Source organism: Spermophilus citellus, assembly GCF_964194105.1.
Source record: "Spermophilus citellus genome assembly, chromosome: 17".
In the NCBI taxonomy this organism is placed as follows: Eukaryota; Metazoa; Chordata; class Mammalia; order Rodentia; family Sciuridae; genus Spermophilus; species Spermophilus citellus.
This window is the reverse complement of record NC_138199.1, coordinates 60,039,097-60,108,791: the sequence shown is the minus strand read 5'-3', so window position 1 is coordinate 60,108,791 and position 69,695 is coordinate 60,039,097. Positions and strand designations below refer to the sequence as shown.

The following is a 69,695-nucleotide window of genomic DNA, read 5'->3' as shown; positions in this document are numbered from 1 at the left end:
CACCGCCCCACCCAGGGCATCTTGCTTTGCAGGGTTTCTGTGGTAGGACTCTGCGTGGGGACAGGTTTGTTGTGAAAACTGTTCGCATAGGAAAGTCTGGAAATTCCTGCCCGGAAAGACCCCTTCCTGCGACAGCTGAATGGCCCGAGTCAAGAGTCCTGGGCTGAAAACGGGGACAGCCCAGATGCCACAGTCTTCCTGGAGCCCGGGGACAGCACCGTCCCCTGATGAGACTCTGAACCAGGCCCCCTCCATGCGCACAGTCCACTGGGCACCTCCACGGGCTCAGGACGCCCAGAGCCAGAGCACGGCATTCCCCATCCTCCATTTGTCTTCCAACACGCTCTGCTTATACCTTTGGTCCCTGACACCAATTGTGTCCAAGTGACTGCACCCAGACTGCTGGCAGACCAAGGAGGCCCTGAGCAGTTACATGACTGTCCCAGGCCGCGCAGCAGCCTGCGTGTGGAACTGCACCGTCAGTCTCCGGCTGCGAGGGGGCGCTGGGCGGGACAGCACGGGCTGCACAGGAGCGGACAGCACATGTGGCCACCCGCCCCTGGAGACGGGCACTTGGGTCACTCTCCCCATCTGTGAAACGGACTGGTGCCTGCCCCAAAGGCGCCCTGGGAACGAGACCAAGGATGGCACCTTCCATGGGTCTGGCATGAACCTCTGTGGCTTTGAGCAACAAAGACCCAGACAGAGGGCCGCCCAGGGTCTCCTGTCAGCCCCAGGTGCTTTCTCAGGGTCAGTCCTGAGACCTGCGGTGGAGCAGCACTGAGCCACGGCCCCGAGGACTCTACTGGGGAGTACCTGGGGTACGTGCAGAGAGGACAGCGGCTATTCATGGGCAAGTACACCTGGGTCAACCCTGGCTCCCACTGTGAGCCCCGAGCAACCACAGACCTTCCTTGGAGGACTGAGGACTTCAGCACCTGGAGCACCGAAAGACCAGTCCAGGGTGGTCACTGCCTGTGATCTGGTCCTGTCAAGACACACATGGGATCTGTCCTCCACACAGCCCTCCCCAGCTCTCTGAACCCACACCCTGCGCACAAGACCCTTGTGTGCAGCCCTGGACTCTGACTCTTGCAGGCTTTCCCATCCCCAGATTCCTGCCTCAGGGCCTTTGCACCTGCTGTCCCCTCTGCCAGGGACACTCTCCCCACACGTCCTCATAGCTCACTCCTCTCTCTGACCAGGCCTCGGCCCAGCCACAGCCTCCTCAAAGAGAAGCCCCATCCTCTGCTGATACCTTCTCAGTACTTGTCACCAGGAGCCCCACTCCATGAGGCCAGTGCTATGTCTTGTCTCCCCCGCGCCCCAGAGCCTAACACTGAGCTTGGCAGGTGGCTGACAACAGAATCAGCATCTGAGGCACTGAGATGTCTGTCCTCTGCCCCCAACTCGTCCTGCTCTCCTAGAAAGAATGAGCTCCTGCCTCAGTTTCCCAGTCTGCACACCCCCAAACACAACCCTCCATGCCAAATTCAGTTCAGGTGGGAGGGTCTCCCCCAGACTGCCCACCATTGCCTGGGTCTGCGCCAGCCCCCAGGCTGAGGACCACAGCACCCAGGAGGGCTCTGGCCTTTGGGGACAAGCCCTGGGTCAGGGTGGCCACCTAGAGACAGCTCACAGAGCCAGGCGTACAAGTCCACCACCACTGTCTGTCCAGTGCTCTCAGAGGAGAGGAGAGGGCTCCTCCCGGGGACACGGCTGGGCCTGCCAGCCTGTCCTCATCTCTGCCCTCCCTGAGAACGCGGGTACCCTGGGTGATGCCCACTGCTCCCTGCAAATCCTCCCCGCTGGGGCAGAGGCAGGCAGCACAATTAGTGTCTCAAAGGAACAACAACATTAGAGTAAGTCATGAATTTCCTTTGGTTGCATTAAATTAAAATCACAGAATTCCCTCGAAACCCTGCCACCCGCCGTGAAGCTCTGGCTCATACGTGCAGGCAGCGCAGCTGTGGTCAGATGAGGCCACCAGGCAGGCAAGGGACAGCCACAGTACAGGCACGCATGGCGGGACACTCATCTCGCCCCTCTGAGTTCCAAGCCCCCCTGGCTGGCTGGGCTCTCAGGCAGGCGAATGGGCAGGAGGGACGCACAGGTTTGGCTGACTCCAAGGAACTGTCCTGTCTCAGCCCCCAAGTCACTCACACACACACACACTCTCTCTCTCTCTCCCCCCTGACACACACACACACACACACACACACACACAGCCATGGGACTCAGGAAGTTCCTAGAAATAGCCAAGTCCTGGGGGTCCAGGGCCTCTTGGCAATGGGGTCCCTAGGAATGCCCGTACTCTTGGGACTTGAGGCAGCAGTCACTAAGGCTGCCCACCCCCAGGATGCAACAAGGGCTGAAGAGAATCTAGAAGGCCCATGGGTCAAGCCCCCAAACACCGCAGCATCAGACTGAGGACAAATCCCTGAGCTCACCCACAGTGACCACCCCGGCTATGAGCCCTGCAGGCAGAACTGAGCCATGTGACACACACTGCCACATGCATGAGCCTTGAGGACACATTCCCACCTGAAATCAGCCAGTCTCCAAAGCCTGTGGACACTGTAGGAGCCCACTCATACAGGCCCCTCGAGGAGTCATTTATAGACAGAAAGCAGGACAGCAGGTGTCGGGGACAGGGGGCACTGGGGCAATGGATGGGGAGTTGGTGTCCAGTGGCAGCAATTTCAGTTTGGAAAGAGGACAAAGCTCTACAGATGGCTGGAGGTGACACCGCACAACACTGTGAACGTGCTCATCTCTGCTGAGCCACGCTACAGATGGTCAGGTGGTACGCTGTTCTGCACATTTCACAATAATTCAATTGATTTTTTTAATGACAAATAAATAAAAGAGCTACTGTTGGAAGCTCTCCAGGGCTGGGTGCAGGTCTGTGGTAGGGCAGTCAAAATAGAGGGAATGGGCCAGTCGCGGTGGCGCACGCCTGTCATCCCAGAGGATCAGGAGGCTGAGGCAGGAGGATCACAAGTTCAAAGCGAGCCTTAGAAATGGAGAGGCCCTAAGCAACTCAGGGAGACCCTGTCTCTAAATAAAATACAGAATAGGGCTGGGGATGGGGCTCGGTGGTCGAGGGCCCCCAAGTTCAATCCCCAGTACCAAAAAAAAAAAAAAAAGATTGCAACCAACGCCCTCCGTACAGACCTCTCCCACTTAGGATGGAGTTAAGCCCCAATAAACCAAATACAAGTTAAAAACAGCTTTAAATTAAAAATGCATTTTACCCAGCTGAGCAATGCGCACCACAGCCCGCTAGCACACCTTAAATGCACATATAGCGTTTGCAACAGCCTACGGCAGGCAAGATCACCTACCCAGGAGCCTGATCAATGCAGAAGTGTGGAACTTCTCACGTAGCTTAGCACCACTGTCAATTCAAAACACCCTAAGTCAAGCCGAGGTCAAACTGAAGGTCATCTGACATTCAATCTGGAATTTAAGGTCAAAGGGGCACCTGCCACACTGGACTGAGTCATTTACTAAAATAATTCCAGGAAAAAACAGAATCTGTCTCCCTCCCCAAGGAATTAGCTCTAGCAGTGATTCCCAGTTCTGCTGGGTAGCACACAACCGGCACCATGCTGTGACCACATCTTCAAACAAAGCACCTGATAGTCAGAGGACACTGGAATGTGCTGGACAGTCCAACTTTTCCTCGTGGACTCTCCATGTCCATCAGTTCCCTAAATGCTCTGAGAAGTCGTGCAGCAAAGACTTCTGAGCAGATGGTCTCAGAATTCCTGTGACTTCACTGACCATGAAACATTCTGCTTCACGGCCTTGTAGACAGCTAAGTTTGGAAAACGCTGCATTCCAGGACTTTGATGATTTGCAAAGAGGCCAGACATGAGCTGGCAACAGAAAGCAGATTTTAGTTTAACGCTGGAAATTTTCTAAGAACCACCTGGCAACCTCCTTGCTATTCTGTCGGGCCCTGCAGACCAGACCACAGGAACAATATCCTTTCTACTCTTATCAATGCCTGGGAGCAGATGTGTCAACTCGTGCTCTTTATTAACAATGACGCCTGGTGGGACATGGTGGGACACCCCCGTAATCCCAGTTACTTTGGAGGCTGAAGCAGGATTGCAAATTCAAGGTCAGTCTGGGAGAGTGTCATTCGAAATAAAATTTAAGAGGGCTGGGGATGTAGCTCAGTGGTAGAGTGCTTGGTAGCATCGAGAGCTCCTAGGTTTAACCCTAAATCACGAATGACGACTGACTTGGCACCCGAGTGGCTGGGCCACCTAGCCTAGCTCTCAAAGTCACAGCCTCTTCCTCCAGGGCTGCTTTCCAGGCCATTGAGTGCTCTGACAATTTGTCCTCCTCTTCTGAAACAGGAAAGGGGTCGAGGTGAGTCTCGACTGTCCTCACTGTTCGTGACAAATGTCTGTGTATCCGCCAGATTCAGGACAGGATGACCTGGCATGTTCTAACCCAGTTCCCGTAGCTCCATGCTTAAGAAATGGGGGCAACAGTTCTCTTCACGGGCTGGGTTCCTCTGTGGGGAAGGCAGCAACTGGGAGGAGGGTCTCGCTGGCCAGAGCACTTCCCTCTCTCACACGCACACACTAGCGTCTAAGAGCCTCTGAGGTTTTCGACTCCTAAGCAGCAGCTAGGGAACGACACTTAAAAATGAAACAGAGGGCTGGGGTCAGCCCAGTGGGACAGTGCCTGCCCAGCTCGTGCGTGGGCCTGGTTTCCATCCCTAGCATGACAGAAGATAAAGATAATTAAAAATGAACCAAGAGCAGAACTTCAGTTTGGGTAGTTGAAGAAGTTCTGGAGATTCACGGAGGTGATGGTTGCACTACAATGTGAATGTATTTAATGTCACTAAGCTGGACACCCCAAAATGGTTAAGATGGCCAATTTTGTGTTATATATTTTACCACAAATATTTTTTTTCAATTTTACCATATTTTAATGAAACAACATATAAGGAGCAAAAAGTAGGGTTCAGGTGGCACTCTGGGGGCTCTGGGCCTTGTGTGCAGCCAGGCACATGGACACCCAAGAAATATCTGTGTAAGGAAAGAAGCCCGGAGATGCTGGTGTGAGGGGGTGCTTTCCATCCTGGCAGCTGGGACCCAGGTGAACTACTCAGAATTTCTGGAACCCTGACCTACAGAATGTGGGCAATGGGACAGTCATCTCCATAGTGAGAGGTAATGGTCCCTCCAGTGAAGAATTTTCCAGATGCTTCCTGCCTGCTGTATTGCATAGAACCCATGCTGCATTGCAGGAGGCAAGATGGGCACACGGAGAATGCACCCGCAAGATCAGAGTGCTTAGAGTAATTTGTTCAGAGCCACACACCCAGCGAGGTAAAGCTGGGTCCCCAGGCCTCCTGTATATTGTGACATCCTGGCCTTGACCTAGTCTCTGTCCATCGGTGTTCATGGTGTTTTATAGGGTGGAGGGTGAAGGATGCTGGTCACACTCTGCTCCTTGCCCTGGGCCGGTTCTATCAGCACAGGTACTTTGTGACAACCTGATGGCCACACTCCTGAGTGGGAGCTTATGTTTCTGGAGGGATGTTCTACCCACATTTTTTCTTCTTCCAATTTAAACTGGTTCAATCTTCCAGTGTGATCCAGTGAGACTGACAGCTCAGCACTTCAAGTCCTGTTCCAAGGAGCCCTGGACTGACTGACAGCAACACGGGAACCTACTTTTGATGTGGCAAGAGAAACAGATTCATCTCCAATTACAATTTCAAGTTCCTGTCGACCAACCCTGTTAGTGGGAAGGCCACCAGGGTGCCATCTTCTTTTGCAATTTCACTGTCACCAATGATTCTCTTTGGCTTTTCCGCCGTGCTCTTGGGGACACACACATCTTCTGATGACGACATCATTTTTGCAATTGCTGCTCTTGGCTCCTGTATATTGTGACATCCTGGCCTGCGAACTCAGGACCCCGTGTCCTACATTCTCCTCTTCTTCTTCTTTTTCTTCTTTAATGTCCTCTTTCTCCTTTGTTCAGCTGCTCCTGGCTCAACCCCCACCAAGACCCAGCTGCAGGTTCCCGGATGTGGCTGTCAGGCCTTAACACTCAGGTTGGGGACAAAAAAAGACCTGCAGAAATAGAACCTTGGAAGCTCTTGGAGCTACCCAAGCGACCCAATCTAGACCCAGTGGGGACAAGTGCCTTCTCAAGATCCCCAGAGCAGGAGCAGAGGGACAGGCGGGAAGAGGACGGGGCAGAGCTGGGCCCCGGGAACCTCCTTTTGGTGGCCCTGGGGAGCCACCCCAGGGGTGCTCTACCACTGATCTACACCCGGGTCCTTTGTCACTTCTGAGCCAGGGTCTGGATAAGTCGCTGCAGCTGGCCTTCAGCTCGAGCTCCTCCAGCCTCAGCCTCCCAAGTGGCTGGGACGGAGCCCCCGCCCCCACCATGCCTGGGGCACTCCAAGTCCCCAGGGTCACGGGGACAATTAGAGAACCTGGGACGGCGGTACTGCGCTATGACCGGCCACGCGCACGCCCACGGGGAGAGCTGGCCCTGGACACCGTCCTCGCCACCCCGTCCTCGCGGGGCCCAGGAGGAGCCGCAGAGTGGCCCTGGCATGTGGCCACGTGGGGACGCCTTCTGACGGGCACCTTCGGCTCCCAGGCCCAGGCCCGCCCTCAACACCCGCGGGCCTCCTGGGTGGCTCCTGGGTGGCTGTGGGGGACACGCGGGACCGAAAGCCGTGGCTTACCCGTTCCAAGGCCGTCCACAGGCAGCTGGGCCGGGAGCCAGCGCCACTCTGCTGAGGAAGCTGGCCGCCCCGGAACCAGAGGGACTCTGATGCAGCCCAGTGGGGGGCCCAGGCCTGGAAGCCCTAGAAGCCCTGGCTGGTGTCACCACGTTCTAGGACTGAAGAAGCCAGCTTCAGAGGTCCCCCAGAAATGGCGACCGGGGAGCAGTACCTCAGGCAAGCTGGAGAACACAATGCGCATGCGCCCGCGCAAAAGTTCCAGCGAGCGCATGCGCCCACGCAAAGGCTCCAGCGGCACAAGCCTCGCGCGAAGGCTCCTGGGAGCACGTGCGCCCGCGCTCAGGCTCCAGCTTGCATCGAGGCTCTGAGCAAATGAATGCGCCTGCGCAAAGGCTCAGCTGCACAAGCCCCGCACGAAGGGTGCAGCAGGCGCATGCGCCCACGTGAAGGCTCCAGCTGCCCAAGCCCCATGCAAAGGCTCCAGCGAGCGCATGCGCCCACGTGAAGGCTCTGAGCAAATGTATGAGTCCACCCGAAGACTAGGGCTGCACAAGCCCTGCGCAGAGGCTCCAGCAGGCGCTTGTGCGACGTCCCTTCCCTTTTCCTGCCAGGCGCCCCTCTGAGAGTCCCCACCCTGGGCAGCACCGGCTCACGTGCCAATCTGCTCCAGAAACACCCTCCCACCCCAAGTGTGCCTGGCTAGTGTCCCCATGTTTCTTAGTCCATCAAGTTGGTGACCCACAGTCACTGGGGAACCCGTGAGCAAGCCACAGTGTCCCCCAAAGGTCTCACATCCGTCCGTCCGTCACAGTCGTGCGATGCCCCCAGAAGCCACTTGCTGCACGCTGTCCCCTACCCCAGGCCAGCAGAGCCCTCTTTGGGAGCAGCCCCTTCTGGCTCGATGGCCTCGTCCAACGGGTGGGTCTGGACTCCAGGTGGCCAGGAAGGGACACCACTAGCCTGCAGCCTGCTCTGTCTGCTGCTCTCTCGGGCTTCTGTCGCCAGGCAGATGCCCCAGCCATGCGTGGCCAGGAACGAGCCCCATCCCCAACCCTATTTTGTATATTATTTAGAGACAGGGTCTCATTGAGTTGCTTAGCACCTCCCTGTTGCTGAGGCTGGCCTCCAATTTGCAATCCTCCTGCCTCAGCCTCCCGAGCTGCTGGGATGACAGGTGTGTGCCACCGTGCCCAGCTGGCTTGGGCTGATCTCACTTGGGCTGGCACATGTGTCTGTGGCTAGTGGACAGCTCCTCACTGCCACTGGGGACGAGGGGACGCTGCGGTTCCCTGGGCCCCCTCCAGGCCCCCTGTTAACATCTGGTGCACAGCAGCGCTCCGCAGCCTGATCCGGGAGGAGGCTGGCCAAGAGGGAGCTCCTGGCTGTCCCCACCCTCGCTGGGCAGCCTTGGCAGCTGGACCACCCCTCAGGAACCGAGACAACGGTATCCACCTACAGATGATGGCCCCACGAGGCACTGGGGACAATCAGACCAGATTGGACATCCTCTCGTCAGCTCAGCACATATCTGTGCTGCTCCAGGCACCGGGGTGGCGTCCCCTTGGTAACCCAAACTAAAGATCTTCCTCCAGGCTGTCTGACTGCTGCACCGTCTGACTCCGTTTCAGGCTATCACTTTCTAAAAATGCAGCTGATTAAAAAACAAAAACAGTCTTCGATAATTAAATACGACGATGTCTTTTTTTTTTTCTGACACTTAGAAATCACTCCTTCTCCAAAGTGCAGAAACAGCTGAAGTCGAAACATTTACCCACCGATCCCCTAGCGATGATCAGTACATGTGTTTCAACCTGTCATTCCCACAGTGCATCCTGGGCTGGGCAAACAGGGGTGCCAAATAAATGTTTGCTATGTGGGTGAATGGAGAGGTGTACTCTGCCCCGAATAACATGACCCCAAAGAGTGGACGGTGAATCTGTTGACTGTGCTTCTCACCCGGGGTTGTAAGTAACCCATCTAGACACTGCATACTGATCCCTGATCCTTCTCTGGGTGGCCGAGGCACGCAATAAGCCAATGGCAAAAGAATCCTCTTTTCAGCAGGGATGAGGACACTTGAGGAGGAAGCAGAAGGCTTTGGAGCAAACCTTCCATCTTTTCTGGGTTTCCCAGCCAGCATTTCCACTGAGCATCACCAGAACATGCCTGAACCTCTAAAATAACACAGCACCATTTCTTTTTTCTTTTTGGTCCTGGGAATTGAACTCAGGGGCACTCAGCCACTGAGCCCCCTCCCCAGCCCTATTTTGTATTTTATTGAGAGACAGGGTCTCACTGAGCTGCCTAGCACCTGGCTGTTGCTGAGGCTGGCCTCCAATTTGTGATCCTCCTGCCTCAGCCTCCCGAGCAGCTGGGATGACAAGTGTATACCACCGTACCCAAAAGTGTGCATAACGTCACCTCTGTCATCGTAGCTGGCCGAGGCAAATCACTGAACCGACCCACACATATTTTAAGGGTGGCACATGGGTGTTCCCTTGGGAGGAGATGCGCTCCAAGGTCCCATTACCACGAGCTTTCCTGGAGTCAGGTAGAGGCCGACATGGCAGGAAATTGAGACCATTTCCAGATGAACCCACACTCCTCACGAGGAAGATGCTGGGACTCCAGTTTCTCACTCAACGCCCACTCTGCTGCAGGCTGCTGTGGAATCTGAACGAGGAGGATTATCCCCGGCCGGAACTCCGAGGTTGAATGCCAGCTCTCTCCCACCCTAGCAAGGGCCAGGGGTCTTCCCCTACAGGGGTGATGTGGCTCAGTGACAGAGCACCAAGCATGAGACCCTGGGTTCCAGCCCCAGGACCAAAATCTGTTTCAAAAACTATCTGTAGAGCCGGGTGCACGCCTATCATCCCAGTGACTCGGGAGGCTGAGGCAGGAGGATCGCAAGTGGGAGGCCAGCCTCCACAACTCACCGAGACCCTGACTCTAAATAAAAAATAAAAAGCGCTGGGGATGTGGCTCAGTGGTTAAGCACCCCTTCCTTGGCACCCCTGCCCCCTCCAGCTCCGAGCTCCATTCCCCCGCCCGCCCCCGTGTTTGCAGTCAAGTTCAGAGGCTTCGCTAATTAGCATAAGACATGTTTACAGGGCTGGGGATGTGGCTCAAGCGGTAGTGCGCTCGCCTGGCATGCGTGCGGCCCGGGTTCGATCCTCAGCACCACATACCAACAAAGATGTTGTGTCCGCCGAGAACTAAAAAAAAATAAAAATATTAAAAATTCTCTCTCTCTCTCTCTCACTCTCTCTTACTCTCTCTTTAAAAAAAAAAAAAAAGACATGTTTACAAACAGGTTCTCAAGATGGTGATGTGAGGTGCTTGTTAATTCACACGACTGAGAGCAGGTTCTGATTGGTTGTCTGGCGCTACCTGTGCCCTGTCTCACAGAAGCCCTCCTGTCCCCTGTGTGGACAAGGCAGAACTAGAACTGAGTTCTTATGGGAAGGGGGGTACACAGCCCGGTCCCCATTCCCACCTGGAGGGAACTGGGGAGGATTCTCATATTCCCGATTCCCAGGCCTGGCCAGAGTATTCTGTCCCCCAGATGTGCCTCAGGTGACCCAGGAGGATGCAAACATCCCAACAGACCTTCCTGAGCCTCAGGAGCTGACCATAGGACTGTGGCGGCTGCCTGCCAGCCAGAGACAGACCTTTTTTGGTACCAGGGATTGAACCCAGGGGTACTACACCCCTGAGCCCCATCCCCAGCCCTTTTTATTTTTTATTTAGAGACAGGGTCCTGCTGAATTGCTCAGGGCCTCACTAAGTTGCTGAGGCTGGCCTCTAACTTGGGATCCTCCTGCCTCAGCCTCCTGGGATTACAGGCACATGCCACTGGGCCCAGCCTGTGTCTGATTTTTTTGAGACCCTCTGGGGAGGTCTGGGGGGTTGGTTGTTAACCCATCTGCAACAACCTAAGCTGCAAAATCGACTCAAGGTTACCTAGTCAATGTGGCTGCCCACAGGGCTCTGGATGGATTCCCGTGCCTCCCAGCCGTGCCCGGGATGCCCTGGGCCTCCTCCTCTGCCATCTAGCTACGACCAACTCCACCAGCACCCGCCTGTCGGTGGGTCCCCCAGATCCAGTCCCCCCTTCTGTCCAGGGCAGCCAAAGGCACCCATTTCAGACCCCTGAATAAGCCTCACCTCCCTCCTCACCCCCTTCTGGATGGTGGCCCTGAAAGCCCTGTGCCAACCCTGGGGTGGCCTGTCCCCACCCAAGCTGGACACTCCATTGCCAGGCCTGCCTGTCCTCCTCTGGGAGTGTGGCTCTCTCTCTCTGCAACCTTGAGCTGGACCAGATGTGAATCTCTAATCATTTCCAGCCCGTGAGCTCTCGCCCGGCCGATTGGGTGTCAGAATCACTTACAGCCGGGACTTCATCACACGAGCCGCCTGCTCCGTCCTGTGTCACGTACTAATTCAATAAGCGAGCCGATCTGGAGGGCTCCGGGCTGTCCTCTGGGACGCTGGCACGCCACAGCCATCCCCAGGGCCACGTGCAGGGCTGCCCAGTCCCCACCCCTCCAGCTCCCCGTCCACAAGGGACGCGTCCGCAGCCCCCTGAGGGACAGTTTCCTATGGTGGGGCACCTTCTCAGCTCCCGGGGATCTCGCTGGGTGGTCAGTGTTTTGTCCAAGGTCAGGGGTCATCGGCTGAACCATCTTTCCCTGAGTTAGGCCTAAGGTCAAGTTCAAGTCTGTGGGAGTTGAGGTTTGGATGTCACGATACGGTCCCCAGGGTTGGGGAATGTCCCCGACTATGTCAGACACTCAAGTTGGAATATTAACCCCGGAAGTCATGTGTCAGTGGAGGCTGGAGTCAGCCTTCAGGAGGTCATGAGGATTAGATGAGTCCCCTAGGATGGCATTAGTGGCTTTATATGAAGAGGTAAAGAGACCCCAGCTAGCCTGCTTGTTCTGTGTCACCCCACAATGTCCTCCACCAGGTCCAAGGCCCTCGCCTGATGCCAGCACCATGTGCATAGGACTCTCCAACCTCCAAATCCATGAGCCAAATAAACCTCTATTCTTTCTTGATTTTTTTTTTTTTTTTGGTACCAGGGATTGAACCCCCAGGGGTGCTTAACCACTGAGCCCCGTCCCCAGCCTTCTTCATTTTTTTTATTTTGAGACAGAGTCTCACTAAGTTGCTTAGGGCCCTGCAAAGTGGCTGAGGCTGGTCTCAACCTTGCGATCCTCCTGCCTCGGCCTCCGGAGATGCTGGGATTGATTACAGGCGTGTGGCGCCTGGCGAGACACCTCTGTTCTCTATAAATGACGTGATGTGTGCTCTGCAGTTACAGTCACAGAAAATGGACGAGGACACCGGCCTGCTAAGCCTCCTCAGGCTCATCTGCCCCTTTAACCTCCTTCCTGACCTGATCACTGGACAAAGAGGGAATTCTGGGGGTGGTACTTAAGGCCCTCCGTGTCTCCCCACCTCCTGCCCTGACTCCACCCTGTGCCCAGACCCTGGGGCCACGTAGGCTCAAGTGCTGCCCTTCCAAACCGGCTCCTGGCCTCCCTCTGAGGCCTGGCCTCCCCTCCTCTGCACCCATCAAGGCCCATCCTTCCCACCCACTTCTCCAGGGGTCCTTTCCTGGTGGCCATAAACCTTGCCACCCTCCACCTCAGGGGCACTGGGACCTGACACTTTCCACTGAACAAACCCGGCACATAGTAAGTGCTCAGTGAACGCTTGTGGCTCCAGTAGGAGTGTCACCTTCTGCATTCACTAAGTGGAGAAGCCAAGGGACGGCTCGAGGTCTCACTCTGGTGAGCAGCCTGACCGCTGGCCACAGCGAAGTCCACGCACACACAATGGCTTTTGCGATGGAACTATCTTGGCAAGATGCATCCTCCCCCCCCAGAGGCAGAGCCTGAGCCGGGGAAGTGCCCGTTCCCCAGGGCTCGGGGGCAGGATGAAGGATGCAGGGCTTACAGCCTAATGTCCTCCCTAAGTGCAGGTGACCTGGCAATCCCAGGACACCCATTACGAAGTCCCGCTGCCACTCCACATCGGCTGCCCTGGATCCCTCCCAGGGCCCCTATTCACCCGCCTTTGCTCCCGTCCCTCAGGGGATACTGCCACCGCTCACCTGCACCTGCCATGACCTCTGATCACCCAGAGATGCCAGGAGGGCGTGAGCAGGACACCACACCACGGCTCAGCAGATGCCACCTCAGAGAAGGTCATCGGGGCCCGTCCTTGTGGGGCTCGGGAGGAGTTTCTGTGCGCAGTTATTAATGACTTTATTTATCCACCGATATTTACTGCTGCTTGCGATCCAGCAGATCTGCTTTCAAAACATGACTAATTAGAGCAGTCGGCTGGCAGGAGGCTTCGGCAGGGACCTCGAAGCCAAAGTCGCCCCTGCCAGACGCAACCCAGGTCCCACCGTGGAAGTGGTTTTGGCACTTTGGGCCTGAAGAATGGGGGTCCAGGGGGCTGTGGGGAGGAAGGGGAGTGGGAAGAGAAGAAGAGAAAGAAGGGGGGGGCCAGAGGAAAGGAAGAGGAGGAGGAGGAGGAGGGGGAAGAGCAGGAGGAGGAGGAAGAAGAAAAGAAGATGGAAAGGGAGGGGGAAGAGGAGCAGGAATAGGAAGAGGAGGAGCAGGAGGAGGTGGAGGAGGGGGAGGAGGAGGGAGAGGACGACGACCAGGAGGAGGAGGAGTGGGAGGAGGGGAGGAGGAAGAGAAGCAGGAAGAGGAGGGGAAGCAGGGAGGGGAGGGAGAGGGGAGGAGGAGGGGAAGCAGGAGGAGCAGGAAGGGGAGGGGGAGGGGAAGAGCAGGAGAAGGAGCAGGAGGAGCAGGAGGAGGAAGAGGAGTAAAAAGAAGAAAAGAAGATGGAAGGAGAGGAAGAAGAGGAGCAGGAATAGGAAGAGGAGGGGGAGGACGATGAGGAGGAGCAGGAGGAGGGGGAGCAGGAGGAGGGGGAGGAGGGGAAAAGGGGGAGGAGGAGGGGCGAGGAGGAGGAGCAGGAGGAGGGGGAGCAGGAGGAGGGGGAGGAGGGGAAAAGGGGGAGGAGGAGGGGGCGAGGAGGAGGAGCAGGAGGAGGGGGAGCAGGAGGAGGGGGAGGAGGGGAAAAGGGGGAGGAGGAGGGGGCGAGGAGGAGGAGCAGGATGAGGAGGAGCAGAAGGAGGGGAAGCAGGAAGGGGAGGGAGAGGGGGAGGAGGAGGAGGAGCAGGAGGGGAGGGGGAGGGGGAAGAGCAGGAGGAGGAGGAGGAGCGGGAGGGGGAGGAAGAGGGGGAGGGGGAGGAAGAGGGGAGGGCAGGGGGAGGAGCAGGAGGAGGAGGAGGGGGGAAGAGGATGGGGAGGAGGGAGAGGAGCAGGAGGGAGAGGAAGAGGAGGGGAAGGAGAAGGAGAGGGGTAGGGGAGAGGAGGGGGAAGTGGGAGGCGAAGTGGGAGGGTGAGGAGCAGGAGGAGAAGCAGGAGAGGGAGGAGCGGGAGGGAGGGGAGGGGGAGGAGTAGGAGGAAGAGGAAGAGTGGGAGGAAGAGGGAGGAGGAGGAGGGAGGGGGAGGGGAGGGTAAGGGGGAGGGAGGGGAGGGGAGGGGAGGAGCAGGAGGAGGAGGAGGAGGAGCAGGAGGAGGAGGAGGAGGAGGAGGGGGAGGAGGAGGAGCAGGAGGGGGAGGAGGGGGCGGAGCAGGGGGACAGGAGCAGGAGGGGGAGGGGAGCTGCCATCCTCACCCAGCGGGTCCTCTGGGGGACGCTAGTCCCCTGGGCTCCCTGGCCTGACATCTCCTGCTCCAAACTTGAAGGCGGGCGGGGTGTGGGCTGCTGGATCCCTGCGCTGACATTTTGCAGGGAGCAGAGGGGGCGCGGAGTGCGGATGGACCCCCAGATCTCCCCAGGAGCGGGGTGCCTCTTGGCCTCCATGGTGGTGGCTTCTGTCCCAGGCCACCCTGCCAGTCTCCGCCCAGTAGGGGCAGACTGCAGACTCCCACTCGGTGGCCATTCTGTCCCACACAGGCCCACGTGGCAAAGGCGGCCAAAGCCCTCAACTGGGGATGGCCCAGGTCCAAGTGCCACTGCCTCTGAGGTCACAGCCGGCCCTCTGCGACCTCTTTCCTGACCCTGAGCTCAGGTGTCTCCCTGTGCCAGGCACTGAGCAGCGGCTGAGGACACAGAGACCTCGATGACCTCGGCCCTGACCCCAGCACCCTCTGGGTGAGAGGACACGGGTGTGGAGACCGTCACCTGCCCTGAGCCTGGGGGACAGGCCCAACAAGAGAGAAGAGGCAATCCTGGACCAGGCAGCTGGAGGCTGGGGCTGAAGGGCCAGGAGAGGACCGGGGTCCTCTGGGCTGAGCCAGGGCACCGTCACAAGGCCACCAGGCGTGGGCCAGCAGTCCCCAGAGCCAGATGCAGCCAAGGCCAGAGACAGGCAGGCCTGGGCCTCCAAGGGCAGCAGGCACCATGCCTGGTCCCTGACCACCTGCCCAGCACATGGCCAGCCGCCTCCCTGGCTCAGGCCCCAGGGGAGGCAGAGCGTCATGGAGGAAGGGCGTGAAGGAGGACAGCGGCTCAGGACAGGGCAGCCAGGAAGCAGGGCCAGCTCCGCTCACCAGGGACAAGAAGGCACAGCCCTAAAGACCTACTTCCTCCATCCCGCCCCTGCCTGCAGTTACCACCAGATTAATCCACATCAGTGGATTAATCCATGTCAGCGGATCCCACCTGGCGTCCCCACGGGTCTTCTAAACAAGGCACCCCCAAGACCCCAGCAGGGCGGATCCTTCTGGAAGTTATGGTTCTCTGGGGGCCACCAGCCCTGTGGAGCATGACCCCGCGTGGCTGCATCCCCAGCAGGTCAGCAGGAGCCAGCGTACTGCCCACCCACCCTGCACGGGCGCTTCATGGACTGGCCAGTGTTTCCTTAAGCGGGTTCCATCGGCCAGCACTGGTGACATCTTGGGAAAACCCACGGCTCGGGGAATACACGAAGCTGGTCGTTTTTGCAGTCTGCTGGGAACTCGGGTGACAGGTGACTAGAGAGCCAGACCTGAAACACGCTTACCCTGCCCTCAGTGTGTGGGTGTGGCTCAGCAATGAGCCCCCAGCCTGGAACCCCACTTTCACCTGGACAGAGGGTTATAATAACAACTGAACACAACAGCCAACGTGTATTGAGCACATACTACATCCAGGGCCGATGTGCTCGGCTCCGGCACCTTCAGCAAACCTCCAACGACCCATCTTTGTCTCCATTTTACGGATGAGGAAACTGGGGCACAGAGAGGCTCTGTGGAGTACTCAAGGTCACATAGCCCTTCAGAAACCCCGCCCCTCAGGGTTACACAACTAAGCTCTGCTCCCACCCTGGCCATCCTAGGGGTGGCGAAGTTGTCACCAGGGACCAAACCAAGAAGGGCACTAGGCCCTCGTCGCTCTCCCCAAGACAGACCCCAGGCCACTGCAGGTCCACCTGAGTGCCATCATGGCACCAGGGCACGGCTTTGAGGGAACCTGAGCAGGAGGGAGGGAAGAGGGGACATCATGGAGCCTCACCATACCACAGCAGACGAGAGCCACTCACTCGCCAGGTCCGGCCATGTGACACCAGACCATAGCCACTTTTTTTCTTGGTCCCAGAGATTGAACTCAGGGGCATTTAACCCCTGAGCCCCATCCCCAGACCTTTTTATACTTTATTTAGAGACAGGGTCTCACTGAGTTGCTTAGGGCCTGGCTCAGTTGTTGAGGCTGGCCTCCACCTTTCAATCCTCCTGTCTCAGCCTCCCGAGCCTCTGAGATTACAAGCCCACACCACCGTGCCCTGCAGCTTTTATTTTTAAGAAGCAAGGGGGTGAGGCATGTACCTCAGGGGCTCGAAAGTCCCGGTAATGACCAGCCATGTGGCCACCCTGAGGCCACCCCTATCCTAACCCCACCATTCCTCGGCCACAGTTTCCTCATCCGTAAAATGCAGAGAACAGTACCTGCCATGGTGGGTCACGCAAAGACTGGTGAAATTCTGGGCATATTTGAACTGACACAGGGACCCCATTCTGGGGACACACCCCAAAGAGCAGAAAGCAGGTTTTAAAGAGAGATATACACACACATTCAGAGCAGTGTCATTCACAACAGCCAAAGTCCCCTGACGGAAGGACAAGCAATTGTGGGTGTGTATACACGATGGTAGATTCTTTGGTCTTGAGAAGAGTCAGGAATGGTGGCATATGCCTGTAATCCCAGTGATTCAGGAGGCTGAGTCACGAGGATCACAAGTTGGAGGCCAGCCTCAGCAATTTAGTGAGTCCCTAAGCAACTTAGTGGGGACCTGTCTCAACATAAAAAAAAAATTAAAATGGCTGGGGATGTGGCTCAGTGGCTAAGCATCCCTGAGTTCAATTCCTCCTACCAAAAAAAACAAAGGGGTGGGGGGAAGCAGGAACAAATTACACAGATTTATCACAATTCTTAAAAATTAAACAACAGTCCTTTGGGGGAAAAAAGTACCTGCACACAGTAGGTGCTCAACTAACACCCAGCCCCAGCCAGCCTCCCCGCTGGCCCAAGACAGAGAAACACGGAGGACAGGGTGAGCACAGGGCTGGCCACACAGCTGGAGGAGCTGGCCGTCCCTCTAAGGCTCTCTGGTGGACAAGCTGTTGTCCAGCCATCAGGATCCATGTCCTCGTCCCTGCTCCTGACCGCCTGGGAGGCCAGTGTGGAAACGCCAGCTTCACACAGCTTTGCACAATGTCATCAAGATCAAAAGATTGGCCGGGCGGATATAAATAGCCCCGGAGCTCTGGGCTTCTGAGCCGGTGGCGCGGCCAGGCCAGGTGACCCCAGCTGGCCTTCCTCGAAGCAGGCTGCCCTGCAGATCCGGAACAGGGCCGAGCGGTCCTCCTCCAGGCTGTGCTCCCCGCCTGGCAGCCTCTGCCATCAGGTCGCCGTCTGAGAACTCCCGCTGGTCCCCAAGCACAGGTCCCAGCCGGGCCACAGGACTGGCTTCCACCGGGTCCGCGGACAGGCAGGACGGGCAGCCCTGGGCAGCGGGGCAGGCAGACTGTGATCCCACGGCCCCAACTGTCACCATGTCTGCTGTCCCCACCTGGGCCCCACCTGACTCCTACGGGGACCCTCATGGGTCTCCACAGCAGCGCCCAGGGACTCCTGCGGAGCTCTGGCCACTTGCTGGTGCCCATAGGCAGGTGCAGGCTTGGCCCCGCCCCACAGGCCCCGCCCCCCGGAGATTGACAGTGGCGGGGAGCCAGCCCGGCCCCGCCCTGTGGGAGACTGACAGCAGGGGGGGTGGGGGAGGTGCTTTGCCAGGGTGGGTGAAGGAACACAGAAGGTAATGGGGGAGGGGGAGGGGGAGGGGGAGGGGGAAGGGGAGGAGGGGGAAGGGGAGGGGAGGGGAGAAGGAAGGAGGGGGAGGGGGAGGGGGAGGGGAGAAGAGGAGGGGGAGGGGAGAGGGAGGGGAGGGAGGAGGGGAAGGGAGGGAAGGGGAAGGGGGGAAGGGAGGGAAGGGGAAGGGGGGAGGGGAGGAAGGGGTGAAGGGGAGGGAGAGGAAGGGAGAGGCAGGGGGAGGGGGAGAGAGGGGAGAGGAGGGAGGGGGAGGGGAAGGGAGGGGTGGGAAGAGGGAGTGCAAGGGGGAGGGGAGGGGAAGACAGCTGCCCATGTCCCTCTCTGCCAGAGACTGTCTGCAGGCTCTGCCCTGTTGGCTGTCTTTCAGTCTCTGTCCCTAAGTATCTGCCTCTTCTTCCCTCTCTATCTCTATCTCTGTCTCTTTGTCTCTGTCTCTATCTCTGTCTCTGTCTCTTCCTCTGTCTCTGTCTTATCTCTATCTCTGTCTCTGTCTCTCTCTCTGACACATGGCTCTGGGTAAAAGGACCCAGAGCTCAGCCGTGATTCCATTCCACCCCCGAGAAGGGGTTCCATACACCCATTCCAGGCCCCAAGGAGTGGCCCAGCTCCAGAAGGCCTGACCCTGTGTCCACCTGCCCCTGTCCAGGAGGCCTGGGCCTCGCCCCTCTCCTGGGCTTGCGCAGCTGCTAACCCACATATTCTCCTTGGAGGGGGCTCCTGTCTACCCCCCATGGCACCCTGCCACACCCCCCGTCCAGCAGGCAGGGCCCCATCTGCGTGAGATACCCCATCCCCTGAGGGTTAGGGCCCAGGGGACCTCAACAGGCCCTCTGCATCCCCTAGTGGGAAGGGACCCACTCAGGGCTTCAGTTCAGCAGCTGTCCAAGATGGACTCAGCCCTACTCCTATCAAATCCAAAGCCTCAGGCTCCCAGAGGTGTGCTCCAACATCTGATCACAGCTCATGATAAACATTGCTCTCATTATAACTTTAGGATTAGGATCCATGACAAGGGATCAAAACCTTCCCATCCATATGATGGAGCCCTTGTCTTTACACTCCAAAATGCTTGCTTATGCCCCAGCCATCACATCCTCATTCCAGCTAAAATAATGCAGGCAAAGGAAATATTTCTGCCTTGTAAATACATGCCCAGGAAGCTGCTCACCCCACTTCTGCATATTTACTGGCCACAATAAGCATAATTACCAGGCATAATCACATAGGCATAATTACCAGGATGGCTTGAAATGATCTGTTTTCTGGTTCTCTCGTGGTCATTCTTGTTGAAGAAAAGAGGGAAGTGGATATTGGAAGGCAAAGAAGAGTCCCAGCTGCATATCTCACCCCTATAAGATCCAGAGATCACCCCCTTTCACCTCCAAGACCCCTGTTAGTATTTTCCCCATAAGGTCTGAAATAATAAGGAGTCTCGAACACATCCCGGGCTGCACAGGTGTGGCCCTAGGACAGGGCGCTAGTTTTACAAGGACCTTCCAGAAAAGGAAGCTTCCAGGGGCTGGAAACAGCAGCCAAACCCGGCCCTGCACACAGCCGACCACCCCAGAGATGTTGAGTGCGTGTGGCACACGGGGGCACAGGAGGTGACAGCCATCGACCTCAATGCCACGGCCCCTGACCTCTGTGTGGCATTTGAGCGTGAGCTTGAGACCTCCCCAGCCATCTGCACCTTGGAAATATCCCAGGACCACGGCAGGTCCTTCCTGGAGAAGAGCCGGGGCTTGGGCTGCTCAGCTGGGCAGGGTGAGCTGCAGGACCCTGAGGCCGGATGCAGGATGCAGACCTGGCTCAGCTGCCAGCAGCAGCCCCAGCTCCCTGGTGGGGAGGGCGTGGTCTGTGTCCATCAAACTCCAACCCAGAGGCAGTCAGAGAGCCAGAGCTGCGCTTGCGCAGAAGCTCTCACCTCCAGCAGAAACGAAAAGCCCACCCTCTCCCAAGGGGGCGCAAGAAGATCCCACGCGCCTGGCTCCTTACCCTGAGACCCCCCTAGCACAGCACAGAGCAGAGACTGTGAGTGTCTGGGGCTCAGGGTCCCTCTTACCAGCAAGCGCTCTTTGCAGGCGAGAGACCCAAGGTGACACTGCTTCCCCACCAGGCTCTGAGGTCAAGATTCAGGAAGGCCCTGGGCACCTGGATGCAGTCCAGATGTCTCCTGCCCATGCACACCAACCCATGAGAGCCTCCATCCACCTGTAATCCTCGCGGCTCTGGAGGCTGAGGCAGGAGGATGGGGAGTTCAAAGTCAGCCTCAGCAAAATTGAGGCCCTGAGCCATTCAGTGAGACTCTGTCTCTAAATAAAACACAAAATAGGGCTGGGGATGGGGTTCAGAGGCGAGTGCCCCTGGGTTCAATCCTCGGTACTCCCCACCCTCCCCCCAAAAAAGAGCCTCTATCCATGTAAACTGGGTTTGGACTTTGCTACTGTCTGAATGTGGAGATGCCCCAGCTCATAGGCTGAAATTCCTGCTCCAAGGCGGTGGTGTTAGAAGCAGGGTCTTCCAGGGGTAATTAGGGCACAGGGGAAGAGCCCCCATAAACGGGATTAGTCTCTTCTAAAGGAGGCTCCAGGGAGCTGAACCTCTGAGCCTGACCCTCTGAGATCAGCCAGAAAATGCAGTCTGTGAATCAGCACGCAGGGCCTCACCAGGCACCCACGCTGCCCGCACCTCCATCTTGGACTTCCTGACCTCCAGAACTGTAAGCAATCCATGTCGAAGCTCCTAAGCCACCTGTCCAAGGCCAGCCCTTGTGACAGCGGCCTCAGCATGGAGATTTGAAGCGCCATCCCATGGAGAGATCAAAGAAGCTACCTTTACAACAGAATAGTCCAGCTGTCACCCCACAGAAAGAAAAGCTGTACTTCCCGTCACCTCTGTTGAGCAGGAATTGGGGGCAGCTGGTGAAGAAAAATCTGGAAGAGGGTGATGAGCTGGCACCTCCTCAGCCGGGCCCTGAGCCTTGAGTCAGTACATTTCTTCCTTTCTTTTTTTTTTTTTTGGTACCAAGGATTGAGCCCAGGGGTGCTTAACCCCTGAGCCCCGTCCCCAGCCCTTTTTATATTTTATTTAGAGACAGGGTCTTGCTGAGTTGCTTAGGGCCTTGCTAATTTGCTAAAGCTGGCCTCCAACTTGTGATCCTCCTGCCTCAGCCTCCCCAGCTGCTGTGATGACAGGCGTGCGCCACCACGCCCCGCAGTCTTGAACTATTTTGATGAGGCTCTCTTACCCGAAGAAAGTTCTAGCATACAGCACGACCGAATATAATTTTATATATTGAAATTACATGCAGATACATATCGTCACATTATCATGTTATGCATATTGTAAAAGACCCCAGGAAAAGGACGACGAAGATTGAGATTAAATAATATGTGGAAATAGAAACTCTGACATGGTTTTTCCCTGGACCTCAAAGGACTGTGTTCTGCTTCCCCAGGGGTGTGCATGCTCCAGTTTGGAAACCCTGGCCTTTCCCGCCCCACAACTGTGGATGTATATGAAACACGTGGCTTTAAATATGTTTGCATGGGGCGGGGCTGAAGGTGAGTGGGGCGTGGCCACTACCTGCCCCAGAGAGGGAGAGGCAGGTACCCGGGAAAACAGTGGTCAAGAGTAGACAGAAGCCCCCACAGGAACCCAGGGCTGCAGCAACACACACAGTCACGTGCAAAGAAGACTTACTTATTCTGACATGAATCAAAAATGATAAAAAGTCTAAGATGGAAGCCCATCCTTCAAGCAGATTCAAAAGGCAGGAGGCTGAGGTAGGAGGATAGCAAGTTCAAAGCCAGCCTCAGCAAAAGCAAGGCCCTGAGCAACTCAGGGAGCCCCTGTCTCTAAATAAAATACAAAATAGGGCTGGGGACGGGGCTTAGTGGTTGAGTGCTCCTGAGTTCAAGGTGTGGCCAGGGTCTTCCAGGTAGATGGAACCAGCGACAGTTCAGGGGGGGCTGGTACGAGATGAACCAACCAGTAGGCACCTGGCTGCCCCACCCGGATAAGTTTGTGAGCCAGAGTGCATTCAGACGCACAACTGTGTCCGTGGCTGGCTTAGTTTCCTGTCTGTGGCTGTAACACAACGCCTGAGACCAGGTGGTTTACAAAGAAGAGGGGTTCGTGTGGTTCAGGGTTGTGGGAGTTGGGACAGTCTAAAGGCCTGGTGCTGGTGGCATTCCTGCTGCACCTGAGCACGACAAGGGCATCACGTGGGCATGGTGAGACACAGGGCACACTGGCTTGGGACTCCCTCCCTCTTCTTATAAGGCCACTAACACCACGACTTGGGGGCCCCACCGTCATGACCTCATCTAATTACCTCCCAAAGGCCAACCTTGAGCACTGTTAACGCTTGGCAACTAAGTTTAAGGATCCCACATGAGGTTTCCTGGGGAGACACTGAAAGTGTAAGTGGGGATGAGAAGAAGCAGGAGGGGGACTTCCTGCCGGCCCACCACCTGGTGGGCACAGGGCTCCCAAGAGGTCAGCCACCAGGCAGACATGATGTCACTCATGATACCCTTACTGCCAGGAATGTGCACATGGGACTCCAGGTGACTGGAACAGTCAACATCCATCTGTGGGTGATGATTCTCCCAGAACCCTCTTCTCTGTGGCTGCCTTGCCTCAGGATGCTATTGGGAGGTGGTGGAGCCTTTAAGGGGTGGAGCCTAGTGGGAGTCCTTAGGTCATTGGGGGCGTGGCCTTGAACAGAACTGTGAGACCCAGCTCTCTTCCTCTCCCTTTCAGCTTCCTGGCTGCTGCAAGGTGAGCACCTTATTCCTCCACATTTCCCTCCCTGATGTCCTGCCTCAGCACAGGCCCAAAGCAACGAGAACCAACCGATCATGGACTGAAACCTCCAAAACCATGAGCCAGAATAAAGCTTTCCTCTTTTTAATTTTGCTTGTCTCAAGTATTTTGTCACAGTCACAGAAAACAGACTACCAGAGGAATCCTGCATAGATAGGTCCTCACACGGGGATGGGATGGGCTGCTGCATTCTACACAGAGAGAAGCAAGAACTGGGCACACCACCTGAGGGCAAACCACACGAGAAACGTCACCAGACTTGGAGGAAGGAGGATGACAGTGTAGGATTTGAGCAAACCACATGTGGAAGATTAAAAAGACTTCTGCAAATCTTGGCTCTAAGGCCTGGCCAAACTTGGACCTGCAAAATCTTGAGATAGAATAAAATGGTGGTTGTTTTAAGACTCTGAATTTTAACTTGCTACACAGCAACAAAGAGCCATCACACTCAGAGCGACCGACCGGATGATTGACTGACTCAGTCATTCAATACCTACTCATTAAAACCTAACCCGAGGCAGGGCTCCTTATAGGAACAGCAGAGACAAACCATCCACTCTCCTTGTCCCCAGGGAGCTTCTGGGCTGGTTCCTTGGTGTCTACCCAGTTTGTCATGGTCCCACATCCGTGTCTGGCCATTCTCTGCCCCCAGGGTCTGTCACTTCTGGACTTCATTCTGCCTTGGAATAATGGGCTTTATTCCCTGCAGTTCCTTCCCCTAGTCTTGTTCTCTCTCTCTCAGTGAGAATAAGAAATGTGGGGTGCTCTGTCTCTGGAGCCAGTTCTATTAAGCTCTAAAAAGTCCCCTATGAACTACAATAACCAAGAAGAAAATTAAGATATTGTATTAGAAAACATCTAAGGCTGGGCACAGTAGCACATGCCTGTAATCCCAGTAGCTTCGGAGGCTGAGGCAGGAGGATCACAAGTTGGAGGCCAGCCTCAGCAACTTGGAGAGACACTAAGCAACTCAGGGAGCCCCTGTCTCTAAATAAAATACAAAATAAGGCTGGGGATGTGGTTGACTGCTCCTGAGTTCAATCTCTGGTACCAAAAAGAAAATGTCTACCTCAAACAAAAGAAGAGAATTGTAGAGGAATAGAGGAAAAGAGACCTCAGACGTATAAACAACAAAACTGTATAAATAAATCCCTCCTTTTCAATAATTACATTAAATGTAATGGATTAAACACTCCAGTCAAAAGACAAGAGACTTGCAGAAATGAATAGAAAAAAACAACATAATTCCATTATATGCCATCAAGAGCCTCATTTTAGATTCAAACAGGTTAAAAATAAAACAATGAAAGAAGATACATCCTGCAAATAGTAACCAAAAGAGAGTTACAGTAGCTCTATTAATATATACAGACAAAATAGACTTTATGAAAAATATTGTTACTATGAACAGAGAAGAACATTTTATAGCGGTCAAAGAGCCAATCCAAGAAGGACGCACAGCCATCATAAACATATACACACCAAACAACAGAACCTCAAAATACATAAAGCAAAAAACTGACAGAAATACAGGGAGAAATAGACAATTCAAGAGCATCAGCTGGGAACATCAATACCTCGTTTTTTTTTTTTTTATCATAGAAGGAAGCAGCAAATCAACAAGAAAATAAAAGAGTAACAACACCACAAACCAACTAGACCCCACAGACATGCAGAGAACATTCTACGTACAGGAAAGAATACATATTCTACGGTGTACAGGAATATTCTCCAGGAAAAACGGGTCATACCTTAGATCTTCAAATGCATTTCAATAAATTTAAAAAGACTGAAGTTACCCAAGGTTTGCTCTCTGAACACAATCAACTGAAATTAAAAGGGTCCCCTAAACGTGTCTCGATGACATTTCTGATAGGGAGGTGCTGGGACGTGCTTGTCTCGGTGCCCTCGTTTCCCCATCTCTACAGTGATGGCAATCGCGGTCCCTACCTCACAGTTATAGCAAGTATTGACAACAAACAGTCGCGCATCGCGGTTATTATTACCCCATGTTGACAGAGGTGGTGACAACCGTCCACTACGTTCCCTCTCAGAGAAGAGAGTCATATTTACGCGATGGCTCAGACTTTGCAAGTGCTTTTGTCCCCTGATGGAACTTGGGACTTTCTGCAGCCCTGCAGGGTCACCTGTGAATGGGGGAAACACTGTGGGTGGTGAAGCCCTGGTACAGCAGTGTCTGTCGGTCCTTATCCCTGAGCCCAGCTCACCCTAAGGGCCACAGAGGCCAGTCCATGGGTGAGAGTCAAATGGGGACAGTCAAGGTTACTCTGGACACTCCTCTGACCTCAAGATGAGAGCTGGGTACAACTAGAGCCTCAAGAAGGCAGGACAAAGGTGTATGTAAGCCTTTGGGAGGGGATAGAACCTTCCAGATATTCCTGCTTTTTAATGGGAAATTGTCCATTCAGTTTGGTTTGGTTTGGTACCAGGGATTGAACCCAGGGGCACTCAACCCCTGAGCCCCGTCCCCAGCCCTATTTTATATTTTATTGAGAGACAGGGTCTCCCTGAGTTGCTCAGGGCCTCACTAAGTGGCTGAGGCTGGCCTCCACCTTGTGATCCTCCTACCTCAGCCTCCCGAGTTGCTGGGATGACAGGCGTTGCGCCAACTGCAACCCGCCCAGTCATTTGGCTCTCTGCAGATGTGAGGCTCTTGATCCAAATGGGTACGCAGAGCAGCAGGACATCAACCGAACGTGTGCTCCCAACCAGCAAGCTTGGGGACAAAGCCAGAAGAGAGGCATTAGTCCCAATCCTTGCATTTGACCTAGTGTCTGAAGCAAATCTTGCAGAAATGAGAATATGCAAAAATGCACGGGCCCCTCTGCCCAGAGCTGTCTGGGAGCTTAGCAAATGCTTGCATTTGGAACAGGGAACTCGGGCCAACTCAAGGAGTAGCGCCCAGCCGCGCTGTGGGCTTGGAGAAGGCTTCCTGGGTCAACTGACCAGCTGGGTGCCACCACCACTGGCTGTTTGGCTCTGCAGCAAATGGGGCTCTCAGCATCAAAATGACTTCCCCAAGGTGACCCAGCTAGCCATTGAGAGCCAAATCCCTGCTCAAAGTTTAAAGCCACAGCTGTCTCTGGGCGGGTGAGCCGGAGTTATTGTGGGTTCCCGAAGCCCAAAATCTGGTAGGTTGACCAGACCACAGTTGGAAACAGCTCCATGAACAGCTCTGAAGCCTGGGTTCTGGGGACATAGGGATCTGGGTGTAAATCCTGCCTCTGCCACTGGGTGACTGTGAACAAATAACTCAACCTCTCTGACCCTGGGTTTTCTTTTTTCTTTTAATTTTTTCCTTTTTGTTTGTACCAGGGATTGAACCCAGGGGTGCTCAATCCACACCCCCAGCCCTTTTTAAAAATATTTCATTTAAAAACAGGGTCTCGCTGAGTTGCTCAGGGCCTTGCTAAGTGGCTGAGGCTGGAGGCCTCGAACCTGAGATCCTCCTGCCTCAGCCTCCCAAGCCACTGGGAGGACGGGCGTGCGCCACCTCACCCCCAACTGAGACTTGGTTTTCGCATCTGCAAAATGGGATGCTAACACTCGCAGAGCTAGGGCGTCCATGGAGGGACTGAGGAGAACGTCCCCAGACACAGCTATTCCTGTGGTTTTATTATAACCAGAGCATTTTAAGTGTCAGTGCTGAGCCACGGGCCCTCCGTCCTGTGTCCTCCTGTGTCCTGCATTCCCTTGGAAGAAGGCCAAACATTTCCAAGTCAGACCAGGTGCAGCTCAGAGGGCTGAACCCGCTCGCTCACCGGCCCCTCCAAGCCTGAAATCTAGGTGCTCAGCAAGCTCAGACCCAGGGGGGCTGCGCGGAGCCCCTGGGCTTCCCCTGGGCCCACGGTCCCCACTCACAGATACCCCACATCCACCAAGGATGCTGCTCAGCCACCTGCTTGGCCCCACCTTGTACCCTGACCCACGCCCTCTAGAATGTTCCATGCACACTCCACATCCTGACCCCGTCACTGCTTCTCAGTAGGGAGCTGCCCTAACCAGGGACCTGTTCCACCTCCCCAGCCCCGGGAAGGGGGAAGAGAGGAGGTGCACTGAGCCCAATTCCTGGGCCTCGGGAGGCGCTCTGCCAGGCTCGCCATCCACGTGGTGCTAAACACCCCCACGGGCACAGACGGAGGCCATAAAGCAAATATTGCAAAACCTTAATTATGGAACGTGGAGGGAGGGAGGTGGGCCTCACTCTGCACGGGCCTCGCCCCAGCTGTCCGTTGACCCATTTGATCTCACAGTGCCAGGGCCCAGAGGTGGCCCCTACGTCTGATCTCCCTGTAGGGAAGTAGCCCCTCTCTCTTTTTGGGGGTACCAGGGACTGAACCCAGGGGTGCTTAACCCCTGAGCCCTGTCCCCAGCCCCTTTTTATATTTTATTTAGAGACAAGGTCTCCCTGAGTTGCTCAGGGCCTCGTTAAATGGCTGAGGCTGGCCTCCAACTTGCGATCCTCCTGCCTCAGCCTCCCGAGCTGCTAGGATGACAGGCGTGGGCCACTGCACCTGGCCACCCCGCTCATTTATTACTGTGACAGCTGTAGGGCTGGGGCTTTGACATGGTTGCAAAGTCGGAGTTCCTGCAAGTGTGTCTGCAGCAGGAGACTGACTAGGTGCCCAGAGGGCTGGAGGGTCCCCAGCGCACAGCTGGGCAGTGGGGGTGGGGCAGGCATTGTCTAGGGCTTGGCAACTGTCATAGGCGGCCCTGTGCACCCCGCCTAATTCCCAGTCCTCACCGGCCTGGAGGAGGGGCCGGACCCAAGTCCCCAAGGTCCCCCGGGGCTGGGAATTCTGGCTCATGTCCCTCAGTGTGGCTTGGTCCTTGGGGACTGGATCCAGCGGCAGTCTAGCCTGGGGCTGTGACCGGGTGGGGGTTAGCAAATCAGAGGCCATGAACTCAGCTGGCCTCCCGGCCTCCTCTGTAGCTCACACTCCACTTCAATGAGGTGGAGTCCAGATGCCTCCCAACGCCTGGCTGTTTGTACCTGTTTCTTCAGGGGCTTGGTGGCCATGACCCAGATGACACCCTGAGCTGTAGAGAAGGGAGCAGGTCCCAAGTTAAGCCAAGTGGCTCTTGTGTTCACAAAAAGGGGGGGGGACCACAAACGACATGATGAGCTGTCCAAAATGACGTCACACACAGAGCAGCTGACAAATAGCCACCCGGCCGACAGGGAAAAATTGCTGATGTCCCCGAATGTCTGACGGCAGGCCTGTACACTGTGACCAACAGTCACACTCCCCTGACCCCCCCTCCCTGGCAAGGCCTGGAGATCTGAGATCTGAGCAGGGCACCCAGCCCAGAGGGAGGACTCCAATCGGAACCGGGAGCAGCGCTGGGCTGCCTCTGGCGCCCGGCGCCCTCTCTGATCCTCTGGGCTCCGGCTAGATAAAAGAAGCATCCTCTGATTTATTTCCCAGGTTGTAAAATAATCATTTGCTCGGCTTGTCAGACGTCGGGGAGAGAGCCTCAGAGACTCCCTTGCCTTTCTGCAGACGCTGCCATCACGGGAAAAACAGGACCGGCTCACCCGCCACCCTTCGGAGTCTGCGACATTTTATCCAACCAGGACCCATGCCCCAAAGTGTGGCGCAGTTCGTTCCTGACCAAGGGACCTCCTCCCTGACACTGGATACAGGCTTTATCTTGCCTGGGAGAACAAGAATAAGTCTTTAATGAAAACATGAACACAGTGTCTCCTGCCACACTGACAGATCAGAATAAGGTCCCCTACTCTTTTTTAATTTTATTTATTTTTTGGTACCAGGGGTTGAACCCAAGGGCACCTAACCACGGAGCCCCGTCCCCAGCCCTTTTTTTTTTAATGTTTTATTTAGAGACGGGGCCTCACTGAGTTGCTTAGGGACTTGCTCCATGACTGAGGCTGGCCTCCAATTTTCGATCCTCCTGCCTTGGCCTCCTGAGCTGCTGAGATGAGAGGCATGTGCCACCGTGCCTGGTGGTCCCCTAGTTCAGGTGGGGAGAGAATGTGCACAGAATGTCCCTCTGATGCTACGCCCCAGGACCCCAGCTTTGGTACCTCCAGCCACTCTGGAGACTGACAGGGGTCTCAGAGGCTGGTCACCGGGACCCTCCTAAGCAGGACTTTCTGTGCCATCCGCTGGCTGCCCATCAGGACAGGCTGGTTTCGCCTTGCCGCCCCCTCTTCCCCGGCCATGCCTGCATGTGCCTTCAGATGATGTGCCACCATCATGGTTAATGTCACAGCGAACCCAGAAAGAGTGCCTGTTTGGTAAGTCAACAGAGACTGTCTGCCTGCCACGGGAAGCCTCCCCCGGAGTGAGTCACCAACTCAGAGCCTCAGAAAAAATGTCCTCTCTGAGTGATGTGTGATGTGACAGCCCTCGCGGGCTGCAGGGGACGAGAAATCAAAGAGGCCACTCCAGGGCCCCTCCCCAGCCTCCTGAGGCTGGCATTTGCTTCTGCCAAGAAACTCCCGGGGATCGAAGGCTGGACAGGGGCCTCCTTCAACCCCGGGCCCCTCCACCCGGCCACCTCCAGAGCCCGCCTCGGGGACGAGACCCCACAGGGCAGGAAACCTTGCAGCTGGCTGTCCCCCAGGACTGAGGCCGGAGACGTGGCACAGAACCCCTGGGGACCATCTGATCACCTGACGGCATGATGGGCAGGCGGTGGGCAGGTAAGAGCCGAGCCAGGCTGCCCGAGGCTGAGCCCTGGATCCGCAGCTTAGCCAGATGGCGGAGCTGAGCGAGGTACGGGACGTCACTGAGCCTCAGTTCCACACCTGTGCAGGGGGCACGGCGCCCCTGTCTGCCTGGTAGGAGTGGCGAGGTGGTGACATGAGCTGACAAGGGCCACAAGCCGCGTGGGCATGCAGGAGACCCCTAGTGGACCAAGCCACGACGCCTGGCATCCCAGGGCTCCGGAGGCTGAGGCAGGAGGATCTCGAGTTCCAAGCCAGCCTCCGCCAAAGGGAGGCTGTGAGTAACTCGGGGAGACCCTGTCTAAATAAAATACAAAACACGACTGGGGATGGGGCTCAGGGGTCAAGAGCCCCGAGTTGAGTCCCCGGTACCAAACAAACAAATAAAAAGTCCCATGTGACTCTAAGGAAAAGTGCTCTTCAGTCAACCCTCCCCCTGAAGTGTCACCCACTCAATGAATACCCACCTGGTGGGTGCCCAGCTCTAGTGAGAGGAGACGCGTTCTAGACAGATGATGAGGGTGCAGCCCCCCCAAACTCTGGCCGCAGACAACCTTAAGGCAGCAAGAGCCCTCACAGATCCCTGTGGCTCTTGCCTGTCCCCGGTCCCTTTCTCATGGTGACATCCTGCAGCGGTGGCTGGGGACATGCAAGAGAGCTCTCTGAGAAAGACCTTCCGATTTTCAAAGCATGCCCAGCTGTCACCTCCGGGAGTTCAACCACGGTGGCATGTCCCGGGGTCACCTGCTGGGACGTGCAGAGCAGGACCTGGGCCCAAGTCCACGGGGGCCACTTTCCCAAGCCTATCGCTGACACTTCTGCATACAGCAGGTACTTAATAAACACTCTCAGGGCCCAGGGGGCGGTTCTCGCGGGCTCCTTAGACATCAGTCACCTCGCTCCTCAGACAGGCAGTGGGCCTCGTGCCATCTAGGTTCTGAAAAGCAGCCCCCAGAGCCCCAAGGTCATGGGCAAGCCTCGGACACCCGGTCTGTCCATCTGTCCATCTGTCCGCGTGAGTCTCCTGCCGGGAGAGAGAGCTTTCCCTGCCTCTGGGAAAGGGCTCAGAAGCAGGAAAAGAGGGCTGGTCCCCTCTGTCCCCCGCCGCAGTCCCCGTTCCTATTCTAGATACTCATAGTCTTGCTCCTCTCCGCCGGGTCCCGGGGCCAGCCACATGGGACCTCCCTGGGCCTTGATCAAGGAGGGGACTCCCCAGCCTGCAGCAGACCCCTGGGTCGGAAACCGCAGCTCAGTGAGATGCTCCAGCCTTGCTATGAAAGTTTGAGCTTGGAAGCTGTCCTCTGCCGGGCTACAAGCCAGGGCTCAGGGCCACCCTGCCTCCCCAAGGGGGGTGCAAACTTTCTATTTTCTTTATTTTTTAAGGAGACAGGAGCTTTGGCTGTGCCTCACCACGGGGAAGCCAGATGGAGCAGGGCTCGGAGCTGGGCACTCACATCCCCAGCTCCCTCCCTCCGTCCAGGGTCCAGGCCACTGGCTGGACACACACACTGGGGATTCCCCACAGCAGGGAGGACACTGTCTCTCAGAATTCTCCTATCTCTACGCTCTGTCTGGTCACCAAGGGTGACTTTGAAGAGGAAAAAAAGAAATCTGTCCCCTGGGATGGTGTGGTGTGGAGGCATCTGCCGACCAACGTGTGTCACTGTTTCCTATGAAAACAGAGACACATATCCCTGCCCTGGTGCTGCTTCCTTAAGCTACTAGAGAGTTCGCCTGGACAGTTGGGCCTTCTGTCCCCATCCTCGGGCGGGTGAGCAGGAAGGATTCGACCCTGCAAGCTGTACCAGCTGACCCCCCTGGCCAGGGAGGGGACTGGATGATGGAGTCTCAGAGCTAAGGGCAGAGAGCACAAAGAGGCTGCAGGGTCCCTGCTTTCTCAGAGACATCTGCAGAAGGATTCTACCTCCCGGAGGAACAGAAAGCAGGAGTCGGCCACCCCAGCCTGCCACTCACCCACACTCTGCCTGTCCTCCAAGAGCTCAGCAAGCCCACCCGCACTGCCCAGAGTCAGGGCTCCAGGCAGGAGAGTGGCAGGTGGACCCTGGGGGCCACAGCTTGGAGCGGCCCCACCTTGGGCTGGGGGTACACACCCTGCACCCCGCACTCTGGAGCCAGTGCAAACCCTCCCCCTGTCCTTTCTCTCTCAAAGCTTCCCAGGACGCCTGTCCTGAAGCTACTGACCACCGCCACTCCCCCTGCCTCACACCCAGGGTGCTTTTCTGGACCAACACCAGTGGCCCAGGGGGTCCCAAAGACAGAGGGACAGAGGGCAGAAGAACCCCACCCCGCATCACGAAAGCCTTAAACCTCGAGCCCCGCCCCAGATGGCACCCGCACTCCAGCCGGCAGGGGCTGCGCTGGGTTCCCACGACACCCGCGGAGCCACACAGCCCCGGGGCCTGGGAGCTCGCGGGGACCTCGGGAAGTCCCTCCGTGACCCCAGCTTAATCCTTGCTCCGAAATAGCCCGGGTAATCCCAGGGCGAGGCGGGCGGGGGAGTTGGCCCCGGGGCTGTGGCGGAAGAGCCCAGGCGACTAGGCGACCAGGGCCAGATCGTCCCGGGCTGGACCCCGCACGGGGGGCGCTTCGAGCCACGGCGACGGGGCACGACTCGTCAGGACGCACCTGCTGCGCCCCCTGCCCTGCGCGACCGCCCAGAGCCCCGGGTCCCCGCGCGCGAGAGGCCGGCGATGGCCGGGAGTGGGTCCGCGGGAGCCCGGGTGGCGGCGCCCTGGCAGCGCCCGGTCCCCGCCCAGGGGCGACCCCGCGGGAGGGACGCGCCCGGCGGGCCCCGAAGTTGGCGCGCCCGCCCGCCGGTCCCGCTTACTTGTCGCGGCGGCCGCCCAGCTCCGGGAGGGCGCACGCGGCCAGGTGTCGCCGGTGCCGCTCCAGCAGGCCGGCGTTCTCCCGGCTCAGCCGCGCCACTTGGCGCTCCAGCTCCTCGATGCGCCGCCGCCGGCGCGCCAGCAGCTCCTGCTGCGCCGCCACGATGCGGGTCAGCTCCCGCAGGGACGCGGCCGCCCGGCCGGGGGGCGCGGCGCCCGCCATGGCCCGGGCGCGCCTGGCGAGCGGGCGGCGCGGCCACGGCGCGGGGACGGCGGGCGGCGGCGGCGGCGGCGCGGGGCTCGGCCCGGGGGGCGCGGCGGCGGGGCTGGCGCGGCCCCGCCTCGGCTCCCGCCTCCGCCCGCGCCCGCGCCCCGTCCGCGCCTCGCCGCCCGCGCCGCCGCCGCCCCGCTGCCCGCTGCGCGCTGCCCCGCCGACGCGCCCCCGGGGGCCGGCAGGGCGCGGAGCTGCGGCCGCCGCGGGCGGCGAGGAGTTTTGCAAAGTGCCGCTGCGACGCGGGCGCGAGCGCGGGAGGCGGAGGCCGAGGCCGAGGGCGCCGCCTGCCGGACCCGCCTCTGCGCCCGCGCCCGCGGCCTGCCGCGCGGGGACACGGGGACGCCGGCCCGCGGGAGGGCGCGGGGAGCGGGGCGCACGGGCGCTCGGAGGCGCTCTGGGGCCGGGCTTCGCGCACTCAGGGTCGCCGCCCGTGGGAACTGAGCTTCCCCCAGCGTCCCCCGCTGCTGCACCCGGAAGGTGGCCCGCAGCTCCTGGTGGCTGTCGTGGCACCCCCGAGGCCCTCCACCCGGGCCTCCCGGTCGGGAGCTCAGCGAAGCCACACCTGGGCGCTGGCCTTAAGACCCGCAGCAGCAGCTCGTGCCCCGGGAGACACCGCACTCCCTCGCCCTTAATGGCTCTGGACATTTCTTAGTGACTCTCATCTTTTTTATTTCTTGGCTGTTTGAGGTTTGGCTTCCCAGAGTCCTTCGGGCTGAACTTACTTCTGCTCTGTCTTCTGAAACAGGGAGGCGATTTCCATTGTTTCCGTGGCCCACATGGAAGGCTAGAAATCCGCCTCTAAGTCAAGCTTTAGCTCCATCTGCGAACATTCTAGAACGTTGTGACTTCCCCCCCCACCCCATGCTGGGCATTGAACCCAGGCCTCTTCACACCAGGCGGGCACTCTACCTACCGAGCCACAGCCCCAGTTCTGTCATCTAAGTTGTGAGAGCACAGCTGGGTTAGTTAAGGCTGGCCTTGCACATATCAGAATGATTATTTTTTTAAATTAAAAAACATCAAGTCAGGTATGGTACGGATGCTTAACCCCTGAGCCCCATCCCCAGTCCTTTTTATTTTATTTACAGACAGGGTCCCGCTGAGTTGCTCAGGGCCTTGCTAATTGCTGAGGCGGCCTCCAATTTTCCATCCTCCTGCCTCAGCCTCCTATGTCAGTGGGAGGTGCTGATCAGGATCTGACAGCCAGATGAAATTCCGGCTGGAAGCTCTTGCCCATTTCACGTAGTGTGGATATTTCCACCATGGCCAAGTTCAAGGTGTCCGTGTGACCTCAGGGGCCAGGTGGAGCTGGGATGAAGAAGCCACCGGTGGCCATCTAGGGATGAGCCACAGGATGTCACAACAGCACATGACAAATGCTGGACTTGCCTGATGATGACTGATTATGAACTTGAACTTGACAGTATCAATAACACGCTGGGCGACAGTGCTTTCCCTTTGGGTCAAGGAGAATTGACAGCTGGGGGCAAAGACTCCTCCACCTGCCCAGGCCCCTCCCACCCTGCTCTGCCACAGGGTAGACAGACCCTCCCAGGCCCCTTAAACCAAGGGGCCGGAAGTGTGGCCATACCCCTGCCACACAGGGTCAGCTGCACCAGATGGTTCGGCACAAGCCACCAGTACTCACTCGCTCCTGTCTTCCTGGCTCTGATCACCACTGCTGGCCCCAGTCAGGCTGAGCTCATGGCTCTCCACCCCTGAGCCCTATCCCCAGCCCTATTTTGCATTTTATTTAGAGACAGGGTGTCGCTGAGCTGCTCAGGGCCTTGCTGAGGCTGGATTTGAACTCGCGATCCTCCTGCCTCAGCCTCCTGAGCAGGTGGGACTACAGGCATGTGCCACCGTACCCAGCCCATCCACCTTTTTAATATGACCTATTATTGTGGAAAACTCAGTTTCCTCCCTGAGAACTTCCTTTGAGAGCCCCCTGACTCTCTGTTGCAATTTGGGCTGGCTGCTCACGGGGCCTCTCCACGGCTATCACGGGGAATTTCTTGGCATGACACTCCTGGATTAGATCCACCATTTCTTGGGTCCTGTACCCTTTTTCTTAAATTCATTTTCTGTTCTGCAGTGTACAGGCCCACAGCCTGTGCCTCCTTCTGTCTCTGAAAGTCTTTCGCCTTTACCCTTAGATTGTTAGTTTGGCTGGGTATAGAATTTCAGGTTAAAAACCAATTGCCTCAGAACTTGGAAAGATCGGCTCTGTTTTCCTCTATCACTGAGGGCTGCTGGTACTAGGCTGATTCTCATTCCTTTGAAGAAAAGATTCTCTTTGGTGGGCTAGGTAGTACTATTCCTGACCAGGACATTTAGAAATGTAGTGGGGGACAATTTGGGGTCATCCCGATGATTGGAAATACTGTAATATTCAATGCACAAGGGCATGGGATACCACATGCAGACAAGTCCCGGTAAAAAACGATCACACCCAAATTGCAAAAAAAAAAAAAAAATCAATAGTTGATTTCAAAACTTATTATAAGCAAGAGCAATCAAACTGAAAGGTAATGGGGGCTGGGGTCGTGGCTCAGTGGCAGAGCGCCTGCCTAGCATGTGTGAGGCACTGGGTTCCATCCTCAGCACCACATAAAAATAAATAAATAAATAGAGGTGTGATGCTCATCTACAACTAAAAATATTTTTTTAAAAATGAGCAGTACGGTGTAAAGCTAGACACATAAGTTCAGAGAATACAAGAGAGTCCAGGAGTAGACCCACACACGCCATGCTGATCAACTCTTGACAAAGATGCTAAACCAACTTAATAAGAGAAAGGACAGTATTTCAACAAATATTGAAACTGGATATCCATATGCAAAAGAATGAGCCTCAACCCAGATCCTACATTATTATTATTTGGGGGGGTAGGTACCACAGATTGAACTCAGGGGCCCTAGACCCCTGAGTCCCAACCCCAGCCCTATTTTGTATTTTATTTAGAAACAGGGCCTCCCTGAGTTTCTTAGGGCCTCACTTTTGCCAAGGTTGGCTTTGAACTCGAAATCCTCCTGCCTCAGCCTCCTGAGAGGCTTGGGATTATACGTGTGCACCACTGTGTCGAGCCAGACTTTACGTTATTTATAGAAATTAACCGATTAAATTGTAAACCTCCATGTGAGAACTAAATTTAGAGAAATTCTAGGAAAAACTATAAGAGACAATTTTAATGACGTTGAGGTTGGCAAAGATATCTTAAATACGAAAAATAGAAGCACAAACTCTGGGGGAAAAAATCGATAAACTGGACTTCCTCATAATGAAAACCTCGCTCTTCAAAAGTTGCTGTTAAGAAAAAGAAAATATGGGGGCTGGGCTGGGCTCAGAGGCCGGTGGCTCATCTAGCAGGTGAGAGGCAATGGGTTCCATCCTGGGCACCACATGAAAATAAATAAAAACATAAATAAAATAAAGCTATAAAACGTTTAGAAAAACTGCATCTTTCGGTGATGCAAACCTGTCATCCCACCAGTTCAGGAGGCTGAGGCAGGAGGATCACAAGTTGGAGGCCAGCCCTGGATGACTCTCCTCTTTGAGCTCCACATTTGTCACCTGTAAACAGGACACAGGATGTTACTCTCCTTGCCGGACACCTGAGGAGGAATGAGATCACCTGCGTGCACAGAGAAGGTGCCTGGCGCTTTAGGGGGTGTGGCTTTGTGGCATCAGGGACCAAACCTGGGCCTTCCAAGTGCTAAGCAAGCCTCTCCCACTTCGAGGTACAGCCACACCCTGCTGGTCGCTGACCCAGGGCCTCATCAGCCTGACCGTGTCCAGGTTGGAGTGTGGACACTGTTAAACCATCAGGAACTAGTAGAGAACCCAACATTTCTATGTTCATAAACAACAGATAAAAGTGCCCAGTACGGTGTACATGTCTGTAGTCCCATCTGCTCGGGAGGCTGAGGCAGGAGGACTTCGAGGGCTGCTTAGCGAGACCCTCTTTCTAAATAAAAAATAAAAAGGGCTGGGGATGTGGCTCACTGGTTAGGCGCCCCTGGGCTCAACACCCCATATATAGATATCTACACTAGAAAATAGAGACAGAAGCATAATTTTCCAACCACTAGGAAATATACAATATGGACCATTTGATCAATTTTAAAATAAAAGAAAATCATGATTAATTGAAAAATATAAAGTAAGAAGCAAACAAGACCAAACCTCAACAACTACAATAAATGTTAATGTTGCCAACTCACCTATGAAAAGGCAGAGACTCTTGGAATGTGGGCGTGGGCTGGGGACAGTCCCTGAATGTGAAAACCATACAGGGTGCTTCAGACAGGCTCTTAACCGAAGCCCAGAGGTAGACACTGATTGACAGGAGGTGTCTCAGGAGGCCTTGGGACTGGGCCCCACCTGCCAGCACCTCCTGTCCCCTTGCCTGACCTGTGTGGAGGCTGCAAGGCTTTCTGGCTCCTGCTGGCCTCTGGCTCCTTGCTCCCTGAGCAGCTGAGGAGCATCTGTGGCCACGCCCTCTGGGGGATGGCTGGTCCTGGCCACTTGTCAATCACTTTCTTTCCACCAATCAGGAAGGAAGTTCGTGCCTCAGTTGTCCCACCTCCTAGGAGCAGTTGGCTGGCTACAGAGTTGCTATTTTCGGAAACTCTGAGAGCCAATGCGCTGATCCTGGAGGTTGAACCCAGGGTGCTTAAGCACAGAGCCACGTCCTCAGCCCATTTTATTTTTAGACAGGTCCTACTAAATTGCTTAATCCCTGACTAATTTGCTGAGGTCGGCCTCCAACTTGCAATCCTCCTGCCTCAGCCTCCCAACCACGTCACTGGGATTAGAGGCGTGCACCACCACTCCTGGCTTCTCTTTTTCTTTTAGTGACAATATCTTTAAGAGGTTTTCTTATGTAGATTTGCTTACTGTGACTTACACATGACACAATCTGCGTGTGATGAGTCATAACAGGGTAGCCCACTGGTATGTACAACTTTCATGTCTGTGTGTATCAGTTAGAAATCAATTTAATAATGCTTTCCTACTAAAATGTAGCCACCGTGATGAAACTTTATGTCAATTGCCATAAACTGAGGTACCCAATAAAATGAGGGATGTGTGGGGCCGAGTTCAATTCCTTTGTACCACAGAAACAATCCTCTAAAACGGAGGGGGGAGGGATTTTCTGTTGGAAACTGCTTTTAATGCAAACTGCTTTTAATCTAAAGGGCTGTTCTTTCTCTGTTAAAAGGGAGATGTGCACAGGGCGCGTTTGTACACTCCTGTCACCCTAGCAGTTTGGGAGGCTGAGGCAGGAGGATGGCAAATTGGAGGCCAGCCTCAGCAACTGATGGAAGCCCTAAGCAACTCAGCGAGACCCTGTCTCTAAATAAAATACAAAAAGGGCTGGGGACGGGGGCTCAGGGGTTGAGCACCCCTGGGTTCAATCCCTGGGACCAGAAAATCTTGAAACCTTCTTCACATAATCAGAAGGATTGCAAGAGACAAGATGGATGGATCTGTCTGTTCCTGTCACCTTGGTGCTTTGTCTCTGGCACACGGGGACCCTGAAGGGCGTGTCCTCACCGGCCCCCCACGGGTCTATCCTCTGTAAACTGGAACAGCAGTACCCCCTGCCGAGGGAGGTGGGAGGCCCTGACAGGAACAGAGACACCCCAGAGCTCCCCAGCACAGCGCCCCCTATTTGTGGGGTCGTTATTGCCACCGTAACTTACCCCTCCCACGGGGACTGCTCCCAGGCAGCCCGAGGGGTCTCTGGAACACCTCCTCTCTGCGCATGCTCACCTCCAGCCTCGTGGGGGAGGCTGACACATCAGCCTCCCAGGGTGACACGCACGCCCTGTCTTGTCCCTTTCCTGTGCCTGGCTCCCAGTTGAGCGCCTCTCCTCTCCAAGCCACCTGGGTCCCTTAGGGCGTGCAGCTGCTGGAACAAAGCCCCTCAGGCAGGGGATTCGAGAGCCAAGACTCGCCACCACGTGTGGAGGCTGAGGAGGCCCAGGCCAGGGGCAGGATTTGGAAGGGGTTTGTGCCCTACTTCCCAGGTGACATCCAGTGGCTTATGACCCCAGTTGACAGGAGGCAGAGGGGAGAGGTTGGATCTTCATGTGGCAGAGGAGGCGGGAGGCTGAGAAGCTTTCTGAGCCTCCCGGCCTCCCTGCCTCCCCTGGTTGACGGGCCTCTGTTTATTTATTTGCAGGCGGAGCTGAGAATCAAAGCCACAGCCCCTTTGGGAAGGGACTGTCTGGCCTCAGAACCTCCCGAAGGTGCCACCTGTCAATGCCATCCTCTGGGGCTTCAGATTACAAGGCACAGACTTTGGCAAGACCCTACTCTCCAGCTACACAGCCCCCGGGCGGTGGCAGCCCCGCCACCACCCGAGGCCCCCTAGCAGGAGCGCTGTCCCCAGGGTCATGTGTAACCTGAGCTGGAGAGGCCTGGGAGCCTCCCCAGAAAGTCCCATTTCACAGATGGACAGACTGAGGCCCAGACAAGTCCTGCTCCCTCAGACCCTGGGGAGGGCCTCTCAGCCAGGAGCTCTTCAGGGGTCCACGACGGTGGCTCAGTTGGTGAGTCGGGGAGGGAGAGGGGACCAGGCTGAGGCTTCAAAATGAATAAATGTCTAATTAAATATCCACAGAACAGAACATTCGTCAACCAGTCAATGGCATCTCAACCCGACTCTCCTATAGCCAGACATGAATTTTATTTAATGAGGCATGTGGGTGCCTCTTAATCCGTTTGATGTGACGCGGTATGGAAATGCCAGACAGGACCTCGCAGGTGTCTTAAAATAGCCTCGCCTTCAAAAAGAAAGGTTCTGCTTTTCATTTCCTTTTATTTTTATTTTATTTATTTATTTTTTAAATTTTTTTATGCCAGGGATTGAACGCAGGGTTGCTTCACCACGGAGCCCCGTCCTCAGCCCTTTTTCTATTTTTATTGAGAGACAGGGTCTCCCTGAGTGGCTCAGGGCCTCGCTAAGTGGCTGAGGCTGGCCTCCACCTTGCGATCCTCCTGCCTCAGCCTCCCGAGCCGCTGGAATGACAAGCTAAGAGAAGGTTTTCTAAAGATCCCTCATTCATTCAATGGGCAATGATTCTGACATCAGCAGAGGCCACTTGAGGGTCTCCTGGTGGTACCAAGGGGAGCACAGAGTTACCCCTTCCCTCTGTCTCTGTCCTGTCTCTGTCCTCCCCCAGGGTGGACTCCTTCTTTGCCCACATGGGAGAACTGAGGGCCAGAGAGGGCAGGGCAGGCCTGCGGCCATACAGACCCAGTGCAGAGAGGGACTTGGCCCCCAGGGCTGTCCCCTGTGCCCTTCTGGGGCCTGCAGGCCAGCACCCCAGGAGCCCCCCAGTTCTCTGTGAATCTTGGCTTTGCTGCCCGGGCTTCCCTTCCCCTTGCAGGAGTCTGGAGGAGCCCATCAGGGATTCATGCGGCTCCTCCTGCATTTCTAATTAAGAGAACACAGTTATTCTAATTTTAACATCTCTCTCCCAGGACCTCCCCTCCCTCCCCTTTCCCCGCCATTTATGTAAGGGATGTTTTTGCCTCTGAGGAGCAGGAGGCGGCCCCGGCTTTTCTAGCTGAAGATGAGTCATCTTTTGGAGCGCTCTTTGGAACGTGGGTGACTCAAAACTGCTTGTCTGGGGTCCCTGACAGACGTTTCCTCCATTAAGCAAAAAAAAAAAAAAAAAAAAAAAAAAAAAAACACCCACCTGAGAGCTGCCGGACCAGGCTGCTGACCAAGACCCTTAGAATCTTGATCCACCGGCTGCAGCGTGGCCCTGGCCCCGTGTCCTAGCCCTCCCGTCTCTGCAGCCCAGAGTGTCAGATAAAAACACAGTTTCATGGAATTTCAGGTAAACAATGAATGCTTTAAAAAAAAAAAAAAAAGTATCCCGCAGGTTGCATGGAACACACTTGTGCTGAAAAAAAATTGCTTGCATTTATCTAAAATGCCCATATAAGTCAGGCACGGTGGCCCACGACTGTCATCCCAGTGGCTCGGGAGGCTGAGGCAGGAGGATCTTCATGTGGCAGGAGGATCCCAAGGTGGAGGCCAGCCTCGGCAACTTAGTGAGTCTCTAAGCAACTCAACGAGACCCGGTCTCTAAATAAAATATAAAAAGGTGTGGTCTGCAGGGCGTGGCTTGCTTTGTGGGTGTGGTTTGAAGGGGGCGTGGCTTGTTTGTGGGGCATGGTTTTCAGGGGAGTGACTTCCTTGTGGGTGTGGTTTCTCAGGGGCGTGGCTTGCTCATGGGGTGTGGTTTGCAGGGCGTGGCTTGCTTTGTGGGTGTGGTTTGAAGGGGGCGTGGCTTGCTTGTGGGGCAGGGTTTTCAGGGGAGTGGCTTGCTTTGTGGGTATGGTTTATGGGGGCGTGGCTTGTGGGGCGTGGCTTAACCCACTGCTCAGGGGTTAAGCGCCCCTGGGTTCAGTCCCTGTACTTCAGTCGGCTTTTCCCTGCTGTGATTAAGAGATCTGACCATAGCAATTGTAGGAGACGAAAGTTGACTTGGGGCCCAGAGTGTCACAGGTCCCAATCCACTCCTGGGCCGAGGGGAGGCAGGACATCATGGAGGAAGAGTGTGGGGAGGAAGCAGCTCCCATGGGGACCAGGAAGTAGGGATTTCACTCTCCAGGGACAAATAGAGACCCCAAGCCACAGCCCCAGGGCCACCTCCTCCCCACACCCCATCTGCCTCCAGGGGCCACCAGAGGACCCCCAGAGAGCCATGCACTGCCAGGTTCAGGCCTCACACCCCTTACTCCTCCTCTGGACCTTCCTGTGTCACCTCCCACGGGGGGCTCTGGGGACACCTTACAGCCACAGCATAGGAAGATCATACAAGTGACATATTTTCATGCATGAAGAACACAGACTTCAAAATCTTTACAGCTTGCAGATATTTTTATGCGGAAAAGTATTCCCACTCTCTCTCTCTCTCTCTCTCTCTCTCTCTCTCTCTCTCTCACACACACACACACACACACACACACACACACGCAAACACATGCATGCGCACATACAGGAAGAATCATCTTGGAAGAACAAATGGTGAATTAGTACAACCATTATGGAAAACGGTGTGAAACTTCCTCAAACAGTTAAAAATAGAACTACCCGAAGACCCAGCAGCCCCGCTCCCCAATATGTCTCCAACAGAAATGAAACCCGTGCCCATCACAGTGTTGATTCATGACAGCCAAAATGTGCACCCCACTAAGTGACCACTGATGCAGGAACAGGCAGACAAAACGTGGTCTAGGTACACAGTGGAATACAATTTGGCCCTAAAAAATAATTAAAAAAAAAAAAAAAAAAGACCTGGCTGGTGGGACTGCAGACTGGTGCAACCTGTCTGGAAAGCAGGATGGAGATGCCTCAGAAAACTGGGAATGGAACCACCATCTGACCCAGCTATCCCACTCCTTGGTCTTCACCCAAAGGACTTAAAATCAGCACACGACAGGGACACAGCCACATCAGTGTTTATAGCAGCTCAATTCACAATAGCTAAGCTAGGGAACCAACCTAGAGGCCCTTCAACAGATGAACGGATAAAGAAACTGTGGTACATGTACACAGTGGAATATTACACAGCCATAAAGAAGAATGAAATTAGGGCATTTGCTGGTAAATGGATGGAGGTGGAGCACATAATGCTTAGTGAAATAAACCAATCCCCAAACCAAAGGCCGAACATCTTCTCTGATATGCGGTTGCTAATTCACAATAAGGGGGTGACTAGGGAAGAAGAGGGGAACTTCTTATTAGGCAGAGGGGGGTGAAGGGAGGAGAGGAGTGTAGGGTGGGAGGGACCGTGGAATGAATTAGACATTATTACCCTAAGGGTATGCAGAATGACATGGAGTGACTGGTGTGACTCTACATCACGAAGCTGGACTCCATTTATGTACGATGCAGTCAAAATGCATCCTACTGTCAAGGACAATTCATTGGAACAAATAAAACAATATATTTTTTTAAAAGGACCAAATCCTGTCATTGGAGACATCATGAAGGAACCTAGAACTTTGTGTTAGATGATGTAGCCAGGCACAGGGGGACACATACAGCACCGTCTCCTTCAAAGGTGGGATCTAAACAAGGTCATAGAAATTGAGATCAAGATGGCGGTCACTGGAACTGGGGGTAAGTGGGGGGACAGTCGGGGATGGAGAGAGGTTGGTCGGTGGGAAGAAGTTATCAGCGTGGTGTTCTGCTGCCCAGTAGGTGACCACCTTATCAAAGATGCACTGTGTATTTCAAAATGGTTACAAGGGAGGTTTTTCAGTGGGTTCACCACAAAGCAATGATTGATATTTGAGGTGGTGGGTGTGCCCACACCCTGATCTGCTCAGTAAAATGTCCGTGTGTTTTTTAAACATCACACTGGACCCCATAAATACGAACCGTTATCTATGTGTTAATGAAAAATGGTTTTTAAAAATTTGAACTGAAGACACGTGGCATGGTGACACACGCCTGTAATCTGTCATCTCAGTGGATCAGGAGGCTGAGGCAGGAGGATCCCAAGCTGGAGGCCAGCCTCAGCAACGGATTGAGGTCCTAAGCAACTCAGGGAGACCCTGTGTCTAAATAAAAAATGAAAAGGGCTGGGGACGTGGCTCAGTGGTCTACTGCCCCTGGGTCCTGTCCCCGGCACCAAAAAAGTTGAATGGAAGGAAAAAAAATCATGCCTTTCCAATGAACAGTGACACCACTGTGACCAAAGACCTCAGTTGGAATAGGGGTGCTCTAGGGCGCTGCGTGGGGAGCAGGAGAGAGAGAAGGGACAGGAGAAGAAACAAAGCTTCAAAAGAGGTGAGCGTTCTGCTCAGATCACCCGGAAGGAGCCAGGCAGGGGGCAGCTCATATGGGTGTGGATGGGGCATGGCTTGTAGAGGCGTGGCTTGGTTGAAGGGGCGTGGCTTGTGGGGCGTGGCTTCTATGGACTGGGCTTGCTGGCCGAGGTGTAGTTTATATGGGTGTGACTTGCGTGGTGGGTGTGGTTTTTCAGGGGCGTGGCTTGCTCATGGGGTGTGGTTTGCAGGGCGTGACTTGCTTTGTGGGTGTGGTTTGAAGGGGGCGTGGCTTGTTTGTGGGGCATGGTTTTCAGGAGAGTGACTTCCTTGTGGGTGTGGTTTCTCAGGGGCGTGGCTTGCTCATGGGGTGTGGTTTGCAGGGCGTGGCTTGCTTTGTGGGTGTGGTTTGGAGGGGGCGTGGCTTGTTTGTGGGGCATGGTTTTCAGGGGAGTGACTTGCTTTGTGGGTGTGGTTTTTCAGGGGCGAGGCTTGCTCATGGGGTGTGGTTTGCAGGGCGTGGCTTGCTTTGTGGGTGTGGTTTGGAGGGGGCGTGGCTTGCTTGTGGGGCATGGTTTTCAGGGGAGTGACTTGCTTTGTGGGTGTGGTTTTCAGGGGCGTGGCTTGCTCATGGGGTGTGGTTTGCAGGGCGTGGCTTGCTTTGTGGGTGTGGTTTGAAGGGGGCGTGGCTTGTTTGTGGGGCATGTTTTTCAGGGGAGTGACTTGCGTGGTGGGTGTGGTTTATGGGGCGTGGCTTGCTCCGGGGCGTGGCTTTGCAGGGGCGTGGCTTGTAGGGTGTGGCTTGCTCGCAGGGCGTGGCCCGCCGTCTCCCACCCGCCCCAGGCCCAGGTGAGCCGCAGACTCAGTTTAAAGGTCTCTACTGCGGAATCACCAGCAGCTGTCCCATCTGCTCCCGGGCTCCATGGCAGTGGGCCGGCTGGGACATGTCCCTTGGGTTCCCTGACCCTCAGCACCATGTCAGAGCTAATGAGAGGCAGGACAGAATGCGGAGCTGTGCACCGGGCCACCCAGTCCTCGGGGCCACTGGGATCTGGTCACATGAGAAGGGGACAAGGCAGGGCGGCAGCACGTACTTTCCCCCATAGAGGCCTGTCCGTCCGCCGCCTGGCCGGCCATCCCCACGGCTGTCACAGCTACCCCTGTCCAGTCCCTGGTCCAGTGCCATCTGTGGGTCCCCAGGGCCCCCACGTGGCGGTGCGACCTCCTGTTTCCTCACAGAATTTCAACAGAACTGTCCCTACCCCAGCGGCCTTCCTAAGGGGCCGTCTGTCATTTCAAGCCCCTGTTGAAGGTGTGTCCTTGTGTTGGCAGGACACGGACACCCTGAGACACTCCACGGTGACACGGGGCTCCATCAGGGCTGGGCAGGGAGTCACATGGTCTGGTCACATCACTTTGGGTCATCAAATGAAGCCACCGCTCAGGGTCTGGATGAGTCTGGGTTTTGCCTAGTGGCTGCCCCCAGGTTTGTGTCTCCAAACCAGAGCCTCAGGAAGGGTGCCAGCGTCCCCGCAGGTGACAGAGCAGCTTGGCCCTCCTAGGCCTGTGTCCTCCACCTGGCAGCCAATGCGTCCCTGTATCCACCCAGGAGCCCAGGGAACGGCCCTGGGTCACCTTCCTTTAATTCCATTTTTGGGGGGATACTGGGGACTGAACCCAGGGACATTCGGCCACTGAGCCCCGTCCCAGCCCTATTTGGGGTTTTATTCAGAGACAGGGTCTCACTGAGTTGCTCAGGGCCTCGCTGAATTGCTGAGGCTGGCCTCCAACTTGCGATCCTCCTGCCTCAGCCTCCCAAGCTGCTGGGATGACAGGTAAGAGGTGAGGCCATGTGCTCTGGGTCACCAACGTCCACCCCAGTTCCTCTCCCATGGGCACACCCAGCTGGCCCGTCTGCATCTGCACTTAGGACGCCTGATCAATTATCCATCTGGCTTCTGTTGGCTCAGTGAGTGACAGACGGGTGCTAGGAAGTGACTCTGGTGTCATGAACCCCCAGAGACCAGGGGTGGCTTCCCTGGGCCCCTGAAGGAGGGGAATGGACCAAGGTCACATCTTTTATTTATTTATTTACATTTATGTGGCCCGGAGGATGGAGCCCAGGAATCGAGAGCTAGGCAAGCACTGCCCGGTGCCCAGCCCCACCCAAGTTCACAAGCCCCCAGCACCGAGCACTTGCTCCTGACCGCGCTGCTCAGGGTCCTCGACACAGGAGCTGACCACTGTGTTGCTGTCGCTGATTTTTTTTGCTTTTTCTTGGTGTTGGGATTCAAACCAGGGCCGCATGCACTGAGCCACCCCGGTCCCCACACCCACTCCCTCTGCTAGCCAGCCTCCTGCCACAGGAGGGACACCCAAGTTAACCAGCTGCAAGGATGAAGGCTAATTTGGGCTCACGGGTTCCCGGACTTGGTCCAGGGTCCCGGGGCCTCCTGTTTGAGCCTGTGGTGCGGCACACCTCCATGGTGGAGCCCCCTTCTGTCACACCTCATGCTCCCGCCAGGGCCACTATGCCCTTCAAGAGCACGTCCCCAAGGACAGTCCTCTCACTAGCACCAACTCCCAGTAGCTCCCCAGAAGGGCCTCCAAGCCCTTAGGACATGGGCCTCTGGGGGCTTCTAAGATCCATGCTGGCTGGGCGCAGTGGTGTGGCCCGGCATCCCAGGGGCTCTGGAGGCTGAGGCAGGAGGATCGCAAGTTGGAGGCCAGCCTCAACAACAATGAGGCTCTAAGCAACTCAGTGAGACCCTGTCTCTAAATAAAATCCAAAACAGGGCTGGGGACGGGACTCAGAGGTCAAGGACCCCGTTTTCCCGAGTCTCCGCAGCGCCTTCCTCGCCCTCAGTGAAGACTAAATCGCTCCTTTTGCTCAGTGACGGCGGCCTCCCGATGAGGCTGCTAATGAGTCCTCCAGGAAGCTGCGTGTGCTAATCACACACGGCGTACAGCTTAGCGGGCGGGAGCCCATCCTCAGCCCACGGCTGAAGCCTGGTCCCCCCCTTTCCCTCCCTCATTAACTAATAAACTGTTTGCTTTATCTGATGTCAAAATCGCCTCCTGAGAACCAGTCATTGGGAAAAACACTCAGAGACGTGTGCATCCAGCAGGCACAGCTGTGGACCTGCAGAGTCCGGAGGAGCGAGGACGGGGGTCTCACTCAGCCAAGACCCCTGCCTTCCTGACCCTGGGCCTCAGTTTCCCCATCTGTGCAATGGGAGGGTTGGACGGGGTCACGGAGTAGCAAAGTTTTACTTAGGGGGCTGGGGTGGAGGTCAGCGGCAGAGGCTCACCTAGCACGTGTGAGGCCCTGGGCTCGACTCTCAGTACCGCCTGTAAATAAATAAGTAACATAAAGGTTTGTGCCCATCGACAACTAAAAATAACTTATTTAAAATAATTAGAATATATAAAGGCTCATCAGCAACTAACTCTCTATATAAAAATATAAAATAGTAGCCTCCATCAGTTTGCTCTGTGGGTGTAATAAGCTCCAGCACAGTCATGAGCAAACATATGGTGCTCAATCATTGTCAAATCTTCTCCTATCCTTTCCCGCAGGGGTCCAGCACAGACCAGGGATCCATATCAATCGGGAGACAGACATGTTGACTCATGGCTGTCACCCCAGCAGCTCGGGAGGCTGAGACAAGAGGATCAAAAGTTGGAGGCCAGCCTCAGCAACTGATGGAGGCCCTAAGCAACTCAGCGAGACCCTGTCTGTAAATAAAATGCAAAATAGGGCTGGGGACGGGGCTCGGTGGTCGAGGGCCCCTGAGATCAATCCCTGGTGCCAATATATATATATATGTAAATCCATGAACCAGACCGAGATGCCAACCCACGACAGAGCCCGGACCTTGACTCTTCACCCACTTCAGTACCATCTACCTGTGACACTATAGCTCCCCACGTCCAAGGGTGGACTCTGTCCCTCCAACCTTTGGTTCTGGATTCAGACTCATGGCTCGAGTTGTCCAGTTGAATGAAGGAGCTTCACTGTGAATGAGGACAACATGCCCCTCCCGGCCTCACCCTCCAGAGGTGGCCAGTGTTTCCACACATTCTCTCGCACCTGGGTCGTCACCATGGGAAAGACAGGAGGAGGAGGGACACATGGGCAAGGTGCTCTCAGCTGAAACTCAGACTGAATGTCAGCTGACCCCAGATATTGATTTTGGGGAGACTTTTGTTACGCGGCGGTAGTTGACTGATACATTGAATGCTAAGCTGGGCCCGTGAAGCTGTTTTAGATCTCTCTTTGGCTCTGACAAAGAAATAGCTTAAAAAAAAAATAAACATTTGGATGGAGAGCAGAGAGTGCTCAGAGGGAAACCAGAATGATCAATAAACAAATACAAGCTCATTCTTTTTTTTTTACCATCAAGGAATTTAAATCACTCATAAAATTCTAATTCCCATCTACCAAACCAGTAAAGATAAACACACACATATGGCGATATTGTGTGTTGGCAAGAGTGGTAGAAACAAAATCTTGTCCCCAGCTGGTGGGTGTTCAGATTGATACAATGCTTTGCAAATGTGGTAGCATCTACCAAATTGGTAATGGGCATGTGCCGTGACCCAGTGATTCTGCTTCTAGAGAAACTCCCGCCTCTGCACCTCTATTCATCAGCTTTGCATTACTGTAATGGATTACCTGAGAAAATTGACTTATAAAGAAAAAAGGTTTATTTGGGCCCATGGTTCTGGAGGGCCCAGGCCAAGATATAATGGCTTCCTGGTTACATCATGAGCTCAAAAGCAAAGAGAGAGAACAGGCAGGGTCCCACAGTCCCCTTTTTTTTAAAAAAAAATTATTTTCTTTTAATTGTAATTGGACACGATACCTTTATCTTATTTATTTTTATGTGGTGCTGAGGATCGAACCCTAACCCTCACATGGCTAGGCGAGCGCTCTACCGCTTAGCCGCAGCCCCAGCCCTATAAAATAATTTTATGGGAAAATTCTCTTAGAAATTATTTTCTTGCTGGGCATGGGGGTGCACGCCTATCACCCCAGCAACTCGGGAGGCTGAGGCAGGAGGATGGAAAGCTCAGCAACTTAGCGAGGCTCTGTCTCAAAATTGAAAAAAATAAATCAAAAGGGGCTGGGGAGCATTGTTTCTTAGGAAAATAATTTTTCTTTTTCTTTTATTTCTTGGGACCAGGGATGGAACCCAGGGATGCTTAAGCACTGAGCCCTGTCCCCAGCCCTTTTTATATATTTAGAGACAGGGTCTTCCTGGGTTGCCTTGGGCCTCACTGCGTGGCTGAGGCTGGCTTTGAACTTGGGATCCTCCTGCCTCAGCCTCCGGGCCACTGGGATGACAGGGGAGTGTCACCTGATGAAATAATTTTTCTTATGAAAACTTTGGGGCTGGGGCTGGGACTCAGGAGCAGAGCGCTGGCCTCGCAGGTGTGAGGCACTTGGTTGGGCCTCGAGGCTGGGCTGCTGACCAGGCCTCCCCGCCTCCTCAGCCATGAGGCACGTCCTGGGCCAGCCCTGTGCCAGGTCAAGGTGGGAACCTCCCGCCTGGAGGGGACTGGGGATGGCGAGTGCAGGCGGGCAGAGGGGCAGCCCTGCTGCCCAGGAGTCTGAGCGGGGCCCCTGCCCTGGGAGGCCCCTGTGTGCCCAGCAGCTCCAGTCCCACCCCCACCCGGGAGTGGGCAGGAGGCAGGGCTGGTCCCTCAGACCCTCCAGCCTGGCTGCTTGCCCACTCTGACCCTCAGTCTTCTCTTCTGTGAAATGGGCCCGGGGACAGACCCAGCCAGCCCAGGACGAGGACGGTGGCACCCCAGCTGCCAATTTGAAGGAGGCCGTGGGGAGGCCAGAGGGGGCTCCCGGGACTGGCTGCCAGGTGGGCGCCAGGTGAGGATACCGTCTTCCCGCCAGATGTCCGTGGTCACTTCTGCTCCCCGTGCCCACCACGTGGTCACCTGTTGACGTCTAGCGGCAAAGAGGGTGGGGAACCAGGTGTCCTGGGGACTCTTGGCCCAGCTCCAAGGCAGGTGGAGCTCAGACCCTGGGGAAGAAGTGAGGACCGACCTCAGGGACAGTGGGCAGCAGAGGCCCCTCGGCCGGGCGGGGAGCAGGAGGGCCCAGGAGCTGCCGAGGGTCGGGGGCGAGGAGGGCAGCGTGGCCCTGGGCTCCCTAAGGGAGGGTACCCTGGCCACAGTGGCCTGGGCTCGCCTGGGCTCCGGCGACAGGATATAGCCCTGCAGTGACCACAGCCTCGTGAGAACAACCACAGAACTTTATTGACCACACCAGGAGCCGGGCTCCGCGACATCCAGGTCGTCAGTGTGAGCTCAAGTAACAGGCAAGGCACAGAGGTCCCCGTCCCCAGCTGCAGAGCAGTCAGTACTGGGCCCAGCCCCACGGTGGGCACCCACTGGACCCGAGAGGCTGAGCGCTCAGCAGACACGTGGCGTGCAGGTGTGGCTGGCTCCAGGCGCACGGTGCACAGCCCGGATCCAGGGCCTGCCCTCCCCGGCCCCAGACCTGGAGGAGGCGCTGGGCACAGCGGGGTCTGAGCTGTCTTCTGGTGGCGTCCCCTCCTGGAGGGCAGGTCCTGGGCGGCCGCCCAGCCTCCTCGAGGCCAGGGTGGGCTCGGGGCCCCCAGGAGGCTGCCAGGCAGTGCAGGGCGGGGGAGGGGATCTCGGGCAGGAGGGGACACGGCGGCGGAGGGACACTGCAGCCGGGGGACACCGCGGCTGTGTCCGGCTCAGGTGGGCCGAGGTATTGAGCGCGGCACAGGAGCGGCAGGGACGCTGGGTCTCTGTGCTAAAGGGACAGCACAAGGCCCCATGGGGCTCAAGGACACTCCAGGGACGGCTCAGGGTGTCCTGGGGTGGGGGGCAGAGGTCACGCGGAACCAGGAGTTTCTACAAAGACGCAGAGCCACTGTCACAGTGGCCCCCGGAGGGGACGGAGCCGCCCCAGGTGCCTGGCTCTGGGCTCTGGGGTCCAACTGGCTCGGCTCCTGGTGGCGGCTGGGGACAGTTCCTGAGGTGGGCGGGGCTGGCCCAGGACACGGCCGTCCCTGGTCCCTGGTCCCTGGCCTGTCGTAGCAGCTGCCACAGGGAGAGCCCTCACGGGGGAGGAGACCCACAGGCCAGGCGCCCCACAAGCCCTAGCGTCACCAGGGAGCCCTTCCCTGAGACCACGAGGGTGACACGCGGGTGAGTCGCCTTTAGCGACAAGGAAAACAAACACGAGGGTGTCCCAGCTCCTGGTGGCCACACGGAGTGGGCCGCAGGGCTCGAAGGAGGAGGGACACAGCACACTGACCACGGGCTCCTACCCACGGGGCGCTCTGGAGCTAGTGGGAGGCGTAGGCTGGGCTCCAGAGCCCCGAGCGGGGGCTGCCTCTGCGACCAGGAGGCAGGGCACTGAAGGAGGCCAGAGAGGAGGCCGCTGGATCTAGGGAGGAGGGAGAGAGAGTGAGCAAGGGAACCTCTGGGGAGTAGACGTGTCTCCAACACTCTTAAGCCAAAACAAGCATTGATGAAGCGCCTGCTGCATGCCTAGGACACTTTCCTGATGAGGCCTGAGGCCTCCAGGAGGCAGCAAAGGGAGATCCTCAGGGGTATGATGTGGAGAGGGCGGACGTTGAGATTGTGCAGTGCCCAACCTGTGCAGCTGTGCAGGGCGCCCGTCTCCTGTTCCTACGCAGGGGCTCACCCTCTGTAGTTATAACCCAGGAGCCCCTGGGTTATTTCCCCACTAACCCTCTGGGGTGTGGACAGGCTTCCAGGGGTCCCTGGGTTTTCGTAAGAGGACATGCTTCTGTAGACAGAAGCACTCTTCCAGATGGGAAGGGGTGAGAGCCCACCGCGGGCTCGGCTATAAGGGAATCGTGTGACCGAGAGAGAGCTCGGCGTCTCCTAGGTCCCGTGTCACAGGTGAGAGGCGCGGCAGGGCAGGGGCTGTGATTCCAGGAGCCAGGACATGTGGGGCATCTTATTTCCAAGGAAAATGCTTCTCTCTATGAAACTCTGCCCTCGTTCAAAAAGTCCACTCCCCAGCCTCCACCCGCGGCTGCCCAGGGCCAGGCGCAGAGCCTGGCTGGGGGCCCCTGGGTGGCAGAGGGAAGCCTGCACCCAGAAAGGGCCACCATGCACAGCTGCACAGGTTGGGCACTGCAATGTGCTCCCAGAAGGATGTGCCTCTGGAGGCCTGTGGGGTCACCGGGCCTGTAGGGCCACCAGGTCTCAGGTCCCTCGGAGACAGAGGGGTTGTCAAAGGAATAGGCTTTGCGTATCCTCCCTCTGGGCTACTCACAGTGGGGACTGTGCCCAGGGCTGGCTCGGGGCGTGAGGACCACGGGGCCGGCGAGCTCCCGGGGCGCGTAGACCGCGTGGTAGGCTGCAGGGGCGGACGGGTCAGCGTGGTCAGTACGGTCAGCGAGGGTAGGGCAGGCGGCACCCCCACGGCACCCCACGGCACCCCCCGGCTCACCTATGACAGTGACGGCCGTCCCGGCCAGCAGGGTGAAGAGCGAGAAGAACAGGGCCTGGTAGGAGTCCAGGAGGTGCTGGAAGAGGCCAGCCCCGTCTGCGAGGGGACACCATCAGCAAGTCCAGGCCAGGGCCACCCCAGGCCCCGCCAGCCCCACCGCCCATGAGGGCCAGCCCAGACCGTCTGGAGGGTGGCCTGCCAGTGTCTGCCGGCCCCAGGATGCCCAGCAAGGCCACCAGGGCAGGGGACCCACTCAGATTCCACCCTGCGTCCCCTCCAGGTGGGAGGTTTCCCATGGTGACCTGGCCCAGGGCCGGCCCAGGATGCACCTCGTGGCTGAGGAGGCAGGGAGGCAGGGAGGCCAGGAGCCCAGCCTCGAGGCCCGGCCAAGTGCCCGCCGGCCAGCTGGGGAGGCCCCGTGGGAACCCGAGCCATTGTCACGCTGCCCGTGACAGGCAGCTCTGGCAATGGTGCCTGGGGACAAGAGGGTCGAGGGGTTTGGGAGCCAGAAACGGCTCAGGAGGGCGGGTCCCAGGAGGGGAGGACGCTGTGGCCGGAGCGGGGGTTGTGGGGGGTCACAAGTGGACAAGAAGCCAGGGCCGGTGGGGTCCTGTGGCCACTGCGGGGACCCAGGCCCATCAAGGGCCTCAGGGGGCCCAGCCGCCCAGTGACCCCGACTCTGGATACAACACTGGGGGGGGGGGGTGCAGGGGCCGGAGTTCAGTCCTCGGTGCCCAAAAAAAGGTGACTGTCACCTCCAGGGACATCCTGCACCTAGGACCCTCCAAGTCGGCATCTGACCACAGGTTTCCACTGACCCCCGAGACCACGCTGGCCGGCCCTGCCCCTGCCCACCCAGGTCCCTCCCGTGACATCCCGTCCCGACACTCACAGGGGCCAGCCCCCCGGCGATCCAGGACCAGGGCCACCGTCACCGGTATGCTGAGGACCTGGTTAGTGGCAGGGCTGGAGAAGGTCAGGGCGGTGGACAGAGGGCCCTGGCTGCCCGCCTTGGGGTCCGAGACGCCGACCGTGTAGGTGACGAAGCTGGGCAGCCCCGGGGACTTCTCCTTCAGAAAGGCCACCACAGCGGGGGACCCCGACCTGACCTGGGAGAGACGTCAGGCTGCGGGGACGCTCCACAGAGCCGCTGGCTGGGGGACCCAGCACACGGACAGACAAACCAACAGACAAACGAGTAATAAATACAAGTTTTTAAAAAGTCTGCAAAACCAAGCCAGGCACAGTGGCCCACGCCTGTCCTCCCAGCGGCTCGGGAGGCTGAGGCAGGAGGATCGCAAGTTGGAGGCCAGCCTCAGCCGCTTAGTGAGGCCCTGAGCCACTCAGCGAGGCCCTGTGTCTTAATAAAGTATAAAAAGGGCTGGGGACGGTCACCACATGGGTGGCCAACGTGAAGTCCGACTGTAGTCCCCGCGGACGCCCCGACCCCTCCGCTCACCTCCAAGCTGTCCAGGATCTCCGCGGCCCCGAAGACCTTGACCTCACGGCTGGACAGGTGGTTGCTCAGGAGGATCTCGGTCTGGTCCGCGTAGAGCCCGGGGCTGAAGGGCACCTCGGCCCCCACCTGCTCCATGGAGGCCTGGCCCCCGGCCACCGAGGCCATGACCACCAGGGGCGTCCTCCTCGAGCTCAAGTGCCTCAGCTGCCCGTCGGTCAGCCTGTGCATGGTGACCGAGCAGAGGTACTGGCCTGTGGAGACAGGGGCGTCTTGCTTGTCCCTGTCCCCCGCCTGCGCTGACACCCCACCCTGTCCCTGCCTCTCCTGACCCTGCACCGTCCTGCGGGTGCGGCGGTGGCTGAAGGCCAGCCTCCTGTGGGCACAGGAACGACAGAGGCCAGGCCCTGGTGGCACCGCACAGGACGGACTCCCAGGAGGGCCCTGGGCCAGGCTGGACAGTGGCCCCTGAGCCAGACCGTGACCACCGGGCAGCCCGCGGTGGGCAGAGCCCCTCAGCCCTGGCTCACCCAGTGTGACGTCGAAGTCCGGCTCGGCCGAGAACACGTCCGTCGCTGGGAGGTCGAAGACGTCCTGCTGGAACCGAAGGTGGCAGCCGAGGAGGGCCTCGGGCCGCAGGGCCGGGATGGCCGCCCTCTGGGCAGCAGAGCAATCGCCTGTGGACGGGCGGGGTCAGGAGGCCTGGCCAGCAGCCACCACACCCGGCCACGCAAGGCAAGGGACGGGTGGGCCCCAGGGAGGCGAGGGACACCGGCCAGGAGCAGAGTGTCCCCTGGGTGGGGACAGGTGGCTGGGCGCAGCTCGGAGGCATAGAGCCTGCCCATTCAGGGGTCCTGGGCTCTGGGTGGCCTCTGGGCTCAGGGACACCGGGAGCCACCTCCCCGCAGCACGGACCTCTCAGGTTAGAGCTTCTGTCTCCCACGGTGACGGTCACTCTGGAGGCTGTGGCCTCCTGGAAGCTGGCCTGGGCTGTGTGGACACGCCGGGCCACGATCCTCTGGGGGACACTGACCACGATCTGTGGAGGGTGAGGCAGCCGGTGAAGAGCCGCCCGCTGGCCGTCCATGCTGGGCCCCCCGTGACCCCCCCTGATCCTGTGGCCGGCGGACACCCGGCCCCAGGTGACAACAGGGCCAAGGCCTGTCCACCGGGCCAGCACAGCATACACTCAGTCCGCTGGACCTCATGACCCAGCCTGCGCCCCTCTCGACCTCATGGCACCTGTGACACCCAGATGGCCTTCCTGTCCAGGAGCTCCTGACCCGGCCTCGCAGCCAAGAGGACCCACTTCAGTCTCCTGACCTTTACTCAGAGTCATCAACCCCCACTGCAGGCCACAGGCAGAGGCCACACTGACCCCAGAGCCCAGGCACTGCCTCCTTCCAGGTCCCCAGGGGCCAGCTGAACAGGGCTGACCACCGTGGCCCCAGACAGGACACCCGGCCCTGGCTCCACCCCAGTCCGTGTCCCACTTGATGCCTGTGGCTGGGCCTCGTCCCCAGCCCTGCGCCCAGCCCCCGTGTCCCGCCCACCCTTGGGGACACCGGAGGCCCCAGGTTTCTTGACAGCCCCACGTAGAGACGCGACCCCCACCTGGACCCACTATGACCCCCACTGTGCTGCCCACCCCCTGCCCCGGCTCCCCTCACAGAGGGCCGTGTGCGCCTGGTCATCCACGTGGACGGGGTCACCCCAGCCCTGTTCCCTGTGGTCACCTGTGCTCAGCCGCGGGACCAGCTGCCCAGACCTGACGCCTCCAGGATCTGACCAGAGACTGGCCAGGCCCAGGACGTGCAGCCCTCCTTCCAGCAGCCACCCAGGGCCCTGCGCCCCGGGACCCTCCTGCCCCCGACCACGGCTGGGCCCTTCCAGGAGGCCAGCTTTGCCAACGGCAGGACACGCCCGGTCCCCGGCCACACAGGCACGGCACTCATGTGCCACCAGGGTCCACGCTGACCCGTCCTCAGCCAGAAACATGGAGCCAAAGGGTTGGTGCCTCCAGAAGGCTCCGAAGGTGACCTGGTGGCTTTGATCTGTGGGTGACGTCACATCATTGAGCTTCCCTCGGGAACCATTGGTGGCTGCTGGGCCCTGGTGCATGGGCACTGGCACCGACCCATGCGGTCACCTCCCGTCCCCTCCCTGCTCTAACATGGGGAGACGGAGGCTTGGGGACCACGGAGGCTTGGGGACCGTGGAGGCTTGGGGACCGTGGGAAGCTGTTTCCACCTCAGAGTCCGGGCGGCTGACCCAGCCCGTGGCACCCAGACGACTCAGATGGACTCAGGCAGCTCAGGTGGCCTTGGTGACTCAGGTGGCCTCAGTGGCCTCAGGCAGCTCAGGTGGCCTCGGTGACTCAGGCGGCCTCGGTGGCCTGAGCGTTTTTCTTAGGTTCCCCTGAGAGGAGTGGCCTCTGGGGAGGAGGCCCGGGGGTCTTGTCCCCCCTGAACAGCACAGCATGGTCACAGGGCACACGGCGCTTCCCTGCTGTCACCAGCCACCCAGGGACGACTCAGAGTGGATGCAGGACCGCACAGGCCACAGGTCACACCGTGCCGCAGCACGTGAGGGACCCGACTGAGCACTTGCAGGTTTGGGGACCCAGGTCCTGGCCGAGCCCTGGACACACGGTACTGATTTAAAGGACAGGTGTTCCCGGCCACAGGCCAGGGCGCTGCTGCCCGCAGAGGGTGGGCCAGGCCCAGCGCCCACTGCCCTACCTCCTTGTAGGTCCTCAGGTGCCCAGGGACCTCGTAGTGCACGGTCACGGACCCCGCGTCCCGGGCCACGGCCACCCCCGTCTTGGGGTCGACCTGGAGGATGCTGTCGGCTGAAGAGCTCCAGGTTCCTGGGGCACCTGGGAGGAGAGGCCCCATGTCACCCGTCCCCCCACGGAGGACCGGCTGCCCGCGACCTCGCCAGCCTCTTCCCGGCCCCTGCCCACGAGGGGCCTCGTGGTTCAGCCTCCCTGCCCGCCTCCGTGGCCACGTCCTGGTGGTCCCTCCTGGCGCACCTGCTCTGCGGACTGTGGCTGCCCAGCAGACCGTCCCCAGGGGGACCGTCCCCAAGGCCACCCTCCCCGGGTGCCCACTAGGGAGTGGCCCTGCTGCCCAGGCAGGTTCATCTCCAAAGCCAACATGGCCCATGTGGCCCTCTGGTGGCCGTTCCTGACCCCTTCAGGGCACCCTGGGGTCCCCCTCCCACCCTGGCAGGCACAGTGACCCCGAGACCCCCCGGTCGGCTCTCTCACCCTCGGGGCCGGTGAGCACGGTGGCCAGGCAGAGGACATCCCCGACCACCACGGTGCCGGGCAGCTCTGGAGCGATGGCCGGCAGGACGGGCAGCGGCACGTAGTCGGAGAGGCCGGGGTGCTCGGGGTCCCACACGCGCGGCAGCGTCAGGCCCACGCTGACTGTGCGCAGGATGCAGGTGTTGTTGGTGGTGCCCTTGGTGACCTGCACGAAGTCCTCTCTGGACACAGGGAGTGGATCAGCTGGACGGAGCCCCAGGGCCTCGCGGGACAGAGGCCACAGCCCCCGGCCACCCCGGGCCAGCACCGCCACCCCACACCCAGAAGGGAGACCGTGGCCAGGAGGAGAGTGACCCAAAGAGAAGGCCTCTGCCGTGGGACAGCCTCGCCACGTCCCCTCTGTGCGCCGGTGACACTGTGCCTGCCACGTGGCGTGACGGGTGCGCTAAACGGCTGGCCCTTGGAGAGCAGCTGGTGCCCGTCTCCTAAAGTCCCGCTCTGCCAGCTCGGCCACCATCTGTGGGAAGCCCAGGCTGCAGTGGTCACCTCTGGCAGGACGCTCCCTCTGCCGAGGCTCCCTCCCCCGGCAAGGTGGCCCCTCCCTGGGAAACCACAAGTGACCCCCAGAATAAAAACAGATTTGAATTGGACAGCACTGGGTCCTGCCGGTGGCTGAGCCCGAGTCCCCACCTGCCGCCGCGCTGGGTGGAACCAGGGGCACCCCGGGCGGGGCTGTGACAACGGTGTCACCCACACCCTACCTGTTGGTGGCAAAGCTGAGGACCGAACTGTGCGCGTGGAAGACGTCTCCAGAGTGGTCATGAAAGTGGACGGTGAAGGTCACGGTCATCCCCAGGGGCAGGGCCGCCAGGGCCTCCTTGTCCCGGATGTGCAGGACAGGGCTCATGGACATCCTCAGGTAGGAGACAGGGGACACCTGGGGGACAGGAGCAATACAATGACACCCCTGAGCCGGGGACGGGCCTCCAGAGCGCCACGCTTAGGACCCGGTTTCCGCCTCCAACTGTGCAGGCCAAGTCCCCCGGGTGCCACCCAGGCCACCCACGTCCAGGACCTGGAGAGACCAGAGCACTGTGCTCCTTGCTTAAGCACCACCGGCTATCACCTGGCTCTGGGGGCACGTGAGGCGGGAACAATGCCCCTTGACGGGCCCCAGGTGACGGAGGAACCCGAGTCCCATAAATCGCAACTCATCAAATCTCTCTGGATCCCAGGCACAGATCTCCTGGCCACAAAGCCACCCTTCCCAAGTCCAAAGTCACCACAAAGACCCAGGAGGCAGTGGCTGGTATACAGTTAGTGCTCAGCACGTGCATGCTGAAACAGGATGAGCACTCAGCCACTTTCATGAGCTTGACGAGTCTCATGGGGGGGTCTCCGGCACGTGCACAGCATTTGGTCAAGGATCGACCTTGGTTGTCCCTGGGTGGCCCCCGCAGGGGCTCCACTCGCGGGGGTGGCCACGTTAGGGATCAGGCAAGGCAGGCAGTGCACCCGTGGGGTCGGGGCACCAGCCCTGGGCCCCCAGGCTGACCGAGGCCCTCACTTGACTTGTTACCCATCTATGAAACAAGGTGGGTGGAATCGGTGACCTCTCGGGGTCTTTGGCTCCAACGGCCACACACCTGTCCAAGATTTTGTCCCTGGGTGACTCTTATGTAAATCCCTATCCACGGTTTGCAGCTGGAGAGTGAACACATTTTTTTTGTGTTTGTTATCGGGAACTGAACCCAAAGGTGCTTCACCCCTGAGCCCTGTCCCCAGCCCCTTTTTGCATTTTATTTAGAGACAGGGTCTCGCTGAGTCGCTCAGGGCCTTGCTAAGTGGCTGAGGCTGGCCTCCACCTGGCGATCCTCCTGCCTCAGCCTCCTGAGCTCCCGGGATCACAGGTGTGCACCGCGGGCCCCCGGCTGGGTGAACCAGTTTTACACCAGAAAGAGGAAACACGAGCCTCTGAGCTTTGCATTTTGTCATCCAAAACAGGGCCAAGTGTCACCCACCTTCACAGCAATGATGATGGTCTGGTTGGCCCCGAAAGGCTCCTGAGCGGTCACTTCCACAGTGGACGTCCCGATCACAGAGCCAGACACCAGGAAGCCCCTCTCATCGGCATGCACCACGGGAACCTTCTCAGGCCCCTCCAGGACACGGTAGCAAAGAGCCGCGGCACCGTCCCTGGGGGAAGACATCTGTTTCTACAGATGGCTGCGGCGGGGGTGGGGGACGACTCGGCCAAGGGCCCTGGTCGATGCCTGGAGATCGACCATCTGCCTGCAGCGCGGTGTGTGCCGTCGCCGTCTGCGGCCTCGTCAGCCACCCCCAGGAGACCTAAGCCAGAAAGCCTCTGGCTCTGAGGACAAGTGGCCACGTCAGCTCGGAAAGGGGAGGCCGAGTGCCCCGTCCTATTTCTGGGGCCGCTCACTGGACCCGGAGAGGGGTCACGGACACCGTCAGCAGGCGCTGAGCCCGGGGACGTCCTGTGGTGTCCTGCGCCCTCCAGGTGGTCTGGGCCGTGTCTCTTGCTGGCTGCCTCCTTAGCTCCCCGCTCAGAACCCGCGGGGCTCCAGGGGTCCTCCAAGGCCCCCGGGTCAAGACCTGAATCTGGGCAGGGGCTCCCCTAAATCTGGGGGCCAGCGGCTCTTACTTGAGCACTGGCTTGGCCGTATGGCCCCTTTCTTGATAGGCTCCTGCTGTCACCCCATGTCACCTCGTGCCATTCACCTCTGCCTGCATTCCTGGGGCCTAGCACAGTGCTGGGCACTGAGTTACTTCCGGCTGAACACTCCCTGGCTGTGTGTTCATAAAACATGGAACTCGGCCCCCGGGCCCTTGGCAACCGTCATTCAAGCGCGAGTGCTCCTTAGGAAAAGTGTCCCTGTCCCTGTGAGGGTCAGGTGGGAATCACGTCTGCTCAGAGCCTTTAAAGATGCACTTTTCGGACGTTAATGTGCACAGCCACCGCCCGGGGACCTCATTACAGGGCAGCTTCGTCCTTGCGGGTCTGGGCAGGGCTGCGAGGCGCACTTGACCTGGTCCCAGGTGAGGTCACTCTGGTTAATTCATGGGCTCCTCTGCTGAGTCATTTGAAATATTTAACAGTCCAAGTTGGAACTTGTTCCCCTTTTCAACCCCGAGCTTCCCCCGTGAGTGGAAGATGTTTCTAGGCTGCGGGAAGCGGGCGGCCCCCGAGGAGACCAGAGATGGGCAGCGGCTGCCCAGGCCCAGCCCAGTGCCCAGAAGGCCCCCGGGGCGTCCAGATGGGCATGGGCGGGGGCAGCTCCCAGCCCCGCTGCAAACAGGAGCCGGGACACGTACCTGTTTGTCTGCAGCTTGATAAACGAGTTGGGGGACATTAATATTTGTTCTGCTTCTATCTCGGGGTTCAGCAGCCGCAGCTTCTCGAAAACCTGGGAAAGAGGGTGAGCTGGGTGTCCCATGGCACGCCCGAGTCCCCTTATCCACCAGTGGGGGCTGGGGGCCAGGACCAGACCAACGGCAGACCACCTGCCCCACGGCCGGGGACACATGGGGCTGGTGGCCCAGGAGCAGCAGCCGCCTGCACCCCGTGGGAGCTGGGCCACCCGCCTCTCCCTCAGCCTCGGCCTGTGTCACAGAGACTCCACAGCAGGGAGATCAGGCCCGCAGTCCTGCTCGGGGACCCCTGCCCCTGAGACATCCTGTCCTCCCTGTCGCCATCTCAGAACAAGCGTCTCTCTCTGCTGTGGCCCGTCCGGCTCCCTCCCCTCTGCCATGCTCCAGGGCTCCCGGAGCACACGGGGGCAGCAGGACTCCTAAGGAGCCCACCACCTACATCCCCTCTCCCAGACTCGGTAGGGCAGCTGGCTCCCTGCCCCCTAGGCAGCTGGTCCTTTGTCATGAGGCCCCACCCAAGGCCTGACTCCTGACCACAAGCAGGGCCCATCCGCCCTCCCCTGAGCAGGCTCCTCCCTCCCCTGAGAAGGCTCCACCCTCCCCTGAGCAGGCTCCATCCTCCCCTGAGCAGGCTCCGCCCTCCCCTGAGCAGGCTCCGCCCTCCCCTGAGCAGGCCCCACCCTCCCCTGAGAAGGCTCCTCCCTCCCCTGAGCAGGCTCCGCCCTCCCCTGAGAAGGCTCCTCCCTCCCCTGAGCAGGCTCCTCCCTCCCCTGAGCAGGCCCCGCCCTCCCCTGAGCAGGCCCCGCCCTCCCCTGAGCAGGCCCCGCCCTCCCCTGAACTAGGCCCAGCTGCTGTTCCTGGAACCCGCAGATGGTTCCTGGTCACCAGGCCTTTGCTGCTCAGATCTGCTGCCAACCCTGCCACCGGCAGAATCCCTGCACGCAGTCTGGTGACACCACCCTTGGGCTCTCCCCAGGGTGACACACTCCCCCTCGGCCCGTCCTCCCCAGGCAGGCGCAGCCCCTCAGTGCAGGGAGGGTCCCCCACACCAGGGGCCCAGCCCCGAGCTCTGGGCCGGGTCCCTGCGCTGTCTGCTGCCCTCACGGCTGTGTCCTGTGTGTACCTGGACCTGGATCTCGTCTGAGAGCTCCTTGGCAAGGCCGTGCAGCTGTCCCGCCGAGGGGTCCAGGGCCTTGACCACCACCCTCAGCCCCGTGCGGCCCTTGGCCCGGCCGAGCAGGCTCATGGCGAAGTTGTACTGCGAGGGCAGGTGGATGGACACCTGGAAGGCAGTGAGGGGCTTAGGGACAGGCCTGGGGGCACCCTCTTCCCCAAGGCCACTGCCCTCAGCCGGGGTCAGATCTGCTGACCCAGGGCCACACAGACGGCAGTCACCCACACAAGGCCACCGGCCACTCTGCATGGTGCCTGGGATGCGGGGTCACTGAGCGGGGCCTGGAGCCCCGTGTGTGCATGGGAGTGTTACGTGGGGGCTGCTGGCTTTTGTGGGGTCCCCCACAGGGCCCGCTGCAGGACGTCTGTGATAAGCCACACGGCCTGTGTCCCCTGCCCTGGGAGAGGCTCCCAGGGCCCTGAGGCCGCCCGCCCTCCGGGAGGCAGACTGGGCCCTACCTCGTGGTGCCGTCCGCGTAGCTCCAGAATGTCGCGCTTGGTGACCGACCAGTGGAAGGTCAGGCCGGGCACGGCGTTTGCAAAGGAGAAAGGGCTCTGGTTGTTGGTGATCCCGGTGACATAGACGGGCATCTGGGGGCGGGAGAGCCGGGCCTGTGAGCACCTGCGCACCCAGGCTGGGGACCCTCCTCCAGGGGCTCTGCCTCTCTGCCCACGTCCACCCTGCGCGGACTCGGGCTGGACACAGGTTCTGGGAGCCCTGACCAAACACCAGATAGTCCAACCACCGGGGACCAGCCTGTCCCTCCCTGCCAGGGGGCTGTGCATGACCAGGTGCCTTTCTGGAAGGAGCCCTGGGGCTGTAGGAGGCCTGTGGACATCCCTGGCCACTCAGCCCACGCTGCCCGAGGTCCGCACCCTCCTGCTGACCCTCCCAGGCCAGCAGGGGCCTCTGTCTGTGGGGCGTGGGCACAGGCAGCCCGGCTCCTTCAGCCTGTGGGCGGGCGCAGCTGGCCCCCAGCCCGACTCCAGGTGGCAGACTGGGGACACGCGGTGCAAGCCACACCCGCAGCCAGCTGCACAGGCCTGAGAACTGTCTGACCTCACCCTGGGGATGCTGGGGACGACCCCAGGTGCACGGGAGGACACACGGGCCCCTGCACCCACAGGGCGCTTCACACGAGGGACGAGGGCACTCTTAGGTCTTGGTATTGGCAGGGACTCCGGGAACCAGGCCCCCTGGGTGCCAAGGGGCAGCATCCCTGGCTGTGCACATGAATCGGGCTGTCCACGTCCATCCGCTCACCGGCCAACCTCACAGGTGCACGGGGTAGGGGCTCCTGCTACCCAGGTGCTACCCAAGGTGGAGGATGGGCAGCCTCGCCCTCAGGGAGGAGGCCGAGTGGACCCCGAGGGGAGACGCTATGCTCATGTTGCACGCCACCCCACCCCAGGCCCAGAACCGAGCCTGAGCTGGGTGCCATGGACACCTGGCTCTGGCCCAGGGAAGTGCCCTCACAGTGGCTTCTTCAGAATCAGGACACGGAGCGCCATCCCGACCGGTCCTCACCTGGGTGCCTGTCCTCATGCGCGTGATGGGTGCGCGGATCCTCACCGCCCGCAGCTGCACCACCTCTAACTCCACCAGATCCTGGGAAGAGACTGGGCTCAGGCTGCGGGCACTTCGGAGTCTCCACCTGGCCCCTGAGCCTCCCTTGAGGCCCAGCGGCCCAGCTGACCCACGTTAGCACGGCAGGCTTGCTGGGGCCTGCTCTCTCAGTGGGTGGTCCTCGCAGGATAGGTCTCTAGGTCCTCCCAACCCCAAATCCAGCTCGTCCTTCTCCCTGACTCAGGACACAGGGAGGCACACAGGAGCCACAGGGTGCGGTGAGAACAGACTGCATATACTCCCACATCCTCAACTCCATGCTCCTCTTGATCTGACCAAATGCCCACTTCAGTGGCCTGCTGACCTGAGCAGCTGACCTGGGCTGTGCTCAGGCTACTAACCCCTCCAGGCCTGCTGACAGGCTCAAGGGGACCCTGTACCTCCAGACTGCTGTCAACCCTGGGCACTCAGCTGGTCCTGAAAAGCACTCACTCTCTTCCCCCCCACCCGGGTCCTCCCTCTCTGGTGCATCTCCATTAAGAGGCCTGATTCAGAACTGGGGTTGGACAGCTGGTCCTGGAAGCTTTGACCAGATGCAGCTCGACATGGACGTGGGTCCAGGAAGCCAGGGGGCCAGCCAGGCCAGGCCACAGGGAGGAAGGGCGGTGGGGAGGGGGCAGGGTTGTCGTCCTCTGTCTGGCCCCAGAGAGAGGGAGCCGGGTCCCTGCCCTGGAGAGAGAAGCCAGCAAGGCGCCCGGGGCCTCTGGACCCGTGGAAGCTTCCGGGCGCTCAGGGCTGGCGTCCCCTGCTGCTCACAAAGCCTCTGGGGTCACCCGGATGCTTGGAAGCCCGCACTGAAGCTGCATGCGGAGGAGTCCATCGATGGACTCGTGGTTGGATCAAAGTCCGCCTGGGAAGCAGGATCACACGCCCTGAGCTCAGAGGGCTCGGGCTGCTCAGAGGGGACCCGCTTCTGGGTGAGGGACACCAGCTGAGATCTGAAGAGGCCCTTGTCCCCGGTGGCCCTACACGTCCCGGGGGCTGTCCTCAGCCCCCAGCGCTCAGTGTGGCCGGCAGCAGGGACCCAACCTGCACCTGAGGGCCTGGGTCACCGCGGGTGAAGGATGCCAAGGGGACCCAAGGCCTCTGGGGACCCCCTGAGCCTCTCATAGCCGTGGAGATGACCCGGCCTCCGCTCCAGGGGATGGAGGTGCCCGACCCGGGAAAGGCAGCGGACCTCAGAGGCTGACCCCCGGCCTGGAGCCCCCCACGCAGGCGGGGCAGGTGGCCCGCCCAGCAGGGACAGCTGTCTGGTGACCAGGAGGAGCAATCAGGACCTGTCCCCCCAGCAGAGGCTTGGGGACGCCCAACTGTGGCAGGTGGCTCAGGGTCCCTCCTGGAGGTGCCACCCCTGACTAATTCTCAATCCGCCACACTCGGGGCACGACCCTGAGCGCGCGCACACTGTCACCCACAGAGTGTCCCCTCCTGAGCACGCGCACACTGTCACCCACACAGTGTCCCCTCCTCTGTCCCCGGCACATAATCAAACCTCACTGGAAACGAGCCAGCCAGACCGAGAGCCCGGCCACGTCCCAGACCTGCCACACGAGGACAGGGACACTGGCTGGTCACCCCGGGCGCCTCTCTGCAAACGGGAGCCAGAGGCACAGAGCTGAGGACCCAGGAGAGGACCGCGCAGGGTCCACCCATTGGGGGCACAGGGTGTGGTGGTGGCCTGGCCCCACGCGGGGCAGCGAGGACCCGGGAGCCTCGGCCTGCAGGAGGCACCCGGGGACAGGGCCCACGCAGACAGCTTGTCCCAGGAGGGGACACACAGGGAGGGCAGGTCCAGGGGGCAGGTCCCCAGGAGTGCCTGGCACTGCTGGCCACACGGGGCTGCCTGGACCCAGGGCACCGACCTGCAGGGCTCCCCACCCCAGGCGTGGCCGGTGCCGGCCACCACGGGCTCAGGGATACCTGGGAGACCACGATGACCCTGCCAGTGTCCGCGTCCGCCGCCTGCACGACGCCCGACACGGTGCCGCTGCCCACGGCCAGGCCACGGACCAGCCCTGTGCTGCCCACAGTGGCCACGCTGGTGTTGCTGACGGAGAAGAGGATGTGGGACTGCGGCTGGGGACCGCCCTCGGAGGTGACCTGCGGGGGCAGACGCATGGCTTCGTGGGCCCCTTCACCGCGCGTCAGGAACGTCCACCCTCGGGCCAGCAGAGGCCACAGGCTCCTACCTGCATCGTGGCCCCGATGATCAGCGTCACCCTCCTGGGAATCAGCCTGAACGGGGGGAAGACCTGAGGGGACGGCAGAGGATGGGTGAGCCTCGGTCACGGGGGCCACATGGGGTACGGCGCCCAGGCCTCAGGAGCTGGTGGGCAGAGGTCGGACGGCGACGCCGGACAGTGGACCGGCAGCCACGGGTGGCCGCGGGGCCTTGGTAGGATGTGCGTCCTCTGGCCCAGGACAGACCCACAGAGCCCAAGGCAGGTCCTGTGATGGGGACGCAGCCCTTGGGGGCTCACACGCGTCACTGTCTGCCACCTCTGGCTCCCAAGGTCCTCCAGATCCCTGAGGACGTGAGGAGCCCGGCGGCCATCTACTCCAGCATTCTCGGGGTTTCTGAAGTGCAAAGAGGGGCCAAGGGGCAGGCAGAAGGGACACGGCGCCCCCCACACGGCAGGTCCCCACCCCCTGGGCAGCCCCACAAGTCCCCGTGGCCATGGGAGCCGCCAGGATGCTGCCCACGGTAGGAGGGTCAGCCACCCAGGGCTGCTCCAGGGGGAGGAAGGTGACCGTCCCCTGGAGGCCAGCACCATCCCCTGGAAGCCTACTCCGTTCCCTGAAGTTCTGCACTGTCCCTGGAGGCAGGCATGGACCCTGCCAGCTTAGGACGCAGGTCAACAAAGCCCACTGGCCCCTGCGGGGCCAAGTCCCTTGGAGGGTCCAAACAACAGGGTGCTTTGGACCCAGCGGCCTTGGCTGTAAGGACCCGGCAGAGCCCCGTGTCACATGGAGACGGGGGCCTCAGGGCTGCCTTCCCCAGAGCGGCCTGCCCTGGGTGGCTCCAGGTGGCTCAGTGACCCCTCTGCCCGCACAGCTCCATGGCAGGAGCTCAGCTCCCAGGCGCCTGGGAGGAGGCTCAGGTCAGGTCGACACAGTGCGTCTGCCACTTCCCTACGGGCCACTCTCTGGGAACAGTTCTTGCCCCTCCCCTTGCCATGTGACAAGGCATGCCCCTCCTTAGGGCCTCACAGACTCCCTGTGTCACAGAGGGAGATGAGAAACCCTCAGGCTGGGCTCAGGGGCGCACACCTGTCATCCCAGCGGCTTGGGAGGCTGAGGCAGGAGGATGGCAAGTTGGAGGCCAGCCTCAGCAAAAGTGAGGCCCTGAGCAACTCAGGGAGACCCTGTCTCTAAATAAAATGCAAAACAGGGCTGGGGATGGGGCTCAGGGGTCAAGGGCCCCTGGCTTTAAGCCCTGGTTCCAAAAAGCAAAACCCCCAGCCACCTCCCTCCAGCGCTGAGACCTGCCTCCCGGCCCCAGGGCCGGGTAGAGACCGTCTCCTCAGAAGCCAGGACGGGCACACATTTTATCAGGGCCTCTCCGTGGTGACTTCCTGGTCTGTTGCTGGACCGTCCAGCCTGTCACCCAGAAGACACCCTCCCCCAGCATGGGCAGACCCCCACAGGGCGCGAGAAGGGCCGGTTTACTTCAATCTGCTGCGGGGTCGAGCTGATCCTCTGTCCCGCGATATCGGTCACGCTTGCGGTCAGGCTGGTCTGGCCAATGGCCGTGCCGTGCACCAGGAACGCAGCCGTGTAGCTGTCCAGGGCTTCGTCCAGGGCCCTGAAACAGACGGGCCGCTGGGTTTCACCTCCGGGTCAGGCCTGCCGGGGAGGGCGCAGTCGGGCCAGCACTGTCCCTGAGAAGCCCGCCTGGCCCCCCGGAGGACTCACACCAGGGTGATGATCTGGGACGCCGCCCGCAACTTGAGGTCCATGAAGGCAAAGTACTTGGTCAGGAAAGGCTTCTTGTAGAAGTCCAGCACTCGGACGTGGGCCTTGACCGTCTTCCCAATCTCCACCTGCGTGGGGGGGACAGAGGCGTGAAGGACCAGTTCCCTCAGGTGGGGACAGTGACCTCAAAACCAATGCCCTAGGAGCTGGCGATGAGTCGCCCGGGATGACCTCTCTCTGGACTAGGTCAATCAACAAACGAACACCAATTAAGTACTTACTGTATACAACAGGGCTTGGGGACACTAAGAGACATAAATTCCACTCCCTACTCTTAATGGATGAACCACGGAACCCCGAAAATAAGGTATAGCTTAGGCCAGGCTAGGTGGCATACGCCTGTCAACCCAGCAGCTCGGGAGGCTGAGGCAGGAGGATCGCGAGTTCAAAGCCAGCCTCAGCAACAGCCAGGCCCTAAGCAAATCAGGGAGACCCTGTCTCTAAATAAAATGCAAAATAGGGCTGGGGATGCGGCTCAGGGGTTGAGTTTTCCTGAGTCCAATCCTTGGTACCCCCATCCAAAAAAAAAAAAGAAAAAATATATAGATAGCTTATAACTCCATCATGCATTCAGCAGGAGCTCAATAAGTGCTCACCAACTGAACAGTTCACATCTGGAAGTGCATAATAGCAAGTGGGGGCTGGAAATGCTGAGCAAAGAAAAAGGAATCTAGTAAGCAAATGAGCAGCAGAAATCAGATTATGGGAGGAATAGTTAAGACCCGGTCGGGAATGTTAGCTCTTTAGCTAAAGATACTTTTTAGGTAAGTAGCCTAAGCTGCCTGAACATTTGCCTTTTAATCACCAACCGTTACACCCACTGGGTCAAACAAGGGGCTGACAGCAACCCCCTGGAAGCCTGGCGTGGGTTACCTCTGATATTCGGAGTCATAAAAATGTCCTGATGAGCTGGGTGCCTATAATCCCAGTGGCACGGGAGGCTGGGGCAGGAGGATTGTGAGTCTCAGCAATAGCGAGGCCCTAAGCAACTCAGTGAGGCCCTGTCTCTCAATAAAATACAAAAAGGGCTGGGGACGGGGCTCAGGGGCCGAGTACCCCTGGGATCAGTCCTGGTACCAAAAAACAATAATAATAATAAGATAAATAAAAAGTTTCCTGATGAGGCCAAAGAAAACCCACATCTATTATTTACCATTTTGCAAGAGCAATTGGCGGCCCTGAGCTCTCCCCAGGGTGGTGAAACTCCAGAGAAGGTCGGGGGCCCGGCTGCTGTGTAACCTACGGGCGCTGGAGGATGCGGGTCCCAGGCCAGGCTGGCTTAGCAGACCTCGACAAGGTCTATGGCTGAGCCCCGCGGATGTCGGCTGGATGAGGAAACCGGACAACAACGGAGATGCTACCACCCCCCCACCCCCCCACCCCCCCCCACCCCCCCACCCCCACCCCCCGTCCAGCCAGGGAGCTCAGAGCAGCCCAAGGGCAGCAGGAAGGCCAGCTTTGAGGAGACGGGGACATGTTCACTGACCTTGTCGACCACGCGGACATACAGCTCGTGGATGTCTGAGACATGGACGGTGGCCTTGGCCGGGGCCAGGAAGGGCAGGCACAGGTCATGGATTAGGACAGTGGCCAAGCCCGGGAGCAAAGGGTGCACCTGCAAGATGCGGGGAGGGCGGGGTCAGGCCCCCACCTCTGGGGTGCTGCTGCCTGGGACCAGCACTCGGAGGCAGCAGAGCAGGACATCCACAACCCAAGGGGTGTTCTGTCTACTTCCGTGGGCCCCACGGCCAGCCAGCAGAGGAGCTGGGGATGTAAAATGTCCGCACGGGGGATCTCAGAGAGAGCGTCTATCTCAATTTTGTCCATTTTACAAAGAGGAAAATGGAAGCTGCTCAGAGAGGGGCAGCTGGCAGCCTTGGGACACACAGCAACCTGAAGGCAAAGTCAGGATTTAACTCCAGGCGGCCAGGTCCTGTTCTGGCCGTCTGTTTCTGTGACTCCACGAGGTGAGGCTGCCAACCAGGAGCCGGCAGAATAGGAGACAGGTGCTTTCAAAAGGGAGTTCTAAGAAGTCCCTATTAGAGCTCACAGCATCACAGAACCTGGGGACCGACCCCAGAGGTCTCTCAGGAAGATGCTCCTAGAGGCTCATCCATCTCTACGCCCTGGCTTTGCTTGAGGTAGTGACCACAACAGGTGCACCAAGTGAAGGAGCAAACCTGAGCTGGTATTTTCTGGACTTTTAGCTGCCAATGATCCCCATTTTAACTCTTCTTTTCTCTCCCATCCCCTTCCAGGGACCCCACTTTCTACAGAATCTCCCCCCTAACAAATGGCACCCCAGTCTCTCTCTCATGCTGCCAGATGATGGGCATCCCCACACTGGACACTTCTTGGGTGAACATGGGCCAGCTGCAACATGTCATAGTGCTTAGGCGAGTATTTCAACTGGGGGTTTTTGGTTGGGGCGGGCAGGGCCAAGGGGGGTTGCAGCCCATCTCTAGCTCACTTTGCTTCCTGCTCTTTGGGATCCCCTACTCAGGGGAAGGGTGATGTGCACAGCGAGCAGGTCAGTGTGTGCTAAGAGGACTTTCAGTACCAAAAACCTGGAGGGGGAAAAATCAGGCTTTGGACTCAAAGGAGACAAGTAGCCATGATCATATCGCACCCTGGTTAAAACACATAAATGTTTTTTCCAGTGCTCTGAGGTTGAGCCCGAATTCTTAACGTGACCTACTGGAGACTGTGGTGGCCAAGGCTGCAACCCCCCTTGGCCCTGCCTGCCCTAACTGAAAACCACTTAGTTGAAATAC

At 58.2% G+C, this 69,695-nt stretch overlaps 1 protein-coding gene across 1 annotated transcript; it reads right to left on the bottom strand.

Moving 5' to 3' along the window:
* Positions 1 to 49,804: 49,804 nt before the first annotated feature.
* LOC308636265 (nuclear pore membrane glycoprotein 210-like) lies at positions 49,805 to 68,561 on the bottom strand. The gene is made up of 20 exons (XM_081271669.1): positions 68,408 to 68,561; positions 66,862 to 66,989; positions 66,616 to 66,751; positions 65,136 to 65,198; positions 64,867 to 65,046; positions 62,848 to 62,928; positions 61,779 to 61,910; positions 61,270 to 61,428; positions 60,090 to 60,181; positions 58,775 to 58,949; positions 57,515 to 57,690; positions 56,754 to 56,974; positions 56,224 to 56,360; positions 54,398 to 54,521; positions 54,013 to 54,159; positions 53,486 to 53,736; positions 52,919 to 53,135; positions 52,027 to 52,122; positions 51,850 to 51,933; positions 49,805 to 50,988 (listed from the first exon to the last, which is right to left on the bottom strand). The coding sequence occupies exons 2-20, from the start codon at positions 66,903 to 66,905 to the stop codon at positions 50,888 to 50,890; spliced, it is 2,616 nt and encodes an 871-aa protein (XP_081127795.1). The 5' UTR covers positions 66,906 to 66,989; positions 68,408 to 68,561; the 3' UTR covers positions 49,805 to 50,887.
* Positions 68,562 to 69,695: the final 1,134 nt, after the last annotated feature.

Coding starts and splice junctions, on each gene's coding strand:
- LOC308636265 (XM_081271669.1), bottom strand. CDS start 66,905: ATGGACCTCAAGTTGCGGGCGGCGTCCCAGATCATCACCCTGGT. Junction 60,182..61,269: donor CAGACGAGATCCAGGTCCAG/GTACACACAGGA, acceptor CCTCTTTCCCAG/GTTTTCGAGAAGCTGCGGCT. Junction 53,737..54,012: donor GGACTTCGACGTCACACTGG/GTGAGCCAGGGC, acceptor CTGTCTCCACAG/GCCAGTACCTCTGCTCGGTC.